This window comes from Psammomys obesus, unplaced genomic scaffold (genome assembly GCF_907164565.1).
Source record: "Psammomys obesus unplaced genomic scaffold, mPsaObe1.curated_primary_1811, whole genome shotgun sequence".
Taxonomy (NCBI): Eukaryota; Metazoa; Chordata; class Mammalia; order Rodentia; family Muridae; genus Psammomys; species Psammomys obesus.
In genome coordinates, this window is record NW_026591560.1 from 29,082 (window position 1) to 99,853 (window position 70,772).

Here is a 70,772-nt window from a genome sequence, read left to right on the forward strand (position 1 = left end):
GACAGGATACAAGGGATTATTTCAGTCTTCTTGTATCTGTTGAGGCTTGCTTTGTGACCAACTATATGGTCTATTTTGGAGAAGGTTCCATGAGGTGCTGAGAAGAAGGTAAATTCTTTTGTGTTTGGGTGTAAAGTTCTGTAGATGTCTGTGAGGTCCATTTGATTCATGACCTCTGTCAGAGATATCGTTTCTTTGTTTAATTTCTGTTTTGTTGACCTGTCCTTTGTTGAGAGTGGGGTGTTGAAGTCTCCCACTATTAATGTGTGGGGATCTATATGTGGTTTAAATTTTATCAATGTTTCTTTTACAAATGTGGGTGCTCTTGTATTTGGGGCATAGATGTTCAGGATTGTGATGTCTTCCTGGTGGAATTTTCCCTTGATGAGTATGAAGTGTCCTTCCTCATCTCTTTTTATTAATTTTGGTTGAAAGTCTATTTTATCAGATATTAGAATGGCTACTCCTGCTTGTTTCTTGGGTCCATTTGCTTGGAAAGTCATCTTCCAACCTTTTACCCTCAGGTAATGTCTATCTTTGTGTCTTAGGTGTGTTTCTTGTATGCAACAGATTGCTGGGCTTTGTTTACGTATCCATTCTGTTAATCTGTGTCTTTTTACTGGAGAGTTGAGTCCATTGATGTTGAGAGAGATTAATGACCAGTGGCTGTTAGATCCTTTGATTTTGATGTTGGCTGTGTTCATAAGTTTGTGTGCTTGGTTGCTTTTTGTTTTGCTGTAGTAAGGTTAATTATTTCCTGTGTTTTCTTGACAGAAGCTAATTTTCTTAGGTTGTATTTTCCCTTCCAGTGTCTTCTGTAATGCTGGATTTGTGTGTAGGTATTGTTGAAATTTGTTTTTGTCATTGAATATCTTGTTTTCTCCGTCTATGAGGACTGAGAGTTTTGCAGGGTATAGTAGCCTGGGTTGACATCTGTGTTCTCTTAGGGTCTGCATGATATCTGTCCAGGCCCTTCTGGCTTTCATAGTTTCTGTTGAAAAGTCAGGTGTGATTCTAATGGGTTTGCCATTATATGTTACTTGGCCTTTTTCCCTTGCAGCTTTTAGTATTTTTTCTTTGTTCTGTATACTTCCTGTTTTGATTATTATGTGGCGGGAGGATTTTCTTTTCTGGTCAAATTTGTTGGGTGTTCTGTAGGCCTCATGTATCCTTATTTACTTCTCCTTTAACTTGGGGAAATTTTCTTCAATGATTTTGTTGAAAATATTTTCTGGGCCTTGGAGAAGGGAGTCTTCTTTTTCCTCTATTCCTATTATTCTTAGGTTTTGTCTTTTCATATTGTCTTGGATTTCTTGGACGGTCTGTGTCAGGAATTTTTTGGATTTAACATTTTCTTTGACAGATACATCGATTTCTTCCATTGTATCTTCTACACCTGAGATTCTTTCTTCCATTTCTTGTATTCTGTTGGTTATGCTTACCTCTGTAGTTCCTGTTTTCTTCCCTAAATTTTTCCTCTCCATTATTTCCTCCATTTGTGTTTTCTTTAATTTTTCTAGTTCTATCTTCAGGTCTTGAGTTGTTTTGTTTACTTCCTTCACCTGTCTGCTTGTATTTTCCTCTTTTTCTTTTAGTTCCGTCAACTCTGTCTCTTTGATTTCTTTCAGTGATTTAATTATTTCTTCTTTGAAGGCCACAAGCTGTTTGGCTGCATCTTCCCGTATTTCTTCACAGATGGCCCTAATTTGCTTGTCTTTATCTTCCTCCATTTCTTTACGGATAGCCATGATCTGTTTGGTTTTATCTTCCTCTAATTCTTTACGTATTTTATCTGTTTCCTCTATTATTCTCTTCATCAACATAGATGTAAGGTCATCTTCTTGATTTTCTATTATGCTGCATTGTTCAGGGCTGTTCGCCCCTGGATGGCTGGGTTCTGGAGATGCCATATTGCTCTGTCTTTTGTTGGTTGAGCCTTTACGCTGACCTCTACCCATTGGGCTGATTTAGGTGTTGGCTGTTAGTTTCTGTGCTTCCTGGAGTCCTGAGGTAGGGAGTATCCCCTTGGCCGGAAGATGATTTTTCCTGAAGGAGTCCTTCTCTGCTTTTTGGTTATGGTCACTGTATGGCCAGTGTTTCTCCGGAGATGCCACTGCTCACCTCAGGTTTATAGCCCTGAGTAGTAGCTGTGGTCTATGTTAGGCAGGGGGGGATCTCCTCTTACCCATAAAATTTCTCAAGACAGCTGCCCCACTGCTGGGTTTCTTGTTATAAATTTAGTGTGCTGCTGCTCACTAAATTTCCATGTACAGTCCTCTTGAAGAAACTGCTGATTCCCTAGCTATGGGGTTTTCTCCCAACAGGGAAACTCAGTCTGTTATCCTGGGGCGCACAGTTCTGTCTGAGAAAGTGGGAGGTGCACTCAGCAAGTCTCTGGGCCAAAGGCTGATTGCTCTGCTCTGGACCTGGAGAATGTGCACCTAAGTTGAGTTGGCGCCTGGGGGCACTGTTCTGGTCTGGAGGCTGGGTGCCTCACTCTGGACCAGAAGCTGTGTGTCTCTGTCTGGGATGGCGGCTGTAGGCACCACTCTGGTCCAGACACTGTGGGTGCAGCCCCCCTGAAGGATCAGGGATTCCTACAGTTTTGGCAGTCCAGCCAGGGACAACTGGCCGATCCCTGGCACAGTATCTGAGGGCTGCTGTAATGGCTCTTCGGCTCCTGCAGGTCCGAGGATGCAGCTGTGTGTCCCAGTGCCCCAGGGGAACGCAACAATGGCGGCAGAGCACAGCGCTTCTGCCTGCACTAGAGTCTGCGTGAGTCCAGGAAGTGTTTTGGTGCTGGGTGTCCTAAGCGTTAGAGCTGCTGACCCCCTCCGCTGGGGGTTTCCTCCTGCCAGAGACACGCAGTCTGGTGCCCTGTTGCCCTGGTGCCCACAGTTCTATCTGGGCGGCGAATCACACGCGCAGGCAGGGCTCTGTGCAGGCAGGCGCCTTTGTCCCTCCCGGCTCTGGGTCCGGGCTGGCTCCTGGGGCACCCGCGGAACCGGAGTCTTTTCCAGGGGATGTCTGGGTAACCTGGGGTCTGTCCCAATTGTTTCCTGCTCCGTGGGGTTATCTCTCGACTGGGAAATCCAGTTTATGGTGTTGTGGGCCCACAGTTCAGTCTGGGACCGTGACCAGATCGCGCTGGCGGGTAGCTCTGGGCTGGCGACCAAGCGCCTGGCGGAACGGGGATCTCTTCCGTGGTTTTGCCGGGTGAGTTAAAGCTGATCGAATCCCCCACCTTGGGGTATCCTCTCACCTGAGAAACACAACCACTTGTGTTTTATGGCCGCGAGTTCTGATTGCTGGTCACTGTGCCAATCCTGCTGTGCTGCTCCTCAGAATGAGAGTCCTCCCGGCGCTGCCATCTTGCCCCGCCTCTCGGCCATCATATCTTGAATGATATTTTTCTTAATCTTTGTCCTTGATCAGAGGTCAGTTGTTGGAATTCTTTAAAATGGTGTCACTTTGGCAACAGCATCCTTTTTTGCCTCTTTTGAGCTTTTCCTCCTGAAACAAATAGAGCAAATGCCATAAACAAAAATGAAATGATAAAGGAGGCAAAGAAGAGAGATATTCCGGCTTTCTTTTTCCTGAGACAGGGTTCCTCTGTGTAACAAAGCCCTGGCTATCCTGAACTCACTATATAGACCGGACTGACCTCGAACTAACAGAGATCCACCTGCCTCTGCCTCCTGAGTACTAGGATTAAAGGCGTGTGACACCATGCCCAGCTTTATTCCTGCAGTCTTTAGAGAAAGCTCACTCTTTATCCATCAACTTTGGAAAAATCCATGGTTCTTCACAAAAGGTTGGAATAAGTCTTGTGAATAGAAGACTGGCATCTCTGGGAATCTCTGTGAGGTAGCTCTAATTCTTCCTACTTTGGTTAGCATGGCATTTTCAAATGGGTTTTGGGAGAATGTGTGGGGAGTACACCAAAGTTTTAATAAAATCCTTCCCTTTCCTTTTATGATCATTATAGACTATTCTATTCTTCACTGACATGAAAACTTCATTCCTAATGGTACCAATATTTTCTGAATTGCACAGCAAACATAAGAGCCCTTCTCTCAGAGATATTGTCATGGGTGGCAAGTTCTTCAGTCTTGTATATAATCTGTGAGTTAGGGAGTGACTGTCACATCCCAAGTCTATAGAGATCATTAGTTTCAGAAAGCTTACCAGCAGAGGGGCACTCTGAGACTCAGAGTGATAAAATCATACTTACATTTTTGTGGGATTGTGAAATATTTTCAAGGATATGTGTTCCACAATAGGACAAAATAGACAGAAGGCACATGACCGTGTCAGGACATGTGTTGCATGATGGGTCAGGGTAAAACAGAGGACATAAGAACTTGTCATATTAATTATTAAATCTTCTAGAACCAAATGTTTGGAGCTGGCCCTTCTGATATGGAGTTTCCAGACACACAGGAAACCCCTATATAAAAATATGTACAAAAGGTCACTAAGGCAACACCAATGACCATACATGGAAAAGCCTAGTTGTCCGTGTTCCAGTCTTCCTTATCACAGACCATTGGCACAAAGTCCTGTAAAGTACAGGTTTTACTCACTCATTTTCCACATCTTGGATCAAGTCAGGCAGAGGCTGACTCCTGGTCTCAGGAAGGAAAAGAGCAAAGAGGCCACTGATGATAGGGAGGACCCCATAGATGATCCAGGGCAAGGAGGCAGAGTATGTCGTGAGGATCATAAACAGGGGAGACAGGGCTACCCCAGCACTACCAGCAATTCCAATGACTCCTAAAGCAGTTGCCCTTGGAGTATAAAGCACAAATCAGAAATCATCTAGTAAATTCACACACATTGAATTTGTGACTTTACAAGTCAATGAGTTGTGTAATTGAATATAAGGATGCTGGTGACTTAGTCTTACCATTCAAATATCTGTCTAATTTTAGTGTTATCTTTTTGTCATGGACAAAGTAGTAAGACACTTGTTTACTTAGTACAACAAAACATGCTATAAAGGCTAAATACTACAAGTTTATGTATATACTGCGCTTTAACATTCATATGAGCATACATTTTTTGAGTTTACCAGTATAGACTATGAAACTAGAAAAAGTGATCATGATGGGGGAAGAGAAGGTCTTAAGATGTGAGAGGGATTTGTAGTACATATGTGACAAGAAAGCAAAAGTGAGCACTGAGGGGTAGATTGGGAATATAAGTAGGCACAGAGGAATAGAGGAGTTAAATGTATAAAGATGTTATATTGAAACCCAAATTTTCTATGCTAGTTTAAAGGACTGCAGCAAGAGCAACAAATATATGAGGATAGAAAAGTAGAACAGTGTGGAAGAAGAGAGTTAGCAAGAGTGAACAAATAAGAGAGAAAGGTGATGGGAGTGAATGTCATTATATCTTCATAAAATTATAAAAATAAATAAATAAATGAATGAATAAATAAATAAATAAATAAATAAACTGTATACAATAAAAAAACAACCAAAAATAAAGCATTTTAGATGCTGAGACTTATGGCCAACCTTTGGGCAGAGTGCAGGGAATCTTAGGAAGGAAGTGGGAAATAGTAAGACCTGGAGAGGGTAGGAGCTCCACAAGGAGAGCAACAGAACCAAAAAATCTGGGCACAGAGGTATTTTCTGAGACTGATACTCCGACCAAGTACCATCATGAAGATAACCTAGAACCCCTGCACAGATGTAGCCCATGGCAGTTCAGTGTCCAAGTGGATTCCATAGTAATGGGAACTGGGACTATCTCTGACATGAACTGATTGGCCTGCTCTTTAATTACCTCCCCCTGAGGGGGAGCAGCCTCACCAGGCCACATAGGAAGACAATGCAGCCACTCCTGATGAGATCTGATAGACTAGGATCAGAAGGAAGGAGAGGAAGACCTCCCCTATCAGTGGACTTGGGGAGAAGTATGCGTGGAGAAATGGAAAGGAGGGTGGGATTGGGAGGGGAGGAGGAAGAGGGCTACAGGAGGATACAAAGTGAATAAAATGTAATTAATAAAAATTAAAATAAAAATATTTTTTAAAATAAATAAATAAATAAAGTATTTTAAAAATCTGTGTTTCTGTTGGTACCTACCTTCTTCTAGGTGGCTCTAGATTGAATAGGAGAGCTGGCTAGTGGTATGTTGATCTTAAGGCTATCTGACAAAGGCAAAGTTTCAGGACACTAAGGCCATTTCTGTTACCACCTTTTTACTTGTTCTTTCAATAAAAGTGAATGAACTGAGAAAAGTCTGCTCTGATCTTGAGTCATACCTGATTACGGTAGGGACTAGCTCATTTGCATGCACAAGAGTACTCGTCATAGCGGCAGAAGAAATTGCTCCTCCCAATGTTACCAAAATTGTACGCAGGGCCTGAAATTCTGTTGAGAGGAAGACCAGTGACAGTCAAATGAGACAGATAAATCTGAGTGTAGATATTTGAAGTTCCCTAACCCCAAATGGGATATAATTTTGTTGGAAGTTTGTATATAATCTAAAATGGTGGAGGGAGACTTCAGAAAGGTAGAAATTATTCATGACTATAAGCTTAGAAAAGTGACCTAACTGAATGTATTGGTTTATGGCAAAGAAAAACTTCTGAAAAAAATTGGACACTGTATCTCCAATATTTGCTTAAGATGTGGAGAGCATAGTGAATACAGAAGGAAATCATATTCACCTTTTTCTCTCTAGTGTCTCAGGAATCCTTCATGTAGAATGTAGGACTGTCATGGAGAAAATTACAGAGGGCTATCACCTCATTCAGATGCAATTAAATCTATGGCCTATGTACAATATCACTAAAAAGTGGAAGGATGAAAGGCCTACAGTGGTGTGAAAGCTGGGAATTGATTTGATATGAAACAATGTCTAAGGACTCAAGGATAAAGGCTGCTGCTCAGAAAACTGTCCATTGGAAAACAGTTAAGACAGTCAATTTCAATTCAATTAAAAAAGTCTCCCTGCTCTTTGATCACCTCCCCCTGTGGGTGGAGCAGCCTTACCAGGCCACAGAGGAAGACAATGCAGCCAGTCCTGATGAGACCTAATCGACTAGGATCAGAAGGAAGGAAAGACCTTTCCTATCAGTGGATGTGGGGAGGGGCATGTGTGGAGAAGGAGGAGGGAAGGAAAGACTAGGAAGGGAGGAGGGAGGGAGCTACAGGGGGGATACAAAGTGAATAAAGTGTAATTAATAAAAATAATAATAATAAAATAAATTTAAAAGTCTCATGATGATTTGATTCTCAGCACCCACCCATGGTATGTCACAACTGTATTCCCACTTTCCAATGGATCAATGCCTTCATTTGGCCTCTATGGTCACTAAGCACACATGTGGCACACATAGATACATGCAGGCAAAACACTCATGTACATAAAAAAGTTCAACTTTTTCAGTTTTATTTAGTTTAATCTTTTTAATTTTCTTTATTATTATTTATTACAATTTATTCACTTTGTATCCTTACTGTGGACTCCTGCCCTATCTCAGTCTCAACGCTCTCCCTCTCCCCCCCGCTATCCCCACATCCCTAATACACTAGTATGGGAGGTCCTCCTTAACTTCTATCTGTCCCTAGCTTAACCGGTTTCATCAGGACTGTCTTGATCCTCTTTCTCTGAGGCCTAGTAAGGCCATCTCATCAGAGGGATCAAAGAGCAGGCAACCGAGTTCATGACAGTGAATGTGCCTTTCCCTGCCCCCTTTACTAGGAAACCCACTTGGATACTGAGCTGCCATAGGCTATATCTGAGCAAGGTTCTAAGGTTATCTTCATGAATGGTTCTTGGTTGGAGTATCAGTCTCACAAAAGACTCCTGTGCCCAGATTTTTTGGTTCTGTTGTTCTCCTTGTGGAGTTCCTGTCCTCTCCAGGTCTTACTATCTCCTACTTCTTTCATAAGATTCCCTGCACTCTGCCCAAAGTTTGTCTATGAGTCTCAGTATCTGCTTTGATACCCTGCTGGGTAGAATCTTTCAGAGGCCCCCTGTGGAAGGCTCCTGTTCTGTTTCCTGTCTTCTCTAACATCCAATGTCTATCCTGCTTGCCCTTCTATGTGAGGTTTCAGCCTCTTCCCTAGAGTCCTCCTTATTGTTTAGCTTCTTTAGACTAGATTTTAAGTGTGTTTATCATATATATATATATGATATCCACTTGCTGGAGAGGTTGTGGAGAAAGGGGAACCCTCCTCCATTGCTGGTGGGAATATGAACTTGTACAACTACTTTGAAGATCAATCTGGTGCTTTCTTAGAAAATTAAGAATAGTGCTACCGCAGGATCCAGCTATACCACTCCTGGGCATATATCTGAAAGATGCTCAACCATTCAACAAGGACATTTGCTCAACTATGTTTATAGCAGTGTTATTCATAAAAGGCAGAATCTGGGAACAACCTCAACAGAAGAATGGATAGAGAAATTGTGGTGCATTTACACAATGGAATACTGCACAACAATTTTTTTTTAAAGGAAATCATGAAATTTGCAGGCAATGGATGGAACTAGAAAAGCTCATCCTAAGTGAGGTAACCTAGAAACAGAAAGACACACATGGTATATGTTCACTAATAATTTAATTTTTTAAAAGACTCATGAAAGCTTTATACATTGGAGAGTTTCTTGAGGTGTGGCAGAAAACTGACATCACTGCTGACATCCTCTCTCCCTCCCTATTTGGAATTTTATAAAATGTGCAAGAGTCTTAGGTTTTAGCAAAGCTTGGTGACAACCTGGCTACTTCCTTCTAATAAACATCCATTTAGCTCAACGAAGCCAATTCTAACAGTCCTGTGGCTTAGTCCATTCCTACTTCTTTGTCCTTTTTGAGCTTCAACACAGTGATGTTTCTCTTCCTGAGACAACTCTCCATTGTAGGGTTGGATTCATGGTATTATAAAATGAGAAGCATGAGTAGATACACACAGTTGAGAAAACAAACTGTCATTGAAGATAAAACAATGAGACCCTGTGGGACAGATGAAGTAACAGTGTGTTTTGGTCAGAATTATAAGACCTTAATCTATATAATTGCTGTGAAAATTACAATTTACCAATGACTGATCCATTGTCAACCTAAAAACATTTAAGAATAAGGAGCTAGTTCTAAGGCACTTCTTGCAAACAATAAACACAAGTATCTTAACCAAATTTTACTGAAACTTTTACAGTTATCCCAATAGCTTAATGAAATAATGTGATCTCAATGCCTAGACTGCTTACAGCTAATTCATAGGATTCTTTTTTCCTGATTTAAGATAAGATCTGAAAATTCCTGAGAAAAAGGATGGATGCATTATCTTTGTTCATCCTGTGTTCTTTTCTTACCTTGAGGCAAAAATATGGTGACCAGAATGGAGATTCCAAACAGAGACATGAAAATCAGTTGGGTTATTCTGCGCCCCATGTAGTTCATTGAAAATTTTCCAAGAACATTGGCTGGGATAGACACCACACCATAGAGACACTGCAGTAGGAACACATTACTGCTCAGGTATTGAAGGTGGACGAGCAGACCTAAAACAGATATTAATGACACAAACCTGTAGGAAACAAACAAGAAAGTCATATCATAAGGTTTGGAGTGGTTGCCCAACACATGATAGCATAGTTAATTCAGGCACCTCATTTTGGCTATTAAAATATTGAGGCATCTGTTTTCTGCAAACTTTACATGTGGGACATAATTTTGTAGTTATAAAAACTCTATGATTATGAAGGTATCATCACTGTTCAATTCTTTAAAGGGTTAGGGAATTCTTGGGATACAAACTGGGTCCATCTGGATTTTAAGGTTTTTCTTACATCTTGATCTTAATGAAAGTCATAACTTTAAATCTACATATATCCATTGATATGTGTATACTCATATATTTGATGTTTAAAGTTTCATTTCATCTGAAATGGAAACAGACAAATGAGGAAGCTTAGATTTCAAGTTTTTCCATGGCTGAAGTTCTAAACAACGAATTCAGGTAATGAAGCTTCACCACAATTCACTCAGTTATAGTCCAAACCCTTTGGATCTCTCTAGCTGTAGAAATTCCTCATCACTTATCTCCAAATCTGTTATTGAGAAAATTTATACCTACACTGGTTTTTGAGACAGAACTGACCTTGAACTCCATATGTGGACCAGGCTGGCCTCAAATTCATTGAAATCTGCCTGCCTCTGCCCTTCTGAGTGCTGGATTAAAAGCATGAAGCATCACTACAACTTTTTAAGAGGCTCAATGTAAAGCCTACCTCACAAAGGATAACAGGCAGATCCACTTGCGCAGGTTGGGTATATAGAACAGGTCCAGTGGGGAAGATTTTGTCTGGGCTGACTCTAGCTCATCCTTCATAGCAGTTCTCACAACCTTCAACAACATCAATAAACTGTTGTCGCAAAATAATAAATATTGTGAGGCAGTATGGTAACCTATAGAGAACTAGATCAATAATCGCTACACAGTGAACAATATATGGACATCAAGAAAATAATTGCAGGCATAGAAGTAGTGAGAAAAGTGAGCCCAGTAGTAAAAGAAAACTTTATGGTGAGGACATGTTACACAGGTGACTATAGTTGGATGTAGAATATTGAAAGGCAGGTAAAGGTTATAGATACATATTAGGAAAACAAGTGAAGACTCATTTAGAATATGGTCCCATGTTCCACATACAACAGATGAATTTGCATGACATGGACTGATGTCCAGCTGATACTTTTTATAATTTATTTTTATTTTTATTAATTACAGTTCATTCACTTTATATCACCCCTGTAGCCCCCTTCCTCCTTCCCTCCCAATCCCACCATTTTTCCCTCATCCCCACCTGTGCCCTCCCCCAGTCCACTGATAGGGGAGGTCCTCCTCTGCTTCCCTCTGATCTTAGTCTATCAGGTCTCCACAGGAGTTGCTGCATTGTCTTCCTCTGTGGCCTGGTAAGGCTGCTCTCTCCTCAAGGGGAGGTGATCAAAGAGCAGACCAATCAGTTCATATCAGAAACAGTCCCTGTTCCCATTACTATGGAACCTACCTGGACACTCAACTGCCATGGGATGCATCTGTGCATGGGTTCCAGGCCATCTCCATAGGTGGTCCTTGGCTGGAGTATCAGTCTCAGAAAAGAACCCTGTGCCCAAACTTTTTGGTTCTGTTGCTCTCCTTGTGGAGCCCCTGTCCTCTCCAGGTCTTACTATCTCCCTCTTCTTTCATAAGATTCCCTGTACTCTGCCCAAATATAGGCTATGAGTCTCAGCATCTGCTCTGATACCCTGCAGGGTAAATCCTTTCAGAGGCCCTCTGTGGTAGGCTCCTGTCCTGTTCCCTGTTTTCTCCCTCTGATGTCCATCCTCTTTCCCTTTCTGAATGGGGATTGAGCATCTTAGCCAGAGTCCTCCTTCTTGTTTAGCTTCCTTAGGTGTACAGATTTTAATATGTTTATCCTATATTATATGTCCAATATCCACTTATGAGTGAGTATATACCATGAGTATCTTTCTGCTTCTGGGATACCTCACTCAGGATGATCTTTTCTAGTTCCCATCGTTTACCTGAAAATTTCATGATTTCCTTGTTTTTTTATTGCTAAAACAATCCTCTACAATAAAAGATCTTCTGGAAGTATCTCCATCCCTGATCTCAAGCTGTACTATAGAGCAACAATACTAAAAACTGCATGGTACTGCCATGGAAACAGAATGGTGGATCAATGGAATCAGATAGAACACCCAGAAATAAACCTACACACTTATGGACACCTGATTTTTGACAAAGATGCCAAAACCATACAATGGAAAAAAAGATAGCATTGTCGACAAATGTGCTGGTCTAACTGGATGTCTACATGTAGAAAAATGAAAATAGATCCATACTAATGCCCTGCACACAACTAAAGTCCAAGGGGATCAAAGACTTCAATATAAAACCAGACACACTAAACCTGTTAGAAGAAAAAGTGGGAAAGAGCCTTGAACTCATTGGAACAGGAGACAACTTCCTGAACAGAACACCAACAGCACAGGCTCTAACAGCAACAATCAATAAATGGGACCTCATGAAACTGAAAAGCTTCTGTAAAGCAAAGGACACTGTCGTCAAAACAAAATGACTGCCTACAGATTGCGAAAGGATCTTCACCAATCCTATATCTGACAGAGGGCTAATATCCAATATATATATAAAGAACTCAAGAAGTTAAACAGCAACAAATCAATTAACCCAATTTAAAAATGGGGTACAGAGCTAAACAGAGAATTCTCAATAGAGGAATATCAAATGGCAGAGAAACACTTAAAGAAATGTTCAACATCCTTAGTCATCAGGAAAATGCAAATCAAAACAACCCTGAGATTTCACCTTACGTCCAGCAGAATGGCTAAGATCAAAACCTCAAGTGACAACACATGCTGGAGAGGATGTGGAGAGAGGGGAACCCTCCTTCACTGCTGGTAGGAATGTAAACTTGTACAATCACTTTGGAAATCAATCTGGCAGTTTCTCGGACTATTAGGAATAGCTCTTCCTCAAGATCCAGCTATACCACTCCTAGGCATATATCCAAAAGAGGCTCAAGTACACAATAAGGACATTTGCTCAACCATGTTTGTAGCAGCTTTATTTGTAATAGTCATAACCTGGAAAAAACCCAGATGTACATCAACGGAGGAATGGATACAGAAATTGTGGTATTTTTACACAATGGAATACTACTCAGCAATCAAAAAGGAGGAAATCATGAAATTTGCAGGCAAATGGTGGGATCTAGAAAAGATCATTCTGAGTGAGTTATCCCAGAAGGAGAAAGATACACATGGTATATACTCACTTATATAGACCTATAAGATATGATAAACATAATGAAATCTATACACCTAAAAAAGATAAACAAGAAAGAAGACCCAGGGTAAGATGATCAATCCTCACTTAGAAAGACAAATGGATGGGCATTGGACATAGGAGAAAACAAGTAACAGGACAGGAGCCTTTCACAGAGGGCCTCTGAAAGACTCTACCTAGCAGTGTATCAAAGAAGATACTAAGACTCATAACCAAACCTTGCGCAGAGTGCCAGGAATCATATGAAAGAAGGGAGAGTTAGTATGACATGGGGAGGATAGGAGCTCCACAAGGACCAAATATATCTGGGCACAGGGGTCTTATAAGAGACTGTTTATCCAACCAAGGACCATGTATGGATATAACCTAGAACCTCTGCTCAGATGTAGCCCGTGGTAGCTCAGTAACTAAGTGGGTTTCCCTAGTAAGGGGGGCAGGGACTATTTCTTACATGAACTCAATGGCAGGCTCTTTGACCTCCCCACTCCCCAAGGGAGGAGCAGCCCTGCTAGGCCACAGAGGAGGACTTTGCAGCCAGTCCTGAAGATACCTGATAAAACAGGGTCAGATGAAAGAGGAGGAGGTCCTCCCCTATCAGTGAACTTGGAAAGGGGCAGGAAGGAGATGAGGGAGGGAGGGTCGGGTTGGGAGGGAATGAGGGAGTGGAATACATTTGGGATACAGAGTTAATAAAATGTAACTAATAATAAAAATAAAAAGATACTGCAGAGGCTTTCAGAGGCCCTCTGTGGTAGGTTCCGAGGTTGTTTCCTATTTTCTTTTTCTTCTGCAATATAGACTGTCAAAGCAGATGCTGAGCCTGATGAACAACTGATGGGCAGAGTGAATGGAATTTTATGTAAGAAGTGGGAAATAGTAAGAGCTGGAGGGGACAGAAACTCCACAAGGAGAGCAACAGAACAAGATAATTTGAACACAGGGAACTTCCCAGAGACTCATACTCCAACCAAGGACTATTCATGGAGATAACCTAGAACCCCTGCACAGATGTAGCCCATGGCAGTTCAGTGTCCAAGTGGGTTACATAGTAATGGGAAGAGGGACTTCCTCTGACATAATCTGATTGGCCTGCTCGTTGATCACCTCCCCCTGAGGGGGAAGGAGCCTTACCAGGCCACAGTAGAAGACAATGCAGCCACTTTTGATGAGAACTGATAGACTAAGATCAGAAAGGAGAGGAGAACCTCCCCTATCAGTGGACTTAGGGAGTGGCATGCATGCAGAAAGGGGAGGGAGGGTGGGATCGGGAGGGGAGGAGGGAGGGGCTTATGGGGGGATACAAAATGAATAAAGTGTAATTAATAAAAAATTTTAAAAAATAACAAAAAAAGATAAACAAAAAATAAAACAAAAAACTAAATAAATAAAATTTTAAAAAACAAAAAAGATAAACAATACTAATGAAATCTTATTCATATTAATGAAAAGAAAGAGTTAAGGTCTGAATTGGCAAAGGTAGAGATTAAGAGGGAGATACTAAACTGATACTAATAAAACTCAGAAAATAAAAAAGACGTACTACAAAACCAATGTACCAAAAAAATAATAAAATCTAAAAATATAGGTAAAATTATAGATACATTTGGCCTACCAAAATTAAAACAAGATAAAATGAATAATTTAAACAGATATTATAAAGGTCCCAAGGTTCACATGGATTCACTGTTGAATCCCCAACATTTAAAGAAAAATTAACCCCAGAATCATTCAAATTATTCCATAAAGTAGAAGAGTAAGAATAGCTTACAAAGTTTTTTATGAAGCCAGAATGACCCTGATATCAAAACATTCTCAAAAACATAATGGCCAACAGAAATAAAAATCATCATGATCAAGTTAGCTTCAGAGCTTCAGGGATGTTCCAACATAGGTAAATTAATAAATTTCTTTGCTTCTTGACAAACTGCTCAACTTTTTCTCTTTTTCTACTCAGGCCTGTATAATGCAGTAAAGACTAGCCATAGAATAGTCTGAGATCTTTTTCTGTTTTAACATTTTTCCATCAAACATATTCGTACATTATCTTTAAGGTTCACTTTATGCAAATTCTCATGATATGGGGAAAATAAACCCAGAGTCTTAGTAAAACTATCACATAAATGACACTATCCTCATTCTGGATATAGTTACTGTTAACTTTTAAACCTCATGGGTCCTGCTCTAATACCCATATGTCTGTCAGTATTCTCATTTTTCCAGGTCCCCCCAGAATGGTTATAGTATAGTACAGTACAGTAAGATAGTATACTATAGTATAGTACAGTATAGTATAATATAAGCTGTTGACCTCAGCTTATACTATTCAGAAAAATTTATGGTCCAAAGTTCCAAAGTCTTTCAAATTCTTCCCACAAATGAGTTTCAAAGATCTAAGGACTGCCTGGTTAAGGTTTATCACAGCAATGACCCCATCCTTGGTACTATTTTCTCTATTGTTTGCTTTTACTGTTGCTGTGATTAAGGTACTCTGACAAAAGAAACATAAAAAGTATTTCTCTCAGCTCATAATTTGTAGGTATAATCTTTTATGATGGGGAAATCATGGTAGCATCTGGGGAAATAAATGCATCAGATCATATTGTAATTACATGTGAGAAGCAGAGAACAATGAATGCTCATGGTCAGCTAAATTCCTCCTTTTTATTTAATTGGGGACCCAAGCCCAAGGAATGTTATTGTCACTTTTTGGATGTTTTCTTACTTCAGTTAACCTAATCAAGATATTCCCAAGAGCAGTTATTCCAAGAGGCTAACCTAATAGAAATGTTCGAACACAGATATGCCTGAGAATTTATCTCTTAGGATATTCTAGATATTGCCAAGTTTACAATCAAATTAACCGCCACATGAGTTCATTTAACTTTCCCAACAGAACTAATGCTAAGAACCTATCTAGTATACTATACAATTGCAGAATATAGGGAAATCAAGCTAGAACTATTTTTGGAAAGTTCCTCCCTGTTGGAAAGCTCTCACAGTCCTGGGAGGTGCTATGTAGGCTGCTCTGGAGAACTGTCATCATAATCTTACTCATCTGTTAATGTTTATGATACAGGACTGATCCTTGGCTGGCAAGATGTACTCACTGCTGTATCAATGTTATCACTGTTATGATGGTAACCAGATACTTGAGGCCTTTTAATGGGAGGAAATTCATATTGGTGTTTTAAACCCTGCCATAAGCCCATGACTGTGGATGTCACAGACCTTAGTGGTTTATTATAGTTATTTTGCAAATAGAGATGATATTCTAATTGAATTGCCTTCCAAATGTTTGTTTTAGTTAGAGAAGCTTATTTTTCTGTAGTTGGTGGAAGTTCTACAGTGTCAAAATTGGTCAGTGTCCTGAGAATAAGCTACTGTTCAATATTCAGGCACAAATGGGATATCTGTAGCACCTCTTCCAAAAGTTGAGGGAACATTATGAAAGTGGGGACAAAGAAAAGATAAAAGGCAGTAGAAGTAAAATAATGTGTAGTGTTGTCTTCTTGACATGGCATGGCTAGTGAATTTTCATCTTTGTTGTTGTTTGAGACAGGGTTTCTTTGTGTAGCCTTAGCTGTCCTTGAACTCAAAGATCCACCTGCCTCTGCCTCCCAAGTGCTGGGATTAAAGGCACCACCACCTGGCAGGCTAGTGGATTTTAAGCTCTCAGCAGCTATGCATAAGACCTGCAAGAGAATAGGCCCATACACTTTCATTTTGAGGAGTAGAGGCGTCCTGCCTCTCCTTGAGGATTTACAGGTAGTTGGCTATTGCTAATGAGGAAGGGCTCATAAATCCCTCCTGAAGATGTCTGGGGAGTTTATGAGTTAATAGCTGCTGGGAGAAGTGGTGTAGTCTTGTATTAAGTTGCCCACATTATTGTAATTAAATCTTCACAATTCACAATGCTTCTGCAAGAAACTTTAATTGAAATTACTTATGCAGAGAGAGGAGAGAGAGATTAGAGATTAATATAGACTATTTGGGATAAGAAAGAGATCAGAAGAAGTGTGACAGTAAGAAAATTGAGTTGGCATGGTTTTTTAAGATGATAAAAATACACTATGTACATGTATGAAGCTGTCAAAATGAAAACCAATACAACATATAACTGATATCTTCTAATAAAAAATTAAAAATAAATAAATAAACCCCCATGGAGAAGGTTCTAAAAATAAAATTTTCCGCAGTTTGTTTTTTTATTGCTGTGATAAACACCACGACAAAAAAAAACAACTTGAAAAAGAAAGGGTTATTTCATCTTACATGAAGGAAAGTCAGGGTGGAAACTTGAGGCAGGAACCTGGAAACAGGAACTAAAGAAAAGTCCATGAGGAATGCTGCTTACTGCCTTGCTCTTTTTGGTTCTCTCAGCTTAATTTCCTATATAACACAGAACCTCATGCTCAGGGGCAACACTACCCACAGAGAACTAGGCCCTCCCACATCAAGCAAAGGCCCTATATAGTTGCCTACATGCCAATCTGATAGAGGCATTTTCTAACTTCAAAGTCCCTCTTTCCAGATGACTTTAGCTTGTATCAGGTTAAACAAAACAATAATCAGCACAAAATTCAAGAAACAAAACAGAAGTGATTTTAATGTTTTTTTTAATAAAACATCCTTCTACAGTGTTTTTACTCACTACACACTGTATCTTGGGCACTAACTTCTACATATATCCAGTTTGTGGATTGTTTTTTTTATGTGTGTGTGTGTCTTATACTTACTTACCTCTATGGTTAGGACATCTCCAGAACTCTCTATTCCATTCATTTGTGCAGCTTTTCTAAGTTCCTTTAAGCCTTTCTGGGATTTGTTGGTCACAATCAGCCACCGAGCTGACTCTGACAGCCACCTGCTCAAGACATTGGATAATTCTTAATTATCTTACATTTTTTAAACCACAATTAATATTTATCATTTTTAAAACCACACTTATCCTTGAACAATTATATTCTTTCACTTAATACCTAAACCACAATTAATATTTATCATTTTTAAAACCACACTTATCCTTGAACAGTTATATTCTTTCACTTAATACCTATCACTCATTCAATTATATTGATAAATATAATCATAAACTGTCTGTAACTTCACTAGGAAAATGGGAAATAATTCATGCCTGCATTACAACTACACTTCCAGAATGCTGACCTGGAATCATGCTGTTCTGTCCACTATTACCTGGATATTTATTTACATGGAGTTCACAGAACTGCAACATGAGAAACACTTGTATAGACACTTTCCAAGTTCCTTGTTAATGTAAACATTTATACCTAATTTGTTCTTATGCTAAAAGAATATGGCTGAACAAATTTTATAAAACATTTCTATCATTCAAAGTCCAGTCATTTCTACTTTTAACAAGTAATACTTTCTGGCCACAAAAGCAAACTAGCTCTACCTTTATTTCTAATCCATAAAATGGAGACAGCAATGTCATAATTTTGATGGCTATGTTGTGAGGATAGTGATATGGAAGAGCCTGTCAGAGGACTTTCCCTCTTTTCTGTATGAACTCATCTAAGCATTTTATAGTTCTTCCTAAATAAATATGCCTCCTCTATTTATGGCATCAAAGCACTTTTTAATTTTTATTTTATTTTTATTAATTACAGTTTATTCACTTTGTATCCCAGCTGTAGCCCCCTCCCCATTCCCTCCCATTCCCACTCTCCCTCCCTCTTCTCCTATGCCCCTCCCTCATCAAAGAACTTTTAAATCGTGTGTGTGTGTGTGTGTGTGTGTGTGTGTGTGTGTGTGTGTGTGTAAAGCAAGGGAATCCAAAAAGCCAGTGAGAGAAATGGGCTATTCTGCCTACAGCTTTAAACTGGAGAAGCCATGATTATCCTTCATTAAACAGTTGTGAAAACAATGCAGCTTGTCCTGATGAGACCTGACCTGATAGTATAGGATCAGATGGAAAGGGAGGAGGACCTCCCCTATCAGTGGACTTGTAGAGGGGCATGGGAGGAGATGAGGAAGGGAAGGTGGAACTGGGAGGGAATGAGGGAGGGGGCTACAGCTGGGATACAAAGTGAATAAACTATAATTCATATAAAAAATTTAAAATTAAAAAAGAAAATAAACTTAATTTATTTGTCTTTTATTTAATATTAAAGTCACCATAATTTTGAAAGCACTTTTGTTTGCAAAGCCACTCATGGAACTACAAACTACAGCAGAGGCAATCTGATCTTGAAATATTTATTCTGTTACTAACTGCATAACTTAGACTTAGTAGCAAAGACAGACAGAAAGGCCAAGAACATTCTGGTAAAGACTGATTGCTAATTCTGCTTTTTGTATTTTTTCCTGTAGTGAATAAAATAAACTTGTGCATAGTAAAATTTGAATATCAATCAGTATACGTTTTTTTTTTACTGTAAACATACCACATTCAATACTTTGATATACTGAAAGTGCTTACTATTTTTAAATAATATGAATACAATGAAATGTTATAAATTTTACCCAGCTAACAAACGAAATAGAGAACTCACAGGTAAACAGAATTTTCAAAGAATAAGTACTTGTCAGAAAATGCATGTCTTTTATTATACATACGATATGATGTATGCATGTATTATACATACGATATGATTATGATTTTATAAAACTACTTATTGCTTGTCTTAAATTCAAGTTGAATTCAACCTTCTTGATTTTTTTCTGATTCAGATGCTTGTCTTCCTGTTACATAAATACAAAAAGGAGTGCACATTGTGTAAGCCAAAAGCAAATACATTTCTTATGTCTTGATTCCATGTTCATTGTCATCCCTGGATTCCATAACACAGAAGAGGAAAGAAGGCTCATACCTTGTGGGAATAAGGAGGAAGAACACTGGTACAGACATTGCCAGCTGGAGGTGGTGCCAGTTTCGAATACCAAAAGCCAGGCTTCCCAACATTACCTGTCCAATCCCCCCAGCACAAATTGCCAAAGCCATTACCATAGCTTGGAATTTAGGGCTTGTCCATTCTAATACTGGAAGAAAAGAAAATGAAGTTTGACTTCTAAGAAAGGTGCAAAGGACATTCAGGTCAAACCTAAAACTTGAACAATGCCCATTAAAAGCTTTGACTTACTGAGTAAAACACTGTTTGTTCTTATGGATGAGGAAGAGATCCCTGTGAGGAAGCGAAGTGAGCAGTAGATGAGGAAGGTGGGAGCCAAAGCTACACAAGTCCCAGTGATGGCCATTAGGAGTAAAGCACATGTGAAAACAAACTTCTTCCCAAACCTGAGAAAAAGGAAAGATTTGATTACAGGACCAATAAAATGTATAAACAATGGAGACAGGAAGCACTTTGAAATGATTTTAAAAATCAAGAAATTAAAGAGAACAGACATCTTCTGAAGCAAAAATCTGTTTCCCGACCTTCTTTCTTAGATGGGGTCTTACTATGTGGTCCTGGCCAGCTTACTTCTATGTAGTGGGACTTACTAATAACAACAATGTGAAATTTACTATGTAATCAAGGCTGACTCAAGCTTCAGAGACCTGCCTGCTTCTGCCTTCCTTCCAAGGACAGGGATTTGATATGTGTACCACTACATTCTGTTCTTCTCTGTTCTTTACCACCAATTTCCCAAGAGTTAAGCCATCTATGACAGATTACAAAACTGAAATTTTAACACAAATGTGCTGTACTAAATTATGCATTAGCATGTCTACTAGCTATTTATTTCATTGTTGTGACAACGTATCTGACAGAGATATTTAAGGGAAAGCGTAATTTTGGCTCACATTTTCTGAGGGTGTTATCTGTGTGACAGAATTCCTGTCTTGGAGGCTGAACGAGTTAGTAGAGTTCACACAGGAAACAAAGTAGGCATCTCCTTCAACATCAGCCCCAAGCAACTCAACTCTGCCGATCAATTCCCAGTCATATCCTTTCAAAGCTCCTCTCTCAGCTAGGGAACCAAGTGTTCAAATACATGGAACTGTGGTATCAAAAGATTTAAATTCAAAAGAGAAATTATGAAATGAGTATGAATTACTTTTATATAATCACTTATATAAATTGTCTGCTTATTGATTATATCAAATCTATTGATTATTTTGGTGAACAAAGTTCTTTGCATTCACTCTCTTAGATTTTATCTTCTAGATTTTGTATATTGATATATCAAATATATCATTGTATCTTTCAAAAACCTATCTTTTCCCCACTTCCTCCTCCTTCTTATACTCCCATAACACATATTTCTGGTCAGCTTGCCAATATCCCATAAGTCCACTGAATACTAGTTACTTGTAAATATGTCTTTGGCTTCTTAATCTTGACAGTTTCTATTGTTCTGTTCCTCTTCTCTAATTCATTATTGTATTTGTGTCATTTTCCACTAAATGTCTCTAGAGAAAAATGTGATTGATTATATTTTTAAATCTAGGTTTCTGTTTTGTTCTTTTCCTGTTATTGATGTTCCCACACTCTAGTTTTCTAGTTGTCATTAGTACTCTCTCTATGTTATATTTCATCCTTTTACACATATTTAAGATTTACCTTTTAAAAAACATTTGTCTAGAAAATCTTCCACAGAGACCATTCTTAGTATGTTTCATTTTAAGTAGGCCATACCTTTTACTTGTCATATTTGTTACTTAATTATTCTTATAAAAACTTGTATTGGGTTGTTATAATGTAGAAAATTGGAATTCAGATTCTCACTTTCACAAAGAATGTTATTCATTTATTTTGTTTTTGAAATATAGTGGCATGTGACTTTATGATTTTCCCAAACTGTTAAAAAAAAAAAGTCCTTTGTCTTGTATTGTCTCTTAAATGTCTTTATATCATGCTGTCTAAAGTTTTTATTCATATTTCTTGAATGTCAGGATAGCTTCTATTTTGGGTGGTAGACTGACATTTGCCAGGACACTCCTTCAAGATGAAACTAACCTTGCTCAAGTGTTAGAACTAGTTTGATATGTGATCTTAAGATCTACATGTAGTTTGAGAATGGGTGCCACCTCTAGTTACACAATAATGTTCTAAATTCACACACATGTCTTCTGGGTTAATTAAAAATAAGAAGATAGAGTAAGTGTATATTTGGTATTAAAAATACCAAATATGCCCTCCCCCAGACCTCCCTCCTCCTCGGCACAGTGGACTCGCCTTTCTCAGACTCGCCTCTCTCAGTGCAGACCTAACTGCCTGGGGCCTGCAGCCACTGAGGCGGAGCCCCAAGCCCTTTATCTGCAACGGCCAGCAGTACTGTGTCTGGGAGCCCCAGATTCGCGCGGCGCCGGCTGCACCATCCTCCCAGGGCCCGAGTCTGCTAGACGCCATACTAGCTCCGCAGGATCGCGATCACTGACGGTACGGCCCGCCCAATCCAACAGTGACAGAGAATATGCTATATACTCACCAAAACCAGACAGAAACGCCATACAAGCTAGACACACCAGGCGCTGGGCCTCCGAAGCTTGGAGAGCACAGTGAAGAGACCCTAGGACTTCCCAGAAAGCATCTGGACTAGCAACCCAGTCTCCAGTTGCAGCGGGACTTTCTAACCTGGCGGCGGAGCAGCACTGAGCTGGCGGGGCACATCAGCCCTCCAGTTTAAGACTAACCAGGGCCAAACCAGAGAACAGAAAGGCTGGTTACCCCGATTCCCACTGACGTGACCACCCTGAAATCTCCAGCTGCAGCAAGACCTCATAACCTGGCAGTGACAACAGCACGGAACTGGCAGAGCACATCAAAGAAGCAGGGCCAAACCAGAGAGCAGACAGCCCAGATACCGCGATCTCTGCCAAGTGACCTGCCTGTAAGTGAGTGAACCCTTGAGAATCTGCAGCTCCACTGATCCTGGGTCCTTCTAAAACAGAAGCCAGGCATCGAACCCCCTCCCACCCATATACCCACTTTGGGAAACAGAGGGGCACTTGGATCATTGAAGTTCCTGCTCTGTGGGTCTAATTGAGGAGTTAAGGCAGTTAATGCCAGAAATTGCGCTGCGAACATCACTAGCGCCTGCGACATATACATTGCAGAGCCCCTCCCACAAACTCAAGGGTTCAACATTAGCCATCACTCTGTCCCTTGAGACACACGCCCACGCCCACTTACACACACACACACACATATACACACGCACGCACGCTTGCATTTGCCTCTGTTTGCACCTGCGTACTTTCCTCTCACAGGTACAGCTAGTCCTCAGCACACGCTAAGGACACGGGACCTCTCTCAACTTCCTGAAGAATTCTCCAGACTCGAGAGAGAGACAGTACCAGTCTGATCGGCAGAATCCAAAAACAAACAGGGAAGGTCTCAGATAAGCCGATGACCAGGGGTAGGCGAAAGAACATTTCCAACATAAATCAGGACATCATGACTTCACCAGCAAACCCCAAAATCGATGGATATTCCAATTCATCAGAAGCACAGGAAAATGACCTTAAAGCCATGCTTGCTCAATTATTTGAGGCTCATAAGGAGGAAATGAACAATTCTTTCAAAGAGTTGGCCAGTCAATTGGAGGTAAAGAAAGAAGAAATAGACAAAACCCTTAAAGAAACACAGGAAAACATAGCCAAAAAAATAGAGGCACAAGTAGAGAAAAAATTAGTGGCATACAAAAAGGAAATGAACAAAGAAATAGAGTCCATTGTAGAGAGACAGGAATCCAAATTCAAACACATGGAAGAAATGGTGCAAGGCATGAAAACAGAATTAGAATCAATAAAGAAAACACAAAATGAGAAAACTCTTGAGCTGGAGAACTTGGAGAAAAGATCAGGAACCACAAAAGTAAGCATCACCAACAGAATACAAGAGATGGAAGAGAGAATCTCTGGAGCTGAAGACACACTTGCAGAAATTGATACTTCTCTCAAAGAAAAAGTAAAATCAGAAAAATTCCAATCACAAAATATCCAAGAAATCAAGGATGCTATGAAAAGACAAAATCTAAGAATAATAGGAATTGATGAAAAAGAAGACTCCAGGCTCCAAGGTCCAGAAAATATTTTCAAGAAAATCATAGAAGAAAATTTTCCCAACTTAAAGAAAGAGATGTCCATAAATATACAAGAGGCCTACAGAACACCAAATAGACTAGACCAGAAAAGAAACACATCACTTCACATCATAGTCAAAACACTAAATCTACAGAACAAAGAAAAGATATTAAAAGCAGCAAGGGAAAAAGGCCAAGTAACATATGAAGGTAGACCTATCAGAATCACACCAGACTTCTCATCAGAAACTATGAAAGCCAGAAGGGCCTGGGCAAGCATCATGGAGACTCTAAGAGATCACAAATGTCAACCCAGACAACTATACCCTGCAAAGCTTTCAATCAGCATAGATGGAGAAAACAAAATATTCCATGACAAAACTAAATTTATGCAATATCTACACAACAAACCAACCCTACAGAAGATACTAGAAGGAAAACTCCAATCCAACGAAAACGAATTCACCCAAGAAAACAGGGCATACAGATAATATCCCAACAAAAATGAAAAGAAAACAAGCAATGAAACAAGGTAAGATCATCGACTCCATTACAAAAGGAACTAACATGCATTGGTCAATATTATCTATCAATATTAATGGACTCAACTCACCAATAAAAAGACACAGGCTAACAGAATGGTTACAGAAACAAGACCCAACATTCTGTTGCATCCAAGAAACACACCTATGCAACAAAGATAAACACTACCTCAGAGTAAAGGGCTGGAAAAATGTTTTTCAAGCAAATGGTTCCAGAAAACAAGCTGGAGTAGCCATCCTAATATCTAATAAAATAGACTTTCATCCGAAGTTAATCAAAAAAGATAAGGAGGGCCACTATATTCTCATCAAAGGAAAAATCCAACAAGAGGACATCACAATTTTGAATATCTATGCCCCAAATACAAGAGCACCTACATTCGTAAATGAAACAATATTAAAGCTTAAATCATACATTGATCCTAATACCTTAATAGTGGGAGACTTCAACACCCCACTTTCATCAAGGGACAGATCAACCAGACAGACACCAAATAGGGAAATGAAAGCACTCACAGAATCCCTAAATCAAATGGACCTAATAGATGTCTACAGATCTTTTCACCCAAACTCAAAAGAGTACACCTTCTTTTCAGCACCGCATGGAACCTTCTCCAAAATAGACCATATAGTTGGTCACAAAGCAAGCCTCAACAGATACAAAAGGATCGAAATAATCCCTTGTATACTATCTGACCACCATGGACTAAAGCTGGACATCAACAACAACAGAAACAACAAAAAGCCGACACGCACATGGAAACTGAACAACTTACTACTCAATGACAGCTGGGTCAAGGAAGAAATAAAGAAAGAAATTAAAGACTTTCTAGAATTCAATGAAAATGAAGGCACAACATACCCAAATTTATGGGACACATTGAAAGCAGTGCTCAGAGGAAAATTTATAGCACTAAGTGCCTATAAGAAGAAATCCGTAACATCACATACAAACAACTTAATGGCCCAACTGAAAAACCTAGAAAAAAAAGAAGCAGATACACCCAAGAGGAGCAGACGGCTGGAAATAATCAAACTAAGGGCAGAAATCAATCAATTAGAAACAAATAAAATTATCCAAAGAATCAATGAAACAAAAAGCTGGTTCTTTGAGAAAATCAACAAGATAGACAAACCCTTAGCCAAACTAACTAAAAAGCAGAGAGAAACCATACAAATCAGCAAAATCAGAAAGGAAAATGGGGACATAACTACAGACACTGAGGAAATCCAAACGATTATTAGGTCATACTACAAAAGCCTATATGGCACAAAATTTGAAAATCTAAATGAAATGGATAACTTTCTTGACAGATTCCATCTACCAAAATTAAGTCAAGATCAAGTAGAAAGACTGAATAGTCCTATATCTCCCAAGGAAATTGAAGCAGTCATTAACAGTCTCCCCTCCAAAAAAAGCCCTGGACCAGATGGCTTCAGCGCAGAATTCTACAAGACCTTCAAAGAAGTACTAACACCAATTCTCCTCAAACTATTCCATAAAATAGAAACAGAAGGAACACTACCAAACTCATTCTATGAAGCCACAGTCACTTTGATACCTAAACCACACAAAGATCCAACAAAAAAAGAGAACTTCAGACCTATCTCTCTTATGAACATTGATGCAAAAATACTCAATAAAATACTTGCAAACCGAATCCAAGAACACATCAAAGATATCATCCACCATGACCAAGTAGGCTTCATCCCAGGAATGCAAGGGTGGTTCAACATACGGAAATCCATCAATGTAATCCACCACATAAACAAAATGAAGGAGAAAAACCACATGATCATCTCCTTAGATGCTGAAAAAGCATTTGACAAAGTCCAGCACCCATTTATGTTTAAAGTCTTGGAGAGATCAGGGATACAAGGCACATACCTAAAGATAGTAAAGGCAATATACAGCAAGCCTATAGCCAACATCAAACTCAATGGAGAGAAACTTAAATCAATCCCACTGAAATCAGGGACAAGACAAGGCTGCCCACTCTCTCCATATCTCTTTAACATTGTACTTGAAGTCCTAGCCAGAGCAATAAGACAACTAAAGGAGATCAAGGGGATACAAATCGGAAAGGAAGAGGTCAAAGTGTCACTATTTGCAGATGATATGATAGTATACATGAGCGAACCCAAAGATTCAACCAGAGAACTTCTTCAGCTGATAAACACCTTCAGCAAAGTGGCAGGATACAAAATCAACTCAAAAAAATCAGAAGCCCTCTTGTATACCAAAGACAAAAAGGCTGAGAAAGAAATTAGGGAAACAACACCCTTCACAATAGCCACTAACAACATAAAGTACCTTGGTGTGACTCTAACCAAGCAAGTGAAAGACCTATTTGAGAAAAACTTCAAGTCTTTGAAGAAAGAAATTGAAGAAGATCTCAGAAGATGGAAAGATCTCCCGTGCTCATGGATTGGTAGGATTAACATTGTGAAAATGGCCATCCTGCCAAAAGCAATCTACAGAGTCAATGCAATTCCCATCAAAATACCAACTCAATTCTTTACAGACCTTGAAAAAAAGATTCCCAGCTTCATATGGAGAAACAAAACACCCAGAATCTCCAAAACGATCCTGTACAACAACAGATCATCTGGAGGTATCTCCATTCCCGATCTCAAGCTGTACTACAGGGCAACAGTAATAAAAACTGCATGGTATTGGCATAGAAACAGAAAGGAGGATCAATGGAATCGCATAGAAGACCCAGAAATAAACCCACACACCTATGAATACTCAATATTTGACAAAGAAGCCAAATCCATTCAATGGAAAAAAGACAGCATCTTCAACAAATGGTGCTGGACCAACTGGATGTCTACTTGCAGAAAAATGAAAATAGATCCATATTTATCACCCTGCACAAAACTAAAGTCCAAGTGGATCAAGGACCTCAACATAAAACCAAATACTCTAAATCAGTTGGAAAAAAAAGTGGGAAACAGCCTAGAACTCATTGGCACAGGAGACAACTTCCTGAACAGAACACCAACAGCACAGGCTCTAAAAGCAACAATCAATAAATGGGACCTCATGAAACTGAAAAGCTTCTGTAAAGCAAAAGACACTGTCATCAAAACAAATAGACAGCCTACAGATTGGGAAAGAATCTTCACCAACCCTTTATCTGACAGAGGGCTAATATCCAGTATATATAAAGAACTAAAGAAGCAGAAAAGCAGCAAACCAAGTAATCCACTTAAAAAATGGGGAATAGAGCTAAACAGAGAATTCTCGAAAGAGGAACATCGAATGGCAGAGAAACACTTAAAGAAATGTTCAACCTCATTAGCCATTAGGGAAATGCAAATCAAAACAACCCTGAGATTTCACCTTACACCCATCAGAATGGCCAAGATGAAAAACTCAAGTGATAGCACATGCTGGAGAGGTTTCGGAGAAAAGGGAACCCTCCTCCATTGCTGGTGGGAATGTAAACTGGTTCAACCACTTTGGAAGTCAATCTGGCGCTTTCTCAGACAACTAGGAGTAGTGCTACCTCAAGACCCAGCTATACCACTCCTAGGTATATACCCAAAATTTGCTCAAGTACACAACAAGGACATTTGTTCAACCATGTTCGTAGCAGCTTTATTTGTAATAGCCAGAACTTGGAAACAACCCAGATGTCCATCAACGGAGGAATGGATACAGAAATTGTGGTATTTTTACACAATGGAATACTACTCAGCAATCAAAAAGGAGGAAATCATGAAATTTGCAGGCAAGTGGTGGGATCTAGAAAAGATCATTCTGAGTGAAGTATCCCGGAAGGAGAAAGACAAACATGGTATATACTCGCTTATATAGACCTACAAGATATGATAAACATAATGAAATCTACACACCTAAAGAAGATAATCAAGAAAGTGGACACAGGCAAAGGTGATTAATCCTCATTTAGAAAGACAAATGGGATGTGCATTGAACTTATGACAGGAGTCTACCACAAAAGGCATCTGAAAGACTCTACCTAGCAGTGTTTCAAAGCAGACACTAAGACTCATAACCAAACCCTCGGCAGAGTGCAGGGAATCATATGAAAGAAGGGAAGTTAGTATGATATGGAAAGGATAGGAGCTGTACAAGGACCAAATATATCCGGGCACAGGGTCTTTTCTGAGACTGACACTCAACCAAGGACCATCTATGGATATAACCTAGAACTTCTGCTCAGATGTGGCCCGTGGTAGCTCAGTAACCAAGTAGTTTTCCAAAGTAAGGGGAACACGGACTATTTCTAACAGGATCTCAAAGGCAGGCTGTTTGATCCCCCCCCCAGGGGAGGAGCAGTACTGTTAGGCTACAGAGGAGGACTTTGCAGCCAGCCCTAAAGATACCTGATAAAACAGGGTCAAATGAAAGGGGAGGAGGTCCTCCCCTATCAGTGGACCTGGAAAGGGGCAGGGAGGAGACCAGGGAGGGAGTGTGGGGTTGGGGAGGGAATGAGGGAGCGGGATACAGCTGGGACACAGAGTTAACAAAATGTAACTAAAAAGAAAAATAAAATTAAAAAAAAAAAAGAAAACAGGAAACTAGCTAGAAACCCGCCACAGAGGGCCTCTGAAAGGCTCTGCCCTGCAGACAATCAAAGCAGACGCCGAGACTTTTGGCCAACTGTTGGGCAGAGTGCATGGAATCTTATGTAAGAAGTGGGAAAGAATAAGAGCTGGAGAGGATAGGAACCCCACAAGGAGAGCAACAGAACCAGAAAGTTTGAGCACAGGGGTCTTCCCAGAGACTCCTGCTCCAACCAAGTACCATGCATGGAGATAACCTAGAACCCCTGCACAGATGTAGCCCATGGCAGTTTAGTGTCCAAGTGGGTTCCATAGTAATGGGAACAGGGACTGCCTCTGACATAAACCGATTGGCCTACTCTTTGATCACCTCCCCCTGAGGGGGGAGCAGTCTTACCAGGCCACAGAAGATGACAATGCAGCCTCTCCTGATGAGATCTGATAGACTAAGATCAGAAGAAAGGAGAGGAAGACCTCCTCTATCAGTGGCCTTGGGGAGGGTCATGCATGAAGGAAGGGATGGGAGGGTGGGATCGGGAGGGGAGGAGGGAGGGGCTTATGGGGGGATACAATGTGAATAAAGTGTAATTAATAAAAATTTTTAAAAAAATACCAAATATGAAAAGACTAAAAATTGCAATAAAAAATAGAGATAATAAGAATGAACTAAAGATAAAAACCTAAATATAAACTAGTTCTTTGACTAGAAGAATTGATGTCATCAGTTAACATACTCTGTGTAAGAAAAAGCTGATTGAAGAAACTATATTAATATCAGACAGAAATAAATTTTAGAAAAAAGTTTTATCCAAGTTGTAATTCCATAACTTGGGAAACTGAGGTACATGGTTCATGACTTGAATGTTACTCTAGTACACAAAATATTTAAGGCCAGTGTAGATTACACAATAAGACACTAATAGGAATTCTGTTTGCAGAAGTCTTATTTCTTAAGCTGTAAAGGAATAGGAATTTACATCAGTTCAGACAGAACAAGCAGTCACAGTTTATTTTTATTGGGAGAATAAGCAAGACCATGAAGTCCACTCCACTGTGGACAACCAAATAAGCCAGCCAAATGACAACAATAACACTTTCTTCTAAAATCTGTGTTTGTAAATCTGTGTATAGTAAATGTTACTTCTTAGAATGGTCTAGGGTTTTTTTCCTCCTCCTAGAAGCTGTTTTAATACACAATTCAGGCTGTTAAAATTAGGTACAATATGAATATTTATGAAGATCAAAGTGCCCGTGGAATTGAGAAGCTTACTAGGGCAAAGTTACTTTGGATATGTTCCTCAGAAAGGTTCTCTATGGGAGCCAGCCAGAGGTTGTTGAGACTGCCTTTGTTTTTCATAAAATACTGTCCTTCTTTTGTCTATTTAATTTGTCTATCTCATGCCCAGCTGCTTGGCTTTTAATTTATCTTGACCTGTGTTTTCAACCTTTCTGTTTCATCCTTAACATCTGTTTCAACCTAATAATCCTAAATCTTAACAATTTGAGTCAAGAAGATTGTGATTTTAGCATTACCTTGGGATAGCCAACATGTGCTACATAATAATACAGTTTTTAAAAATAAATAATAAATATATGAACTAATTCATTAATACTTTAATAGCTATTCATTAAGCTATGGAGGAACACATTATGCTAAAATATCAGATTCACACTTAAATAAACAATATTTTCAATGCATAGAAAATGAAAACACAAAAGTTTTTTTAAAAAGATTCACAGAGTGAGACTGGAGGCGGGGCAAGATGGCGGCGCCGGAAGGACTCTTATTCTGAGGAGCAGCACAGCAGGATTGGCACAGTGACCAGCAATCAGAACTCGCGGCCATAAAACACAAGTGATTGTGTTTCACAGGTGAGAGGATACCCCACGGTGGGGGATTCAATCAGTTTTAACTCACCTGGCTAAACCGCAGAAGAGATCCTGGTTCCGCCAGGCGCTTGGTCGTCAGCCCGGGGCTACACGCCAGCGTGATCTGGTCACGGTCCCAGACTGAACTGTGGGCCCACAACACCATAGACTGGATTGCCCAGTCGAGAGATAACCCCACGGAGCAGGAAACAATTGGGACCTACCCCAGGTTACCCAGACATCCCCTGGAAAAGACTCCGGTTCTGCGGGTACCCCAGGAGCCAGCGTGGACCCAGAGCCAGGAACCCAGGCTCCTGCATGGAGCCCTGTCTGCACACGTGATTCGCCACCTCAGATAGAACTGTGAGCACCAGGGCACCAGAGCACCAGACTGCGTGTCTCTGGCAGGAGGAAACCCCCATCGGAGGGGGTCAGCAGCTCTAACACTTAGGACACCCAGCACCAAAACACTTCCTGGATTCACACAGACGCTAGTACAAGCAGGAGCACTGTGCTCTGCCGCCATTGTTGAGTTCCCCTGGGGCACTGGGACACACAGCTGCATCCTCTGACCTGCAGGAGCCGGAGAGCCATTAGAGCAGCCCTCAGATACTGTGCCAGGGATCGGCCAGTTGTCCCTGGCTGGACTGTCAAAACTGTGGGAATCCCTGGTCCTTCAGGGGGGCTGCACCCACAGCGTCTGGACCACAGCGGTGCCTGCAGCTGCCATCCCAGACAGAGACACACAGCTTCTGGTCCAGAGTGAGGCACCCAGCCTCCAGACCAGAGCAGTGCCCCCAGGTGCCAACTCAACCTAGGTGCACATTCTCCAGGTCCAGAGCGGAGCAATCAGCCTCTGGCCCAGAGACTTGCTAAGTGCACCTCTCACTTTCCTGGACAGAACTGTGCGCCCCAGGATAACAGACTGAGTTTCCCTGTTGGGAGAAAACCCCACAGCTAGGGAATCAGCAGGTTCTTCAAGAGGACTGTACATGGAAATTTAGTGAGCAGCAGCACACTAAATTTATAACAAGAAACCCAGCAGTGGGGCAGCTGTCTTGAGAAATTCTATGGGTAAGAGGAGATTCCCCCCTGCCTAACATAGACCACAGCTACTACTCAGGGCTATAAACCTGAGGTGAGCAGTGGCAACTCCTGAGAAACACTGGCCATATAGTGACCATAACCAAAAAGCAGAGGAGGACTCCTTCAGGAAAAATCATCTTCCAGCCAAGGGGATACTCCCTACCTCAGGACTCCAGGAAGCACAGAAACTAACAGCCAACACCTAAATCAGCCCAATGGGTAGAGGTCAGCGTAAAGGCTCAACCAACAAAAGACAGAGCAATATGGCATCTCCAGAACCCAGCCATCCAGGGGCGAACAGCCCTGAACAATGCAGCATAATAGAAAATCAAGAAGATGACCTTACATCTATGTTGATGAAGAGAATAATAGAGGAAACAGATAAAATACGTAAAGAATTATAGGAAGATAAAACCAAACAGATCATGGCTATCCGTAAAGAAATGGAGGAAGATAAAGACAAGCAAATTAGGGCCATCTGTGAAGAAATACGGGAAGATGCAGCCAAACAGCTTGTGGCCTTCAAAGAAGAAATAATTAAATCACTGAAAGAAATCAAAGAGACAGAGTTGACGGAACTAAAAGAAAAAGAGGAAAATACAAGCAGACAGGTGAAGGAAGTAAACAAAACAACTCAAGACCTGAAGATAGAACTAGAAAAATTAAAGAAAACACAAATGGAGGAAATTGTGGAGAGAAAGAACTTAGGGAAGAAAACAGGAACTACAGAGGTAAGCATAACCAACAGAATACAAGAAATGGAAGAAAGAATCTCAGGTGTAGAAGATACAATGGAAGAAATCGATGTTTCTGTCAAAGAAAATGTTAAATCCAAAAAATTCCTGACACAGACCATCCAAGAAATCCAAGACAATATGAAAAGACAAAACCTAAGAATAATAGGAATAGAGGAAAAAGAAGACTCCCTTCTCCAAGGCCCAGAAAATATTTTCAACAAAATCATTGAAGAAAATTTCCCCAAGTTAAAGGAGAAGCCAATAAGGATACATGAGGCCTACAGAACACCCAACAAATTTGACCAGAAAAGAAAATCCTCCCGCCACATAATAATCAAAACAGGAAGTATACAGAACAAAGAAAAAATACTAAAAGCTGCAAGGGAAAAAGGCCAAGTAACATATAATGGCAAACCCATTAGAATCACACCTGACTTTTCAACAGAAACTATGAAAGCCAGAAGGGCCTGGACAGATATCATGCAGACCCTAAGAGAACACAGATGTCAGCCCAGGCTACTATACCCAGCAAAACTCTCAGTCCTCATAGACGGAGAAAACAAAATATTCAATGACAAAAACAAATTTCAACAATACCTACACACAAATCCAGCATTACAGAAGATACTGGAAGGGAAAATACAACCCAAAAAAATTAGCTTCTGTCAAGAAAATACAGGAAATAATTAACCTTACTACAGCAAAACAAAAAGCAACCAAGCACACAACCTTATGAACACAGCCAACATCAAAATCAAAGGATCTAACAGCCACTGGTCATTAATTTCTCTCAACATCAATGGACTCAACTCTCCAGTAAAAAGACGCAGATTAACAGAATGGATACGTAAACAAAGCCCAGCAATCTGTTGCATACAAGAAACACACCTAAGACACAAAGATAGACATTACCTGAGGGTAAAAGGTTGGAAGATGACTTTCCAAGCAAATGGACCCAAGAAACAAGCAGGAGTAGCCATTCTAATATCTGATAAAATAGACTTTCAACCAAAATTAATAAAAAGAGATGAGGAAGGACACTTCATACTCATCAAGGGAAAATTCCACCAGGAAGACAACACAATCCTGAACATCTATGCCCCAAATACAAGAGCACCCACATTTGTAAAAGAAACATTGATAAAATTTAAACCACATATAGATACCCACACATTAATAGTGGGAGACTTCAACACCCCACTCTCAACAAAGGACAGGTCAACAAAACAGAAATTAAACAAAGAAACAATATCTCTGACAGAGGTCATGAATCAAATGGACCTCACAGACATTTACAGAACTTTACACCCAAACACAAAAGAATTTACCTTCTTCTCAGCACCTCATGGAACCTTCTCCAAAATAGACCACATAGTTGGTCACAAAGCAAGCCTCAACAGATACAAGAAGATTGAAATAATCCCTTGTATCTTGTCTGATCACCATGGAATAAAGCTGGACTTCAACAACAACAGAAATAGCAAAAAGCCTACACACTCATGGAAACTGAACAACTTGTTACTAAATGACAGCTGGGTCAGGGAAGAAATAAAGAAAGAAATTAAAGCCTTTCTAGAACTCAATGAAAATGAAGACACAACATACCCTAACTTGTGGGACACAATGAAAGCAGTGCTAAGAGGAAAGTTCATAGCACTAAGTGCCTTCAAGAAGAAATTCGAGACAGCTCATTCAAGCAACTTAATGGCCCACTTAAAAACCCTAGAAAAAGAAGAAGCAGACACACCAAAAAGGAGTAGACGGCTGGAAATAATCAAACTCAGGGCTGAAATCAATCAATTAGAAACAAATAAAACAATTCAAAGAATCAATGAAACCAAAAGCTGGTTCTTTGAGAAAATCAACAAGATCGACAAACCCTTAGCCAAGCTAACTAAAAGGCAGAGAGACACCACCCAAATCAACAAAATCAGAAATGAAAGGGGGGACATAACTACAGGCACTGAGGAAATCCAAACAATCATTAGGACTTACTTCAAAAGTCTATATGCCACAAAATTTGAAGATCTAAATGAAATGGACAATTTTCTTGATCGATTTGACTCACCAAAGCTGAATCAGGACCAGGTAAATCAACTAAATAGTCCTATATCCCCCAAAGAAATAGAAGCAGTCATCAAAAGTCTCCCATCCAAAAAAAGCCCAGGACCAGATGGCTTCAGCGCAGAATTCTACCAGACCTTCAAAGAAGAGCTAACTCCAATTCTCTTCAAACTATTCCACAAAATAGAAACAGAAGGAACATTACCAAACTCATTCTATGAAGCCACAATCACCTTGGTACCTAAACCTCACAAAGACTCAACAAAGAAAGAGAATTTCAGGCCAATCTCCCTTATGAACATTGATGCAAAAATACTTAACAAAATACTTGCAAACCGAATCCAAGAACACATCAAAGATATTATCCACTATGACCAAGTAGGCTTCATCCCAGGTATGCAGGGGTGGTTCAATATACGGAAATCCATCAATGTGATCCACCATATTAACAAACTGAAAGAAAAAAACCACATGATAATCTCCCTAGATGCTGAAAAAGCATTTGACAAAATCCAACATCCATTCATGTTTAAAGTACTGGAGAGATCAGGGATACAAGGCACATATCTAAACATAGTAAAGGCGATATACAGCAAGCCTATAGCCAACATCAAACTGAACGGAGAGAAACTTAAAGCAATCCCACTGAAATCAGGGACAAGACAAGGCTGCCCACTGTCTCCATATCTCTTCAACATAGTGCTGGAAGTCCTTGCTAGAGCAATAAGACAGTCGAAGGAGATCAAGGGGATACAGATGGGAAAGGAAGAAGTCAAATTATCACTATTTGCAGATGATATGATAGTATATATGAGTGACCCCAAAAACTCTACCAGGGAGCTCCTACAGCTGATAAACACCTTCAGCAAAGTGGCCGGATACAAAATTAACTCAAAAAAATCAGTAGCACTCCTGTATACAAAAGACAAAAGGGCTGAGAAAGAAATTAGAGAAACAACACCATTCACAATAGCCACAAATGACATAAAGTACCTTGGCGTAACCCTAACCAAGCAAGTCAAAGACTTGTATGAAAAAAATTTCAAGTCTCTGAAGAAAGAATTAGAGGAAGATATGAGAAGATGGAAAGATCTCCCATGCTCATGGCTTGGCAGGATTAACATAGTAAAAATGGCCATCTTACCAAAAGCAATCTACAGATTTAATGCAATTCCCATCAAATTGCCAACACAATTCTTTACAGACCTGGAAAGAAAAATTCTCAACTTCGTATGGAATAACAAGCAACCGAGAATTGCTAAAACAATCCTCTACAATAAAAGATCTTCTGGAGGTATCTCCATCCCTGATCTCAAGCTGTACTATAGAGCAACAGTTATAAAAACTGCATGGTACCGGCATAGAAACAGAATGGTGGATCAATGGAATCGAACAGAAGACCCAGAAATAAACCCACACACTTACGGACACCTGATTTTTGACAAAGATGCCAAAACCATACAATGGAAAAAAGATAGCATCTTTAACAAATGGTGCTGGTCCAACTGAATGTCTACATGTAGAAAAATGAAAATAGATCCATACTTATCACCCTGCACAAAACTGAAGTCCAAGTGGATCAAAGAGCTCAACATAAAACCAGACACATTAAATCGGCTAGAAAAAAAAGTGGGGAATACCCTAGAACTCATTGGTACAGGAGAAAACTTCCTGAACAGAACACCAACAGCACAGGCTCTAAGAGCAAGAATCAATAAATGGGACCTCATGAAATTGAAAAGCTTCTGTAAAGCAAAGGACACCGTCATCAAAACAAAGCGACTGCCTACAGATTGGGAAAGAATCATCACCAACACTTTATCTGACAGAGGACTCATATCCAATATATATAAAGAACTAAACAAGCTGAAAAGCAACAAACCAAGTAATCCACTTAAAAAATGGGGAACAGAGCTAAAGAGAGAATTCTCTGCAGAGGAATATCGAATGGCAGAGAAGCACTTACAGAAATGCTCAACCTCATTAGCCATTAGGGAAATGCAAATCAAAACAACCCTGAGATTTCACCTTACACCCATCAGAATGGCCAAGATGAAAATCTCAAGGGACAACACATGCTGGAGAGGTTGTGGAGAAAGGGGAACCCTTCTCCACTGCTGGTGGGAATGTAAACTGGTACAACCACTCTGGAAATCAATCTGGCGCTTTCTCAGACAACTAGGAATAGTGCTTCCTCAAGATCCAGCCATACCACTCCTAGGCATATACCCAAAAGAGGCGCAAGTACACAAAAAGGACATTTGCTCAACCATGTTTGTAGCAGCTTTATTTGTAATAGCCAGAAGCTGGAAACAACACAGATGCCCCTCAACTGAAGAATGGATGCAGAAACTGTGGTACATCTATACAATGGAGTATTACTCAGCAAAGAAAAATAAGGAAATCATGAAATTTTCAGGTAAATGGTGGGACCTGGAAAGGATCATCCTGAGTGAGTTGTCCCACAAGCAAAAAGACACTCACGGTATATACTCACTCATATAAACATACAATATAGAATAAACCCACTAAAAGCTGTACATCTAAACAAACTAAGCAAAAGAGAGGACCCTAACTAAAATGTTCAATCCCCATCCTGAAAGGCAAAGAGGATGGACATCAGAAGAAAACGAAAATAGGAAACAACCTCGGAACCCGCTACAGAGGGCCTCTGAAAGCCAGAAGAAAACAGGAAACAACCTTGAAACCTGCCACAGAGGGCCTCTGAAAGCCTCTGCAGTATAGACTGTCAAAGCAGATGCTGAGCCTGATGGCCAACTGATGGGCAGAGTGAATGGAATTTTATGTAAGAAGTGGGAAATAGTAAGAGCTGGAGGGAACGGGAACTCCACAAGCAGAGCAACAGAACAAGATAATTTGAACACTGGGAACTTCCCAGAGACTCATACTCCAACCAAGGACTATTTGTGGAGATGACCTGGAACCCCTGCACAGGTGTAACCCATGGCAGTTCAGTGTCCAAGTGGGTTACATAGTAATGGGAAGAGGGACTGCCTCTGACATAATCTGATTGGCCTGCTCATTGATCACCTCCCCCTGAGGGGGGAGCAGCCTTACCAGGCCACAGAAGATGACAATGCAGCCACTCCTGATGAGATCTGATAGACTAGGATCAGAAAGAAGAGGAGAACCTCCCCTATCAGTGGACTTAAGGAGTGGCATGCATGCAGAAAGGGGAGGGAGGGTGGGATAGGCAGGGGAGGGGGGAGGGAGTGTGGGATTGGGAGGGGAGGAGGGAGGGGCTTATGGGGGGATACAAAATGAATAAAGTGTAATTAATAAAAAATTTTAAAAAAAAACATACCATAATAAAACCAAATTCAAGCCCTACAAAAGGTTCTAGAAAGGCAACTTTCCTTTCTTTTTCTCTTTCTTCTTTTTTTTAATTTTTATTTTATTTTCTTTTTAATTACACTTTATTTACTCTGTATCCACCCTCTAGTTCCCTCCCTCCTCCCTTCCCAATTCCTCCCTTCCTCCCTCTTCTCCACTCATGTTCCTCCCCAAGTCCACTGATAGGGGATGGTTTCTTTTTCTTCCTTCTGATCCTAGTCTGTTCGGTCTCATCAGGAGTGGCTGCATTGTCATCTTCTGTGGCCTGGTAAGATTGCTCCCCCTGAGGGGACAGTGATCAAAGAGCAGTCCAATCAGATTATGTCAGAAACACTCTCTCTTCCCATTACTATGGAACCCACTTGGACACTGAACTGCCATGGGCTACATCTGTGCAGGAGTTCTAGGTTATCTCCATGCATGGTACTTGGTTGGAGTATGAGTCTCAGGAAAGACCCCTGTGCTCAAATTTTTTGGTTCTGTTGCTCTCCTTGTGGAGCTTCTGTCCTCTCCAGATCCTACTATTTCCCACTTCTTTCATAAAAGATTCCCTGCATTCTGCCCAAAGCTTGGTCATAAGTCTCAATATCTGCTTTGATAGTCTGCAGGGCAGAGCCTTTCAGAGGCCCTCTGTGGGAGGCTCCTAACTTGTTTCCTGTTTTCTTCTTCTTCTGATGTCCATCCTCTTTGTCTTTCAGGATAGGGATTGAGAGTTTTAGCCAAAGTCCTCCCTCTAGATTAGTTTCTTTATGTATACAGATTTTAGTAGGTTTATCCTATATTATATGTCTATATGAGTGAGTATATTCCATGTGTGTTTTTCTGCTTCTGGGATAGCTCACTCAAGTTGATCCTTAGAAAGGAAACTTTAATCTGAAGAAGTTAACTACACCCAAGAAGACACAAGGAAGAAATAATCCTAGAACAGTAAACCAAAATATGGGAGAAACCATACATTGTCACAAAATAACAAGTATCAATAAACACTGCTCATTGATAACCCTTAATATTAGCAGTCTCGAGGGGGCGGAGCCAAGATGGCGACTAGCACACACAGTTTCCAAGCTGTGGAAGAGAAAAAGTTCTGAGTTGATGAGTGGAAGAACTTCTGAAGCCAGGGAAACAACGGAGAGACTTTCTAAACAACAGGGAACATCGCCGGAGGTGAAAACCTTGGTCTCGGGTCACCCAGGGACTTGTTTGGGGAAGGTGAGAAACGATCCTTTGATCTCTCGGCACTCCCCTCCCCCAGACCTCCCTCCTCCTCAGCACAGCAGACTCGCCTTTCTCAGCGCAGACCTAACTGCCTGGGGCCTGCAGCCACTGAGGCTGAGCCCCAAGCCCTTTATCGGCAAAGGCCAGCAGTACTGTGTCTCGGAGCCCCAGATTCACGCGCGGCAGCTGCACCATCCTCCCAGGGCCCGAGTCTGCTAGACGCCATACTAGCTCCGCAGAATCGCTATCACTGACGGTACGGCCCGCCCAATCCCACAGTGACAGAGAATACGCTATATACTCACCAAAACCAGACAGAAACGCCATACAAGCTAGACACACCAGGCGCTGGGCCTCCGAAGCTTGGAGAGCACAGTGAAGAGACCCTAGGACTTCCCAGAAAGCATCTGGACTAGCAACCCAGTCTCCAGTTGCAGCGGGACTTTCTAACCTGGCGGCGGAGCAGCACTGAGCTGGCGGGGCACATCAGCCCTCCAGTTTAAGACTAACCAGGGCCAAACCAGAGAACAGAAAGGCTGGTTACCCCGATTCCCACTGACGTGACCACCCTGAAATCTCCAGCTGCAGCAAGACCTCATAACCTGGCAGTGACAACAGCACGGAACTGGCAGAGCACATCAAAGAAGCAGGGCCAAACCAGAGAGCAGACAGCCCAGATACCGCGATCTCTGCCAAGTGACCTGCCTGTAAGTGAGTGAACCCTTGAGAATCTGCAGCTCCACTGATCCTGGGTCCTTCTAAAACAGAAGCCAGGCATCGAACCCCCTCCCACCCATATACCCACTTTGGGAAACAGAGGGGCACTTGGATCATTGAAGTTCCTGCTCTGTGGGTCTAATTGAGGAGTTAAGGCAGTTAATGCCAGAAATTGCGCTGCGATCATCACTAGCGCCTGCGACATATACATTGCAGAGCCCCTCCCACACACTCAAGGGTTCAACATTAGCCATCACTCTGTCCCTTGAGACACACGCCCACGCCCACTTACACACACACACACACATATACACACGCACGCACGCTTGCATTTGCCTCTGTTTGCACCTGCGTACTTTCCTCTCACAGGTACAGCTAGTCCTCAGCACACGCTAAGGACACGGGACCTCTCTCAACTTCCTGAAGAATTCTCCAGACTCGAGAGAGAGACAGTACCAGTCTGATCGGCAGAATCCAAAAACAAACAGGGAAGGTCTCAGATAAGCCGATGACCAGGGGTAGGCGAAAGAACATTTCCAACATAAATCAGGACATCATGACTTCACCAGCAAACCCCAAAATCGATGGATATTCCAATTCATCAGAAGCACAGGAAAATGACCTTAAAGCCATGCTTGCTCAATTATTTGAGGCTCATAAGGAGGAAATGAACAATTCTTTCAAAGAGTTGGCCAGTCAATTGGAGGTAAAGAAAGAAGAAATAGACAAAACCCTTAAAGAAACACAGGCAAACATAGCCAAACAAATAGAGGCACAAGTAGAGAAAAAATTAGTGGCATACAAAAAGGAAATGAACAAAGAAATAGAGTCCATTGTAGAGAGACAGGAATCCAAATTCAAACACATGGAAGAAATGGTGCAAGGCATGAAAACAGAATTAGAATCAATAAAGAAAACACAAAATGAGAAAACTCTTGAGCTGGAGAACTTGGAGAAAAGATCAGGAACCACAAAAGTAAGCATCACCAACAGAATACAAGAGATGGAAGAGAGAATCTCTGGAGCTGAAGACACACTTGCAGAAATTGATACTTCTCTCAAAGAAAAAGTAAAATCAGAAAAATTCCAATCACAAAATATCCAAGAAATCAAGGATGCTATGAAAAGACAAAATCTAAGAATAATAGGAATTGATGAAAAAGAAGACTCCAGGCTCCAAGGTCCAGAAAATATTTTCAAGAAAATCATAGAAGAAAATTTTCCCAACTTAAAGAAAGAGATGTCCATAAATATACAAGAGGCCTACAGAACACCAAATAGACTAGACCAGAAAAGAAACACATCACTTCACATCATAGTCAAAACACTAAATCTACAGAACAAAGAAAAGATATTAAAAGCAGCAAGGGAAAAAGGCCAAGTAACATATGAAGGTAGACCTATCAGAATCACACCAGACTTCTCATCAGAAACTATGAAAGCCAGAAGGGCCTGGGCAAGCATCATGGAGACTCTAAGAGATCACAAATGTCAACCCAGACTACTATACCCTGCAAAGCTTTCAATCAACATAGATGGAGAAAACAAAATATTCCATGACAAAACTAAATTTACGCAATATCTATACAGCAAACCAACCCTACAGAAGATACTAGAAGGAAAACTCCAATCCAACGAAAACGAATTCACCCAAGAAAACAGGGCATACAGATAATGTCCCAACAAAAATGAAAAGAAAAAAAGCAATGAAACAAGGTAAGATCATCGACTCCATTACAAAAGGAACTAACATGCATTGGTCAATATTATCTATCAATATTAATGGACTCAACTCACCAATAAAAAGACACAGGCTAACAGAATGGTTACGGAAACAGGACCCAACATTCTGTTGCATCCAAGAAACACACCTATGCAACAAAGATAAACACTACCTCAGAGTAAAGGGCTGGAAAAATGTTTTTCAAGCAAATGGTCCCAGAAAACAAGCTGGAGTAGCCATCCTAATATCTAATAAAATAGACTTTCAACCCAAGTTAATCAAAAAAGATAAGGAGGGCCACTATATTCTCATCAAAGGAAAAATCCACCAAGAGGACATCACAATTTTGAATATCTATGCCCCAAATACAAGAGCACCTACATTCGTAAATGAAACAATATTAAAGCTTAAATCATACATTGATCCTAATACCTTAATAGTGGGAGACTTCAACACCCCACTTTCATCAAGGGACAGATCAACCAGACAGACACCAAATAGGGAAATGAAAGCACTCACAGAATCCCTAAATCAAATGGACCTAATAGATGTCTACAGATCTTTTCACCCAAACTCAAAAGAGTACACCTTCTTTTCAGCACCGCATGGAACCTTCTCCAAAATAGACCATATAGTTGGTCACAAAGCAAGCCTCAACAGATACAAAAGGATCGAAATAATCCCTTGTATACTATCTGACCACCATGGACTAAAGCTGGACATCAACAACAACAGAAACAACAAAAAGCCGACACGCACATGGAAACTGAACAACTTACTACTCAATGACAGCTGGGTCAAGGAAGAAATAAAGAAAGAAATTAAAGACTTTCTAGAATTCAATGAAAATGAAGGCACAACATACCCAAATTTATGGGACACATTGAAAGCAGTGCTCAGAGGAAAATTTATAGCACTAAGTGCCTATAAGAAGAAATCCGTAACATCACATACAAACAACTTAATGGCCCAACTGAAAAACCTAGAAAAAAAAGAAGCAGATACACCCAAGAGGAGCAGACGGCTGGAAATAATCAAACTAAGGGCAGAAATCAATCAATTAGAAACAAATAAAATTATCCAAAGAATCAATGAAACAAAAAGCTGGTTCTTTGAGAAAATCAACAAGATAGACAAACCCTTAGCCAAACTAACTAAAAAGCAGAGAGAAACCATACAAATCAGCAAAATCAGAAAGGAAAATGGGGACATAACTACAGACACTGAGGAAATCCAAACGATTATTAGGTCATACTACAAAAGCCTATATGGCACAAAATTTGAAAATCTAAATGAAATGGATAACTTTCTTGACAGATTCCATCTACCAAAATTAAGTCAAGATCAGGTAGAAAGACTGAATAGTCCTATATCTCCCAAGGAAATAGAAGCAGTCATTAACAGTCTCCCCTCCAAAAAAAGCCCTGGACCAGATGGCTTCAGCGCAGAATTCTACAAGACCTTCAAAGAAGTACTAACACCAATTCTCCTCAAACTATTCCACAAAATAGAAATAGAAGGAACACTACCAAACTCATTCTATGAAGCCATAGTCACTTTGATACCTAAACCACACAAAGATCCAACAAAAAAAGAGAACTTCAGACCTATCTCTCTTATGAACATTGATGCAAAAATACTCAATAAAATACTTGCAAACCGAATCCAAGAACACATCAAAGATATCATCCACCATGACCAAGTAGGCTTCATCCCAGGAATGCAAGGGTGGTTCAACATACGGAAATCCATCAATGTAATCCACCACATAAACAAAATGAAGGAGAAAAACCACATGATCATCTCCTTAGATGCTGAAAAAGCATTTGACAAAGTCCAGCACCCATTTATGTTTAAAGTCTTGGAGAGATCAGGGATACAAGGCACATACCTAAAGATAGTAAAGGCAATATACAGCAAGCCTATAGCCAACATCAAACTCAATGGAGAGAAACTTAAATCAATCCCACTGAAATCAGGGACAAGACAAGGCTGCCCACTCTCTCCATATCTCTTTAACATTGTACTTGAAGTCCTAGCCAGAGCAATAAGACAACTAAAGGAGATCAAGGGGATACAAATCGGAAAGGAAGAGGTCAAAGTGTCACTATTTGCAGATGATATGATAGTATACATGAGCGAACCCAAAGATTCAACCAGAGAACTTCTTCAGCTGATAAACACCTTCAGCAAAGTGGCAGGATACAAAATCAACTCAAAAAAATCAGAAGCCCTCTTGTATACCAAAGACAAAAAGGCTGAGAAAGAAATTAGGGAAACAACACCCTTCACAATAGCCACTAACAACATAAAGTACCTTGGTGTGACTCTAACCAAGCAAGTGAAAGACCTATTTGAGAAAAACTTCAAGTCTTTGAAGAAAGAAATTGAAGAAGATCTCAGAAGATGGAAAGATCTCCCGTGCTCATGGATTGGTAGGATTAACATTGTGAAAATGGCCATCCTGCCAAAAGCAATCTACAGAGTCAATGCAATTCCCATCAAAATACCAACTCAATTCTTTACAGACCTTGAAAAAAAGATTCTCAGCTTCATATGGAGAAACAAAAAACCCAGAATCTCCAAAACGATCCTGTACAACAACAGATCATCTGGAGGTATCTCCATTCCCGATCTCAAGCTGTACTACAGGGCAACAGTAATAAAAACTGCATGGTATTGGCATAGAAACAGAAAGGAGGATCAATGGAATCGCATAGAAGACCCAGAAATAAACCCACACACCTATGAATTCTCAATATTTGACAAAGAAGCCAAATCCATTCAATGGAAAAAAGACAGCATCTTCAACAAATGGTGCTGGACCAACTGGATGTCTACATGCAGAAAAATGAAAATAGATCCATATTTATCACCCTGCACAAAACTAAAGTCCAAGTGGATCAAGGACCTCAACATAAAACCAGATACTCTAAATCAGCTGGAAAAAAAAGTGGGAAACAGCCTAGAATTCATTGGCACAGGAGACAACTTCCTGAACAGAACACCAACAGCACAGGCTCTAAGAGCAACAATCAATAAATGGGACCTCATGAAACTGAAAAGCTTCTGTAAAGCAAAAGACACTGTCATCAAAACAAATAGACAGCCTACAGATTGGGAAAGAATCTTCACCAACCCTTTATCTGACAGAGGGCTAATATCAAGTATATATAAAGAACTAAAGAAGCAGAAAAGCAACAAACCAAGTAATCTACTTAAAAAATGGGGAACAGAGCTAAACAGAGAATTCTCGACAGAGGAATATCGAATGGCAGAGAAACACTTAAAGAAATGCTCAACCTCATTAGCCATTAGGGAAATGCAAATCAAAACGACCCTGAGATTTCACCTTACACCCATCAGAATGGCCAAGATGAAAAACTCAAGTGATAGCACATGCTGGAGAGGTTGTGGAGAAAAGGGAACCCTCCTCCATTGCTGGTGGGAATGTAAACTGGTACAACCACTCTGGAAGTCAATCTGGCGCTTTCTCAGACAACTAGGAGTAGTGCTACCTCAAGACCCAGCTATACCGCTCCTAGGTATATACCCAAAATTTGCTCAAGTACACAACAAGGACATTTGTTCAACCATGTTCATAGCAGCTTTATTTGTAATAGCCAGAACTTGGAAACAACCCAGATGTCCATCAACGGAGGAATGGATACAGAAATTGTGGTATTTTTACACAATGGAATACTACTCAGCAATGAAAAAGGAAGAAATCATGAAATTTACAGGCAAGTGGTGGGATCTAGAAAAGATCATTCTGAGTGAAGTATCCCAGAAGGAGAAAGACAAACTTGGTATATACTCGCTTATATAGACCTACAAGACATGATAAACATAATGAAATCTACACACCTAAAGAAGATAATCAAGAAAGTGGACACAGGCAAAGGTGATTAATCCTCATTTAGAAAGACAAATGGGATGTGCATTGAACTTATGACAGGAGTCTACCACAAAAGGCATCTGAAAGACTCTACCTAGCAGTGTTTCAAAGCAGACACTAAGACTCATAACCAAACCCTCGGCAGAGTGCAGGGAATCATATGAAAGAAGGGAAGTTAGTATGATATGGAAAGGATAGGAGCTCTACAAGGACCAAATATATCTGGGCACAGGGTCTTTTCTGAGACTGACACTCAACCAAGGACCATCTATGGATATAACCTAGAACTTCTGCTCGGATGTGGCCTGTGGTAGCTCAGTAACCAAGTAGTTTTCCAAAGTAAGGGGAACACGGACTATTTCTAATAGGATCTCAAGGGCAGGCTGTTTGACCCCCACCCCAGGGGAGGAGCAGTCTGTTAGGCCAGAGAGGAGGACTTTGCAGCCAGCCCTGAAGATACCTGATAAAACAGGGTCAGATGAAAGGGGAGGAGGTCCTCCCCTATCAGGGGACTTGGAAAGGGGCAGGGAGGAGACCAGGGAGGGAGTGCGGGGTTGGGGAGGGAATGAGGGAGCGGGATACAGCTGGGACACAGAGTTAACAAAATGTAACTAAAAAGAAAAATAAAAAAAAAAAAGAAAGCAAAAAAAAAAAATATTAGCAGTCTCAACTCCCTGATAAAAAGACACAGACTAACACATTGGATTAGAGAACAGGACATATTTTTCTGCTGCATCCAAAAAACACATCTAACCATCAAGAATAGACATCATCTCTAGGTAAAAGTAGGGAAAATGGTAAAACAAGCAAATGGACCCAAGAAACAAGCAGGTGTTTAATATCAAATAACAAGCAATTTTAACATCTGATCAAATAGATGTAAGATGAAAACTAGTCAAAAGAGATAGGGAAAGACACTACATATTTACCAAAGAAAAGAATCTATCAACAAGATACTGCAATTATAAACATTTATGCACCAAACACAAGGACACCTAAATTCATAAAGGAAATATTACTACAGTTAAAATTACATGTTGACCCTTACACACTGATAGTAGGTGAACACAATAACCACTGCCAACAATAGACAGGGAATCCAAGCAAAATAACAGAGAAACGTTGTAGTTAAAAACTGTAATAAAGGAAAAGATCCAAGATGGAGGTGACCAGCATGCACCGTATCTGAGGGCAGAGGATCTAAAACTCTGAAATTGGTGAGTGGAGGGACAGCTGGATCCAAAACAACAACACCGAGGCTTCCGGGGAGAAAGGAGACAAACCCTGAACTGAGACCAATAGGATATAGGTCAACCGCGGACTTCTCTGTGGATTTCTCCTGGGAACACAATTCCCAGGCACTTCCCAGGCAGAGGCACCACAGACATCAGTAGAGGCAGCGCAAGTAGTGCAGGCAGCACAGGGGGTCCACAGTGCAAGAAGCTCCTGGCACAGAGCACAGTGCTGGCTGCTCCAAGCACAGAACTCCCTGCTTGAGATTTGAAACAGAGAACACTCAATCCCCTGGGCATTTTCCCACAACAGGCCTCCCTTCTCCCTCCTTGGTGGAAACGGAGGTGGCAAAGGAGTCCCACAGCATCCAACTCAGAGTGGAGAGTCCAGCCCACTGTGCCCACAGCTCCTAGCACAGAGTGCAGTGCCAGGCCCACAGAGCCTGCCACAGAGTGCAGAGTCTGGCAAGCAGCATCTGCACAGAGCACAGAGTCTGGCCCACAGGGCCCACCAAAGACTGTAGACCACTGAGGTATTCAGGAATTCAGGGCAGTCGCTTTGCGCCCTCAATCTGTGCCCACTAACAGCGTTAACATCCACACTCCCTCCCACACTTGCTCCCCTCCCCCACATCCCAAGCACCTACACTCTCTAGCACTCTCTCCTTCAAAACACACTTACACGCACATACACATGCTTGCTCCCCCACAATAGCAATTCGGTGCCAGCAGCTTTTCCTCCCTTAGGAACAGCTGAAGCATCAACACACACTCTCAAACCAGTGGACCTCTATCATCTTCCTGACCAATACTCCAGACACCAGAGAAAGACTGTTCTAGTCTGAAGTACAGACTGCAGGAACAAACAGTGAAGGTTACAGAGAAGCAGATGGCCAGAGGTCGCATAAGAACATACCCAACAGAAATCAGGACATCATGGCTCCAACAGCAACCCCCAAAATCAATGGATATTTTAATTAATCGGAAACACAGGAAAATGACTTTAAAGCTATGCTTATTAGTTATTAGAGGAACAAAAAGAAGAAACAAATCTCTCAGAGAAATAGCCACAGAAGTGGAGGCAAATAAAGAGGAAAAAAACAAAAATCTCAAGGAAATAGCCACACAAGTGGAAGCAAATGAAGAGGAAATGAACAAAGCTCTTGAAGAAATACAGACAAATAAAGCCACACAAGTAGAGGCACAATTAGTGGCATATAGAGAGGAAACAAATGAAAAATTAGAAGCCACCAAAGACACAAGAATCCACATTCAAACAGATGAATAAAAAGGTGCAAAGCATGAAAACAGAATTAGAATCAATAAAGAAAACACAAACAGAGAAAACCCTGGAGATGGAGAACTTAGAGAAAAGATCAGGAACCACAAAGGTAAGCATAACCAATAGAATACAAGAGATGGAAGAGAGAATCTCAGATGCTGAAGATACACTTGCTGGAATTTATACTTCTCTGAAAGAAAAAGTAAAATCGGAAAAGTCCCAAACACAAACATCCAAGAAATCAAGGATGCCATGAAAAGATGACACCTAAGAATAATAGAAATTGATGAATAAGAAGATTCCAGGCTCTAAGGTGCAGAAAATATTTTTTTAAAAAATCATAGAAGAAAATTTTATCAACTTAATGAAAGAAATGTCCATAAACATACAAGAAGCTTACAGAACACAAAATAGACTAGACCAGAAAAGAAACTCTTCACATCACATCATAGTCAAAACACTAAACCTACAGAACAAACAAAAAATATTAAAGGCAGCAAGGGAAAAAGGCCAAGTAACATATGAAGGTAGACCTACGAGAATCACACCAGACTTCTCAACAGAAACTATAAAAGCCAGAAGGGCCTGGGCAGATGTCATGAAGAACTTAAGAGACCACAGATGCCAACCCAGACTATTCTACCCAACAAAGCTTTCAATAAACATAGATGGAGAAAGCAAAATATTCCATGACAAAACTAAATTTAAACAATATCTACACAGCAACCCAGCCCTACAGAAGATACTAGAAGGAAAACTCCAATCCAACGAAAACAACTACACCCAAGAAAACATAGGATACAGATAACTTTCACAAAAAAAGTAAAAGAAAACAAGCAATTAATCACAGTAACACCACCAACTCCACAATAAAATGAAATAATATTCATTGGTCATTATTATCTATCAACATCAATTGACTCAGCTCTCCAATAAAAAAACACAGACTAACAGAATGGTTGCAGAAACAGGATCCAACATTCTGCTGCATCCAAGAAACACATCTCTGCAACAAAGATAAACACTACCTCAGAGTAAAGGGCTGGAAAAAATGTATTTCAAACAAATAGACCCAGAAAACAAGCTAAGGGTAGCTAGCCTAATACCTAATAAAATACGTTCAACCAAAATTAATAAAAAAAAAAAAAAAAAAGATAAGGAGGCGCACTTCGTTGTCATTGAAGGAAAAATCCACTAGGAGGACATTACAATTCTGAACATCTATGCCCCAAATACAAGAGCACCTACATTTGTAAATGAAACATTACTTAAGCTTCAATTGCACATCACCTTAATAGTGAAGAGACTTCAACACTCCACTCTCACCAAGGGACAGATCATCTAGACAGAAGCTAAATAGGGAAATAAAGGCACTTACAGAGGTGCTAAATCAAATGGACCTAATATATGTCTCCAGAACGTTTCGCCCAAATTCAAAAGAGTACAACTTCTTTACAGCACATCATGGAACCTCCTCCCCTTTCATCTGACCCTAGTTTATCTGATCTCATCTGAACTGGCTGCATTGTCCTCCTCTGTGGCCTGGCAAGGCTGCTCCCCCTGTAAAGTGAAGGACACCATCATCAAAACAAAACGAATGCCTACAGATTGGGAAAGAATCTTCACCAACCCTCTATCTTACAGAAGGCTAATATCCAGTATATATAAAGAACTAAAGAAGTTGAAAAGCAACAAATCAAGTAATCCAATTAAAAATTGGGGAACAAAGCTAAACAGAGAATTCTCAATAGAGGAATATCAAATGGCAGAGCATTCATTTTTTTTAATTCTAGTTTATTTGGAGTGTTTAGGCCTCAGCCTCCCTTCTAACCTCCCAACATTACAAGGGAAAGAGGTTAGTGGAGAGAGAGAGAGAGACCCTTTACCTCTCCCTGCTGTTTAGGGTCAATGAGTCTTTTAGGGCTATACCAATCTCCATCAACTGCAAAGGTAACCAGCAGTATTTTCCACACTGCTGCACCCCGAAGTGCTTTTTTCCATCTGTCTACTCCAAACTGTTCTACCATCCGTCTCTGGTCTCTTCAAACCGCAACACAACATAGTACAGCACTGCATGTCATGCCTCTCTTTCTGGACTCTCAAATTTGTATCTTTAGAGCCCTAGACCATGCCCCTCTCCATGCCGCATGTGGCAGGCCATTACCAGCTGGCAAAAGCCACACTCAGCTCAAGACAATTAATAGCTGTTGACGAACTATAGCACAACTAAAATCCCACACTTGGTATTAGAACAAAGACATATTTACATTACTGAGTTTACAAATAAACCAAGATTTCCATTATATATGGGGAAGACAACCAGCACTAAAGGGTATTTGAAAAACCATATGGGACCCTACTGTAAAGGCTTCCTAAAATATATACATATATAAAAGGAATCTAAATACAGTCACCAAATAATAAGGAGCTAATGTCCCAACTAGATATCTCATGCCACCAAGGGAAATCTCCAATACCAAGAATGGGTTGCATTTTGTTGAGTCATTAGCAAAGGGGCCTCATGGAAAGCCCCTAAACATCACAGTCCTGTCAAAGTAACTCCTCACAACCTGATAGATCCTATTTTTAAAGGCTACACTTAAATATATCAGTGAACATGAAGAAGTCAAACATGTGCCTAACTGAAAATTTCACCCCATAACATTTAGCATTCAAGGTACTAGAAGGTTCTCTGCCTGGTACCCACAGAGAAAAGTAATCAGCAATATCTCCTAGCTACAAACCCTGTAATCTCTGACAGGGACCTGCCTGCAATATGGACCAGTATAACAGTGACACAAATGTGAATAGAGTAACCAACTACTTTCTGGCGGAATTGAAGGCCCTCTTTATGAAATGGGATTTATATCTGAGACTACTAAGGTGGCCCAGGACCCGAAACTAAGTAGGTCATGGGCATAGAGGAAACCCTACTACTATTTTACTACTAACGGAACATAGCAATAAAATGATTCCTACTGACATACTGCTAACTCATGAATCACTACCTTGCTCAGTTATCATCACACAAGTCTTGCAGTAGATAAGAATTAATAGAGAGACCCATAACTGGACAATGTCCAGTGAGAAACTTTGGAGCACTCAGTGGCAAATGGGATGTTTTCATCAGACTCCTACCTTCATGGATCAGGACTGATATACACAGTAACTCACAAAGAATGTGGCAGCATGCACAAGCCAGACAAGGTCCCAGTACTGAGAGGGAAGTGGACAGAGGCTCCAATATCTAATCAAGAGACTAACTGTAATTTATTTCCACTAGCAAAAGAAAAGTAAGTTTTCTTCAATGAAGTCTCATTGGGTATATTAACCACACTTCAGGGTAGGTTCCATGCCCAGGAATAGTTGGCCAACACAAAATGAACTCAAAAGTATTTTTTTAAAACTTTTGATCTCATTTTGCTTTGTTTGGGTATTTTTTTTAATTCTCATCTCACTGGTCTTTTGTTTGTTTATTTTGATTTCCATTTTTGTGCTTTGTGAGGTGTGTTTCTTTTTTTAATTTTTTGTTCTTGTTTGTTTTAACAGAAGAGAGAAAAATAACATAAAGGTATATATATAAGGAGTTAGGAAGCATCTGGGAGAAATTAGGAAAGAGGGAAAACATGATCAAAATGTAGTATATGAATTTTTTTTCTTTTAAATTAAGAAAAATTCCACTTTGGCAAAAGTAAAAATACAAACAACAGGGGTGGCTTCCCAGAGTGCCCATTGCACCTTGCCCCATATGCCACAGGTATCAAAGGACCACTGTCATGCCTGAGTAATTAAAACAGTTTTTATTCTCTTGTCACCATGACTGTTTAGGGTAATGTCTGAGAAGCATGGGGCCTAGGGACCCAGACCAAGAGTGATAATGCTGTTGTCCACTAAATAGTTTTATGGTAAAACATAGTTGTCTCATTACCATAGTTAACTCTTCTTATCTTTCTAAATCATGTTGTCTCATGTCTTCTCCAAACCATATCTTGAGTAGCTACTTCTGTGTCCACATGATACATGGACTTTTAAACACTTAATATTTTCATTTGTGTTCACTGATCTCTAGGCTCAAAGGTACACATAGATGAATCTACAATGACTACCTCTTAATGAATGAAAGATTCAGATGATTGTTGAGGCCTGTGGGAAAAGGACAACAAATGGCTTTTGAACTCATGTACTATGACCCACTGGTGAGCACAACCACAATGAGTGTGCCTCGGAGAGGCAGAGCCCCAAGGATTACATGTCCTGAGGATTTCACACTGTTGTGGATCATCTCTCAGATTGTTGCCCTCACAGTTATCACATTCCTCCTAATCTATGAGTTGTATGAAAACTCTAAGGAGGTTTCTAGCCCCCTCACTGATCAGTGTCATTAGCACTTACAATAACAGTGATTAATTTTTTTCAAGCATTGATGCTGGAGCACATTAATGACTCAAACATCACCCTTAGAAAAAATTTAGAGATATAGACTATTAGTATAGTTAGGTTAAGATGTTTTTGCTAGTGGCTTTGATGTAGAACATCTTGAGGAACAATTTAGAGTTCAAAGGGGCATACTATTGATTATTGAGCAAGAAATTCTTTAAGGCCAGAGATAAGAACAATGGCAACCCAACTAGTACCAACTGACATGCCTTTCTTGCTAAAGCTGGGCTGGTGATCAAGATGATGATAAATTTCCTATACTCATTTTTGCCCTCGGCTTCCTGATATTGATTTAATAAAAACACTGTTGGTGAATGGATGTGTACTCTGAGGATTTAAAGTAGAAATGACTGGTTGTTTTTAATATAAAAGTTTAGGTTTGTGATTTTTTTTAAGTTTTTATAAGATTACTTTTTAAGGTAAATGATAAAATGATCAAAGCAGATACTGAGGCGCATAACCAAACTTTGGACAGAGTACAGGGAATCTTAGGAAAGAAGGAGGAGATAGTAAGACCTGGAGAGGAAAGGAGTTTCACAAGGAAAGCAACAAGACCAAATTATCTGAGCACAGGAGTCTTTTCTGAGACTGATACTCCAACCAAGGACCATTCATGGATACAACCTAGAAACCCTGCTCAGATGTAGCCCATGGCAGCTCAGTCTCCAAGTGGGTACCCTAGTAAGGGGAACAGAGACTGTCTCTGACATGAACTCAGTGGCTAGCTCTTTGACCGCCTCCCCCTGATGGGGGAGCAGCCTTGCCAGGCTACAAAGGAGGACAATGCAGCCAGTTCTGATGAGACCCGATAAGAATAAGCTAGGGTCAGATGGAAGGGAAGGAGGACCTCTCCTATTTGTGGACTTGGAGAGGGGCATGGGAGGAGATGAGGGAGGGAGGGTGGGATTGGGAGGAAATGAGGGAACAGGATAAAGCTGGGATACAAAGTGAATAAACTGTAATTAATATAAAAAGTAAAAATTTGATTAAAATAATAATAATAATAAAATTATTTTGTAACTACAAATTTCAACCTGCCAGTAAGAAAAACAGGCTGAGAAAATTACCTTGCTTGCTTACACTTTGTTACTCTATAACAAGTTACGTAGATACAAATGTATATGAATTCTTGGTACTAGTTTGTTTTTCACCTGTAATACATAACACATTTGATCATGTGATGGTATTAGGGAATATGGGTTTTTATGTGTATACTCATTGTAATTGTTCAGTTATTTTAAAAATGGAATGTAACTATTTTGTACTGCTGTTGTAATTTTTGTACTGCTTGAAAGATACTGTTGGGATATAGAAGCTATGGGTGGAAAGGAAGGTGCTTTGGTCATACACCCAGCCATCCACACAGGGCTCTGTGTCTAGCTCTGTCACACTGGAGAAGGTGCCATTCAGATGAAGAAGATGCCACTGTGGTTGAACAAAGCGATGACACTTCTCTGGCCTCAGGTTGGAGTCCAATGGGATGGAGACCCTCAGGAGGTCATCTTGGCTCAGGATCCCGCTGTCATTGTCAAGGATGGGGACCCAGCAGCGATGACCAGGGATGGCTGCAGTGAAGTTCTCCAGAAGACTTTGAGGAACCACCATGGCACTGCACAGCAATACAAAAACCACGGGAAGGATCTGGAACCTCCCCAGCTGCCAACTTGAGTCACAAGGTCCTGAAAGCCCATCTAGGCTAAATTACTATCTTTAATGGTAGACAAAATGATTACAATTCGGTTTCTAAAAGTTCTTTTTCACTGAGACACACTAAATATGTTTGATTCTGAGCTGTTCTTAATATGTCCCTCTTCTAAGTAGACTATAGGTAGGGAACTTTAGAGTCACTAAGAGTAAGAGTCTAATAATTTGCTTTCTGTGATTGAATCTGTTAAAGATCTACTTTGTGAGAAATTTTGTCACTGACTGCCCCATGGTCACTGTGGACATTGATCTGAAAATAGTCAAGAATTAACTTAACATTTTTCATGCAGTCCTTTACAAAATATGTAATTTTCCATAATCCAGAGTGAAGTGGTTTTTATTTTTCTACTTCACAGAGTAAGTATTTTGTTTAGTACTGAATTTGTGTAAAAGAATTAATGAAAACCGTTAGAAGCCTTTGGGCTGTTCTTGAGGGAACCTGAAGTAGAGATGGTGTCAGCAGGAAGCCCATGGTCCCAGGTTTCTCCAGAGGACAGTCCTTAAAAATGGAATCAGCCACACAGCTGGCAAAGTATTGGAGGCACAGGCCCAGTCCCAGGAGCTGCATTTCCAGTCCTTTCTGGACCAAACTCAGTTCCCTGGCCTTTTTAGCCTAGTCCTTCTCTCTCCCTCTCATTTTCAGGACTCCATGCTAGCCGCTGGCTGGGAGTATGAGAGACATCAGTTGGGGGTTCCCTGCCACCAGCACTGGGTTCTAAGAGCTGCCATTCAGACTGGCCACCTGGGTGACAACCCTAGCCTCAGCCCCAGACACACTGGCTAGCATGGCTGACTTTGTAGGCTATAAGCTGAGGCAGAAGGGTTATGTCTGTAGAGCTGGCCCTGGGAAAGGGCCAGCATCAAATCTACTGCAACAAGCCATGTAGGCTGCTGGAGACAAATTTGAGACCCAGTTCCAGTGCACCTTCTCCGACCTGGCTGCAACACATGATCCCAGGCTCAGCCCAGCAACTCTTCACCCAGGTTTCCTATGAATTTTTCCAAGGGGGCCCCAATTGGAATCATCTTGTGGCATTGTCTTTGGGTCTGCCCTGTGTGCTGAGAGTGTCAACAAAGAAATGGAACCACTGGTGGGACAGGTGCACGGTTGGATGGTGGCCTACCTAGAGACACACCTGGCTGACAGGATCCACAGCAGTGGGAGCTGAGTAAGAAGCTTCTCAAATGCTGCTCTACCCATTCCTCTGAGAAGTTGGTCTTCAAGGGGAAATGGGGTCTCTGATGAAAGACTGGGGCATTTGTGCTGAAAAAGAGCCATTGGGCTGAGTTCGCCTATTTAAGTGGAATCAGACTGAGAGCATCAAGCTAATTCCATACTCCCAGGCTGCCATGCAGTAATCGCTGGATAGCTTTCAGGGTCACAAGCTGAAGAGTTTTATAAACAGTTCCCAAAGAGAGCTTTCAGAGAAAGGAGCAACTCGAGTCACATAACATGGGTGGTGAGGAGGAGGGACAGGGATGTGTCGGGGCTCGGCAAGCCTTAGCAGAGGATGCAAGTTCTGAACAGAATTTTTTGCAAGGAAGGGATGGGGCTCACTTGATGCAGACAGTGCAGAGGAGCCAGAGTGGGGGCTTCTGAGGGCCTTGTAGGCAGTAGAGCTTCGGCTGAAGGAGCTGGGTGTAGGGCAGAGCTCAGCGGATGGAACTGGAACTCTTCCTTCCCTCTTCTCTCCGCTCTCCTTTCCTGAGATCCCCCTTTCTCCTTTCTCTACTTCCCTTCTCTCCCACAGGCAGAGTTCACAACTCTATAGCAGGCACCAGAGGAGGCACAGTGCCCACAGGAACTGGGCATCAGTGAGGACAGTGCTGATGGGGACTGTGGCACTGGGGGCCCTGAGGACCCTGATAACTGTAGGGGGCTTTTTTGCTAGCAAGTGAGAAAGTCTAGGGCCAGGTGGGGCTAGGTGGGGTTAAGGGCCAGGAGAGTTGGGAAAGAATAGAGACTGCCCTTGGAAGAAATTTAATGGTCATGGACCACAGAAGGGAGAGGGAAGGTAGTATGTGAGGGAGATAAGCATGCCAGGCAGGTGGCAGAAAGAATGAGTTGGAGACATTAAGGAATGTTTCAAGGCCAGAAGCACAGAAGATGAAGTCATCCCAGGACTTGGGGGTAGGTGGAAGGAACCATTCCCATGTTATGGGCACACAACTACTTGTGGCTTGTAGCTCCAAGGAAGGTGAACTTATTTAAAGAGTTGTGTCTCCATTAGATGAACAGGGTTTAAGGAACCTAGAATACACTTCCCTTAGGAATGGATGCTTGGTGATCAGGTGACTGGCTGTGGCTTTAGGTTGCATGAGCATAGACACATGCATCCGTGTTCATGTACATGCTGGGCTGTTTGACCAATCTAGTGAGGGGACACTTAGGGAAAACATTCCTTCTTGCAGCTGCAAGAACAAAGGCCAGTTCACTGCCCTTCTCCCCTCTGCCCCATCCCTTGACCTTATGCCTGCAGGCTGAGGGAGGAATACTGTATCTAGATGAGGGCCCTGGCACTGCTGAAAGTTGGCAGGGGCTTTGGAGAGAAGAGGTCTGCAGCTGGCCTTGCTCTTCATTGTCCCCCTTTTGTGTGTATTTTTGCACCTGGGCTGACAGAGAGTAAGGCTGTGGAGCCTGGGTGTGTAGAAGCTTTGGTAATATGACCTGCCTGCCACCTTCCCCTCTAATGGAGGCATGATGGTGCTTAAAGTGTTGCCTCTTTCTAGGACCTCTTTATCCAGCTAAAACTCTAAATTGGGGTCTAATTTTTCTTTAGAATATATGGACATAAATGCTGGTCTAGAATTCAATTTGGGTCCTGAACTGTCTCAGAGAGCCTGCTGATGCCTGGAGAGGACCATTCTAGCTCTGAGCCCCTTGGGTGTGATGGTGACAGGTATTCTTTGACTGGCCTATTCTGTGTGGTGGGTTTCGGTGCTGCTTTATCAAGGGCCAGATATATGGCTTCTAGAGTATCTGCCATGACCTAAAAACATTTATGTTTCTTTTGAAGCCATGCTCTTTGCATGGGTGCTATTGCCCGTACTTGAGTTCCTGAAGATGATAACATTAGAACTGTCAGACTAGTCCTCTAGAACATATCCAGACTATAGCTTTTTTTTTTTTTTTTGAGGAAGAAATTATTCACTCTAAATGCATGCCCTGAGCCAGACCTCACTGCTGCACTTTCCAAGGTACTAACATTACGGCTCTCCAGTGCTGACTTCATTCACAGTGCTGTATGCTGTAGACCCCTACCTGTAATCCCGACCACTGATCAAATTAGTGACACCATAGTTGACTTGAATTTTCACTTGGTCCTAGAATGTGGCATCATATTGTCCTTGCTAGAATATAGGACCAAATTGGCCTCAGGTGTTTAATACAGACTTTGCTTTGGAGAAAAGGTTGCGCTTTTTATTGGTGTCTGTTGGAAATGTAGGAGACTGCATGTGCCAGTTGGTCTGTTATGAATGTGCTGATCTAAGAAACTCAGAGCTTTCTGTGGCAAGCAGTTGGAGTGGGAGGCTCTGAGTTGCTCAGGACAAAGCAGGTTGGTGGTTTTCAAACTGCTTGGCAGAGTGCTGAAGTATCCTAGGGGGTGCCTCAAGAGTCCTTAGGGAGATGAAGGAGTGGAAGGCTAGACAATTTACCCTCAGACAGAACAGCTTTCCTTGTAGCTGCCTTATGGATCAGCGTTCAGGGTAAGATTTTCTTTGTGGTAAGAGCTTCCTGCTGAAAAAAGTTTGAAAAACACTGGCTAGATCATCCACTCCAACCAGAGTCTGTGTTCCTCCAAGTTCAGGGAAGACTCTCTGGGACACTGGCCCAAGTTAGCACTCCTGGGAGCCATCAGCAAATAGAAGTAGGGGGGATCATGGTCAGTGTATCACCATGCTCTACTCTCAAGCCTTCACAGGGATGGATGGCAGGGTTAATGTGTTATGATAAAGTAAAGGGCTTGGTCTGGATTCCCAGAAGCTTAGTTTAGATGGGAGCATAGTGGGGAGTTGTGACCTGTTCTGCCCTTCATTTTAAGGGCCAGTGGAATCCCAGAGACTCTTCTGTCAGGGAGAACCAGGGACTGTATTTAGAGCCATATAGATCCTTGGCATTAGCTCTTGGCCAAAAAGGCTGAGTATGGTTCCCAATATTTAAATATATTTCATTTTTTAAATGAGAAAAATGGATATAATTTTTCAAATATTAAATCTATGGAGAGGATGTTCTTACGCTCCAAAGTCAAAAAGGAAAAACAGGGGCTTTGCTCAGGCCAACGAAGAAATGGAAGTGGGGCAACTCAGTCAGGCAATTATTAATCCTACTCCCATTTAAACTAGGGTATACATATACTACTTTATTCTTTTAAATCATAAACAAGAGGAGAATAAATTTGGTTAGTTTGGAAAAAGAGATAAAGCACTACAAATATATATATTTCTGTAGTTTAACTTAATAATTTATAAATGCCAAATTCATTTGACTTTAATTTTGTGTAATATGTAATGGTTGTATTAAAAAATAAATAAATAGGAACACCAACCCACCCACAAAAAACTTCAACCCAAAATTTACCCTGCTATGAGATGTGCAGGTCTAAAGATAGCGCAGATAGAGCAGAGACTTAGGGAATGACCACCCAATGCCTGTTCCAACCAAAGATCCACCCTACTGGAGGGTGCCAACCCCTGACATTATGGATGATGCTCTGCTAAACTTGCAGACAAAAGCCTGTCAGAGTTGTCCTCTGAGAGGCTCTACCCAGCAGTGCCTCAAAACAGATGCTGAGACTCACAGCCAAACATTGGTCTATGTGTAGGGAGTGTTGGGGAATAGTGGGAGGAAAGAGAAAGGAACCCAGAAATGACAGGAGGCAACAATACCAACATAGCCAACTAACCAGGATCCAGAGGGGTTTGCTGAGACTGAAGCATCAACCAAAGGCCATGCATGAACTGGGTCTAGTACTCCTTCAAAGATACAGCAGATGTGCAGCTTAGGCTTCAAGTAGGTACTCTAGTAAGGGAAGTGGGGACTACATTGGACATGGACTCACTTGATAGCTTTTAGATCACATTCCCCTGGTGGGACTGCTTTGACAGGCTACAAGGGAAAAGAACATATTCAGTCCTGATGCAATTTGATGAGCTGGGGTAAATGAGAAAGGGGCAAGGAATGAGGGTGGGATTGGGAGAGGAGGAGGGAAGGGGCTACAGGATGTAAAATGAATAAAATAAATAAATGAGATAAAAGAAAAAATAAGTTGGAAATTAATGGAAACACAAGGCAAGGTTGAATGAAAAGATTACATAGAGAGTTCTTTAAAAAATAAAAAGATAGATGATAGATAGATAGATAGATAGATAGATAGATAGATAGATAGATGATAGATAGTCTGTTGTTTTGATAAATTATTTGACCAAAAGCAACTCAGGAAGATGGGGTTTATTTTTGTTTCTAGGTCATAATCCATCACTGAGGGAAGTCAAGGCAGGAACTCATGCAGGAGCAGAGGTGGAACCATGGGTCAAAGCTCCTTACTGGTTTGCTCCCAGACTCCTGTTTGCTACTTTTCATAGACAGCTAGACCCACCTACATAGCAATGTTACTTCAGTGGGGTGGGTACTTCTGCACCAATTATAAATAAAGAAAATGCCTCACAGATATGCCCATGGGCACATCTGGTAGAGTCAATTCTTCAATTCTTTCCACATGTATAGTGGTAATTTTGCAGTATAAATAATTACTTTCAGATAGTTTAAAATTTAGTAATTTTTCTGAGGCTGTCTCCCAGATACCACTTAAACTTAAACTACTCTGGCTTATGGCTCACCACATGACTACCTCTTTATCTTTCTGCTCCTGTTTCTGTCCATCTGTTCCATTCCATTTCTGCTTCTGAATCTCCATGTTTGCTTTCTTCTCCTTTTGTCCCCATATCCTCCAGAAGTTCTACCCTCATACTTCCTGCCCCAGATACTTGCCATCAGATCTCTTTTACAACCAATCAGCAGTGAGATAATACCTGACACATCTCTTAGATTGCCTCTCAGCATAAAGGGCTGTCTGACCTTCAAGTGTCTGTGTAGGTATGGAAAGACAAGTATTTACAAATAAAAGCCAGTGATGGGCTATAGGAATTTTAATACCAAAACCCTGCCAGCACTTAGCTCTCTGGTGGTACAGAATTAATAATTGAAAGTACAGAGACACATCTTCACACAATGTGTAAGTCACACCAACACACATGTGTTCAGTTGACCACAATGATGAGTGTTATTAAAGAGCTAAGTAGATTCTAAATATATTTTAAAAGTAGAGTCAATACCTGTAACATAAAGAATTAAATACCTGAAAAATACTTTTTTTAACTCCAGTACATTATTTGTTGTTGTGTTTTGTACTTTCAGGATTTTTATAGTACTGAGACAAAAAGAATTATAACTGAAGATAAATTATTTATTTTATAGTTTAATATTATAACATAATTACACCTTTTTTTTTCATTTTTCTTGCCCCTAAACCTCCTATATACTCTCCATTACTCTTTCAAATTCATGGGCTTTTCTTTTTCATTAATAGTTGTTGCATATGAAATAACTAAGGTAATGACCTCATGCCCTGATGTGGAGACCTGCTTGTTTGTCAGGTTCCTTTGTTATTGAGCTCTCAGAAAGAACAAAAAAAAATGTTTTTACCCTAGCCTTCACCTGGAGACAGGGATAGACAGGATGCTTTTGCCAAATTCACTTCCTTTTGTTTGTGTGAACATCACACAGACAGGTGGTAGAGGTAAACAAGTTTGACTTCATTGTATCAAAGTGCTTTGCTCTGACTATAGAAAGGGACTATGGAATAAACGGAGGGCCTAGTTTCTACTGGAAGCCCTCTTGAACAGATCCCATGTGCAGTGTCCTGTTTTGTTTTGTTTTGTTTTGTTTTGTTTTTATTTTTATTTCAATCCTCACTCCCCACTCAAGAACTGTTGACTCAGACGGTGGCCTCTGGAAGTTTGGCACCTAAACAGGGACCTGAGATACAGGGAAGCAATGAAGGACACTGTGAGTGTTGATGAGCTCAGATCATAAAAAGAAAAGGGCAGAGTGAGTAAAATAAGAGAGTAAAAATGGGACAAGATAGTAGCCTCATGTTTTTGTATAGGATTTAATTAGAAATAGTCTGTGTATGCAGCACAGGACTGAGAAAGTAAAACTTCCAGGGTTAGAGAGAAAGAGGAAAGAAAAACGGGGGACTTCAGAACAAACTGAAATTAAACCATTGGCAACTCCAGAAGAGTTATATGTCTCTCCTAATACTAATTTCTTGTGAGAAGAAGACTTTGAGGATAATTTAGATCCTGATGAGGTTGCAGAGTTAAAGAAAGAACAAGCTAAGCAAAAAGAAAATATAATTGAGTTTTATGGTTTTCCAGTTCTAGAGCAACCTAATGGACAGGGTAATATGGTGAGAATCCATGCTTTTATACATTTTAAAAAATTTAAAGAATTGAAAATTACATGCACTCAATATAGTCCTACAGCACCTTTTACTCAGGCACTGTTAGAGTCCTGCCTACTGAGGCTCTCTGCCCAGAGGACTGGAAGCAATTAACAAGAGAATGTTTTACAGGAGAGGATAATTTATTATGGAAGTCAAAATTTGCTGAGCAGTGTCAAACACCAGCTAAAATTACTTGAGATAGAGAAAAGGTGGGGCAGCTTATCAGTGTTTTCAGTAAGAAAGCTAGTGGTTATTTCTGCTACAAAGCTTCTATGGTCATAAAAAACTAGATTCAGCCTCAACAGATACAAGAAGACTGAAATAATCCCTTGTATCCTGTCTGATCACCATGGAATAAAGCTAGACTTCAACAACAACAGAAATAGCAAAAAGCCTACACACTCATGGAAACTGAACAACTTGTTACTAAATGACAGCTGGGTCAGGGAAGAAATAAAGAAAGAAATTAAAGCCTTTCTAGAACTCAATGAAAATGAAGACACAACATACCCTAACTTGTGGGACACAATGAAAGCAGTGCTAAGAGGAAAGTTCATAGCACTAAGTGCCTTCAAGAAGAAATTCGAGACAGCTCATTCAAGCAACTTAATGGCCCACTTAAAAACCCTAGAAAAAGAAGAAGCAGACACACCAAAAAGGAGTAGATGGCTGGAAATAATCAAACTCAGGGCTGAAATCAATCAATTAGAAACAAATAAAACAATTCAAAGAATCAATGAAACCAAGAGCTGGTTCTTTGAGAAAATCAACAAGATCGACAAACCCTTAGCCAAGCTAACTAAAAGGCAGAGAGACACCACCCAAATCAACAAAATCAGAAATGAAAGGGGGGACATAACTACAGACACTGAGGAAATCCAAACAATCATTAGGACTTACTTCAAAAGTCTATATGCCACAAAATTTGAAAATCTAAATGAAATGGACAATTTTCTTGATCGATTTGACTCACCAAAGCTGAATCAGGACCAGGTAAATCAACTAAATAGTCCTATATCCCCCAAAGAAATAGAAGCAGTCATCAAAAGTCTCCCATCCAAAAAAAGCCCAGGACCAGATGGCTGCAGCGCAGAATTCTACCAGACCTTCAAAGAAGAGCTAACTCCAATTCTCTTCAAACTATTCCACAAAATAGAAACAGAAGGAACATTACCAAACTCATTCTATGAAGCCACAATCACCTTGGTACCTAAACCTCACAAAGACTCAACAAAGAAAGAGAATTTCAGGCCAATCTCCCTTATGAACATTGATGCAAAAATACTTAACAAAATACTTGCAAACCGGATCCAAGAACACATCAAAGATATTATCCACTATGACCAAGTAGGCTTCATCCCAGGTATGCAGGGGTGGTTCAATATATGGAAATCCATCAATGTGATCCACCATATTAACAAACTGAAAGAAAAAAACCACATGATAATCTCCCTAGATGCTGAAAAAGCATTTGACAAAATCCAACATCCATTCATGTTTAAAGTACTGGAGAGATCAGGGATACAAGGCACATATCTAAACATAGTAAAGGCAATATACAGCAAGCCTATAGCCAACATCAAACTGAACGGAGAGAAACTTAAAGCAATCCCACTGAAATCAGGGACAAGACAAGGCTGCCCACTGTCTCCATATCTCTTCAACATAGTGCTGGAAGTCCTTGCTAGAGCAATAAGAGAGTTGAAGGAGATCAAGGGGATACAGATGGGAAAGGAAGAAGTCAAATTATCACTATTTGCAGATGATATGATAGTATATATGAGTGACCCCAAAAACTCTACCAGGGAACTCCTACAGCTGATAACCACCTTCAGCAAAGTGGCCAGATACAAAATTAACTCAAAAAAATCAGTAGCACTCCTGTATACAAAAGACAAAAGGGCTGAGAAAGAAATTAGAGAAACAACACCATTCACAATAGCCACAAATGACATAAAGTACCTTGGCGTAACCCTAACCAAGCAAGTCAAAGACTTGTATGAAAAAAATTTCAAGTCTCTGAAGAAAGAATTAGAGGAAGATATGAGAAGATGGAAAGATCTCCCATGCTCATGGCTTGGCAGGATTAACATAGTAAAAATGGCCATCTTACCAAAAGCAATCTACAGATTTAATGCAATTCCCATCAAATTGCCAACACAATTCTTTACAGACCTGGAAAGAAAAATTCTCAACTTCGTATGGAATAACAAGCAACCGAGAATTGCTAAAACAATCCTCTACAATAAAAGATCTTCTGGAGGTATCTCCATCCCTGATCTCAAGCTGTACTATAGAGCAACAGTTATAAAAACTGCATGGTACTGGCATAGAAACAGAATGGTGGATCAATGGAATCGAACAGAAGACCCAGAAATAAACCCACACACTTACGGACACCTGATTTTTGACAAAGATGCCAAAACCATACAATGGAAAAAAGATAGCATCTTTAACAAATGGTGCTGGTCCAACTGGATGTCTACATGTAGAAAAATGAAAATAGATCCATACTTATCACTCTGCACAAAACTGAAGTCCAAGTGGATCAAAGACCTCAACATAAAACCAGACACATTAAATCGGCTAGAAAAAAAAGTGGGGAATACCCTAGAACCCATTGGTACAGGAGAAAACTTCCTGAACAGAACACCAACAGCACGGGCTCTAAGAGCAACAATCAATAAATGGGACCTCATGAAATTGAAAAGCTTCTGTAAAGCAAAGGACACCGTCATCAAAACAAAGCGACTGCCTACAGATTGGGAAAGAATCATCACCAACCCTCTATCTGACAGAGGACTCATATCCAATATATATAAAGAACTAAACAAGCTGAAAAGCAGCAAACCAAGTAATCCACTTAAAAAATGGGGAACAGAGCTAAAGAGAGAATTCTCTGCAGAGGAATATCGAATGGCAGAGAAGCACTTACAGAAATGCTCAACCTCATTAGCCATTAGGGGAATGCAAATCAAAACAACCCTGAGATTTCACCTTACACCCATCAGAATGGCCAAGATGAAAATCTCAAGGGACAACACATGCTGGAGAGGTTGTGGAGAAAGGGGAACCCTTCTCCACTACTGGTGGGAATGTAAACTGGTACAACCACTCTGGAAATCAATCTGGCGCTTTCTCAGACAACTAGGAATAGCGCTTCCTCAAGATCCAGTCATACCACTCCTAGGCATATACCCAAAAGAGGCGCAAGTACACAAAAAGGACATTTGCTCAACCATGTTTGTAGCAGCTTTATTTGTAATAGCCAGAAGCTGGAAACAACCCAGATGCCCCTCAACTGAAGAATGGTTGCAGAAACTGTGGTACATCTATACAATGGAGTATTACTCAGCAATGAAAAATAAGGAAATCATGAAATTTGCAGGTAAATGGTGGGACCTGGAAAGGATCATCCTGAGTGAGTTGACCCAGAAGCAAAAAGACACTCACGGTATATACTCACTCATATAAACATACAATATAGAATAAACCCACTAAAAGCTGTACATCTAAACAAACTAAGCAAAAGAGAGGACCCTAACTAAAATGTTCAATCCCCATCCTGAAAGGCAAAGAGGATGGACATCAGAAGAAAACGAAAATAGGAAACAACCTCGGAACCCGCTACAGAGGGCCTCTGAAAGCCAGAAGAAAACAGGAAACAACCTTGAAACCTGCCACAGAGGGTCTCTGAAAGCTTCTGCAGTATAGACTGTCAAAGCAGATGCTGAGCCTGATGGCCAACTGATGGGCAGAGTGAATGGAATTTTATGTAAGAAGTGGGAAATAGTAAGAGCTGGAGGGAACGGGAACTCCACAAGCAGAGCAACAGAACAAGATAATTTGAACACAGGGAACTTCCCAGAGACTCATACTCCAACCAAGGACTATTCGTGGAGATGACCTGGAACCCCTGCACAGGTGTGGCCCATGGCAGTTCAGTGTCCAAGTGGGTTACATAGTAATGGGAAGAGGGACTGCCTCTGACATAATCTGATTGGCCTGCTCGTTGATCACTTCCCCCTGAGGGGGGAGCAGCCTTACCAGGCCACAGTAGAGGACAGGGCAGCCACTTTTGATGAGAACTGATAGACTAAGATCAGAAAGAAGAGGAGAACCTCCCCTATCAGTGAACTTGGGGAGTGGCATGCATGCAGAAAGGGGAGGGAGGGTGGGATCGGCAGGGGAGGAGGGAGGGGCTTATGGGGGGATACAAAATGAATAATGTGTAATTAATAAAAAAAAAGAAAAATACAATCAAAAAAAATGAAAGATAATGATTTGATATAAATGTTGTTATAAGACATGCATAACACTTATCTAATCATATTTAAGCTAGTTCAAAAGGTATGTTTTGTATGCATAAAAGATTTTGAAATATCCAGATATTCTGAGTGATAAAGAATTCTTTGGAAATACCAACCTTTAGAAACTTAGATAAGACATTTTCAAAAGGCCACTTGAATAGAAATGTAGATGCTCCTCTAGACTCCATAGAATGATCTTTCTCATTCAATAGTCCCAGTCTGCCCTATGAAGATGATCTAAGATTGTCTTTGTATTCTTGGGATGTCATGAATATTGCTATGGAACTGCAATTTTACTTGCATAGTGCCCACTTAAATAACAGTCTAATACTAAATCAGCTGTCTGACAAGATTTCAAACCTTCAGAACAGTTAAGGTCTGTGAATCATTTTAATTATACATATTACAAAATTTAAACAAAATGAAATTGAAGACTGGTCAAGAGCAAGTAAACTCTGAAGGCAGAAAGTATAGGAATTGAAAACGCCCTAATTTTACAATTTGCAACTTATTTTGATGGAGGTATATAACACGGAACATAAAACCTCATTAATACTTTGAACATTTTGTACTAACTGAAATTAAAAAAAAATCTTGGATCCAAAAAAAAAAAAAAAAAAAAAACTAGATTCAACAAATAGCAAGGTGTTTTGTTTGTCTGTTTTGAATGTATAAGTTTACCAGGTTCAATGTCTTGGTATAGATTATTGGTCATTAGGTATGTTTAAAATCTGTAACAAAGAGTTAAGTTACTTAAAACCTAGGGTTGGAACCATTCTAAACAACAAATGGACATTACTCATGTCCCAAAATTTGAAAAACTAAAATATGTTCACTTAACAATTGATACTTTTTCAAGATTTATCATGGCAATTCCCTTAGCAAGAGAAGCTACCAAACACAATACAAGTCTTTGCTTAAAAAGTTTTGCTACCCAAAGGTTGGCCATAAGTTTCAGCATCTGCTTTGATAGCCTGAAGGGTAGAACCTTTCAGAGGCCCTCTGTGACAGGCTCCTGTCCTGTTCCCTGTTTTCTCCTTCTTCTGATGCCCACACTCTTGGCCTTTTTAATGGGGATTGAGCATTTTAGCCAGAGTCCTCCTTCTTGATTAGTTTCTTTAGGTGTACAGATTTTAGTAGGTTTCAATCTTTGGGTAGAATACAGAGAATCTTATGAAAGAAGTGGGAAATAGTAAGACCAGGAGAGGACAGGAGCTCCACAAGGAGAGAAACAGAACCAAAAAATCTGGGCACAGAGGTCTTTTCTGAGACTGATACTCTAACCAAGGACCATTCATGGAGATAACCTAGAACCCCTGCATAGATGTAGCCCATGGCAGTTCAGTGTCCAAGTGGGTTTCATAGTAATGGGAACAGGGACTGACATGAACTGATTGGCCTGCTCTTTGATCACCTCCTCCTGAGGATGAAGTAGCCTTACCAGGCCACAGAGGAAGAAAATGCAGCCACTCCTGATGAGACCTGATAGACTAGGATCAGAAGGAAGGGGAGGAAGACCAGCCCTATCAGTGGACTGGGGGAGGGGCATGGGTAGAGAAGGAGGAGGAAGGGTGGGGGTGGGAGAGGAGGAAGAAGGGAGCCACAGGGGAATACAAAGTGAACAAATTGTAATTAATAAAAATTAAAATTAAAAAAGTTTTGCTACAATTGGTATTCCTTCCATTATGAAGACTTATAATGGTACTGCATGTATTAGTCAAGCTCTTCAGCATTTTTGTGCACAAATGAATATAAGTCATAAAACATGTATTCCATATAATCCTCAAGGTCAAGGAATTATGGAGTGTGCCCATGGATCTCTTAAGAACCAATTACAAAAAATAAAAAAGGGGGATCATATCCTCAAATCTTAATCATGTTTTATTTTAAATTTTTTTAATGTGAATATACAAGACAGTTCTGTGGCTGATAAATTGTGGCACCATAATGCCAAAGATAATTATTCTCAAGTGAAATGGAAAGATCCAATTACTGGAATATGGCAGGGCCCCGACCTTGTATTAATATGGGGAAGAGGGCATGTTTGTGTTTTTCTACAGGACACAGAAGGAGCCAGATGGATCCCAGAAAGGCTGGTGAGATTTGCAGATTTTCCCCAGAAGAAGGATGTTACTGCTGATGACCATGGTGACTTCTGTCCTGATGGTGAATGGAGAGCTGTATTGGGCTTATGTTTCTGACCCACCCTTGTTTCATTCTGCTCTGGGGAGAAAATGTTGTGCAGAGAAACTTCTTAGATACAATGTGACTGGATTTGATTTATCTGGTAATCAAGACAATTCTCAACAAAAAAAAAATGGGAAAAAAGAGGACTAACTATGGGACTTTGGTCTGATTCTGTTTTTTAGCAGACATATATTTGGAAGCTTGCCACAGAAATTCTTGGGAGACCCTGTAACTGCCTATGTATATTCTTTTTATGCTTTGTTGTTTAGAAACATTAACATTTTTATACAAAATTTAAACTTTACTGTTTCTTGCCATCAATGTAAACTACAGGTTCTGGTTGTTCTGTTCCTGTGAATGTTTCTCAGGCTTAGTATTCTAATAAGGGATCATCTTTTAAGTCACTTTTATGGAGTGTTATAGGACTTGGCTTATTACTCTTATTATAAGTACGTATCCTACCAGTAATAATTGAAACCTTCATCAAGGCCTTTTAGAATGTTAAAGCTGCTCTGCATGAGAGTAAACTCCAGTGTCTACCCTAGCAGAGGTTGGTAGTCACGAAGAGTAATAACTCTCTGAAGAATATTCAACCTAAGACAGGACATGAATGATGGAATTCATGTACCAATGACAGGCAACAATATATCTTTCAAGAGGACAACCTAAGACAGGCACAATTTTCTGCTCCATAGCTCTTAAGTTATGGTCAATTTTAAAAAATATTAAAAAAAAGGAGACCTGTGAGAGACACTTGTTTGTCAGGATGCTTTGTTATTGAGCTCTCAGAATAAAACATGTTTTCACCCTGGCCTTCACCTGGATACAGGGATAAACAAGATTTTTTTTTTTTTTTTGCTTTTTAAGCTGTCATTTTATTTTTATTATTATTATTATTATTATTATTAATTTTATTTTGTATATTAATCACAGGTTATTTACTTTGTATCCCAGCCATAGCCCCCTTCCTCATTCCCTCCCAATCCCACCTTCCCTCCCTCATCTCCTCCCTGCCCCTTTCCAAGCCCACTGCTAGGGAGGTCCTCCTCCCCTTCCGTCTGACCCTAGCTTATCAGGTATCTTCAGGACTGGCTGCCATGTCCTCCTCTTAGACAGGAGGTTTTGCCAAGTTCACTTCCTTTTGTTGGTGACAGTAGGCAAGGTGTTTTTAACAAGTTCACTTCCTTTTGTTTGTGTGAGGATCTCACAGACAGGTGGTAGAGGTAAACAAGTTTGACTTCTCGATAAACTTCATTGTATCAAAGTGCCTTGCTCTGACTATAAAAAGAGACTATGGAATAAATGGAGAGCCTAGTTTCTACTGGAAGCCCTCTCTAACAGATTCCATGTGTAGTGAACTGTTTATTATTATTATTTTTTTTATTTCAATCCTCACTCCCCACTTAAGAAATGTTTGACTCTACCAGTGGGCTCTGGCACCCTGACTTCATTTTATGTCTGCTTAGACACTCCTCAGCCTTCCACCCCAACAGCTACATCTGTTTGGACAATGCTTTTGGGACTGTCTGTGACCCTGATCATGGTACAGATATTAACCCAAATAAGTAACTAAAATAGCAAGAGGAAATGTAAATAAAAATAATTGTCATGTTGTGTCTGGAAAATACTGTTAAGTTCTTCAAAAAGATAAATTTTACAAGTTTATTGCAACCTTCTACAAGACTTATGTAATTGTGGTTGTGATGGGGAGAAACTCCATTTTATATTAGGCATCCATATTGGTACCCTGCTGGAGGTTGGTCTAATGCTGATTACTGCACTCTAGATATGGTTACTGCCTAACAGATAAATCCATCCTTGTTTGTATAAAACTGTCTAATACATTATACCTGATTGATTCATTAATAGCCTATACCTGGGCAAGGCAGAATGGGGTAGGCATGGCTAGGTTCTCAGAATTTTGAGGATGTAAGAATTATGAGAATCATGGAACAGATGGTCAGGAAGAGAGGGAGAAGGAAGGAGGACGCCACAATGGGTTAGTGTGAAGAGGAAAAAAAAACACATGAGCTGAAAGGAGGGACTCCAATAAGAGAAAAGGCCCAGATGAAGAACACAAGCAAGTACCATGGGTTTATGGATGGAAGGTGGTCCAGATAGAAAGGATTAAGGTGTACGGCATTGGATGGAGGCTGGGAGATGGATGGTGAGCAAATTGAGACCGTGTAAATGAAATATCTGCCCATCCCACGGTAAATAAGACAATTGTAAATATAACAGGTGTCTTGTCTCATTATTTATGATAGCAGGTTAAGTAATACTGCCGTGATAATCTTAGGGCTAATGATAATAAATAATATATAACCCAACACCATTATTTTTTTAATTTACTACAACAGTACCCACTAGCTGTTTGTCTATGACTTCAGCCCCTGGAAGATATATTCTCAGTAACCCAGACTCAGTGAAACCCTTCACACAGAAAAGCATAGCTGTGACTATCTACTTGTTGTGTGTTATGTTATGTTTGTTGTTATGTATGTTATGTTATGTTATGTTATGTTATGTTATGTTATGTTATGTTA

At 40.5% G+C, this 70,772-nt stretch overlaps 1 protein-coding gene and 1 pseudogene across 1 annotated transcript; one reads left to right on the plus strand and one right to left on the minus strand.

The window, feature by feature from the left end:
• Positions 1–3,267: 3,267 nt before the first annotated feature.
• Positions 3,268–54,211, minus strand: LOC129679422 (solute carrier family 22 member 19-like). Its single transcript, XM_055610571.1, is given in 15 exon segments — positions 3,268–3,513; positions 4,587–4,790; positions 6,278–6,386; positions 9,337–9,551; positions 10,255–10,370; positions 17,577–17,700; positions 19,673–19,841; positions 19,943–20,097; positions 33,511–33,535; positions 38,539–38,550; positions 42,160–42,197; positions 44,182–44,201; positions 51,288–51,299; positions 53,820–54,178; positions 54,181–54,211. Coding segments are annotated over 15 exon segments (1,647 nt in total). The 3' UTR covers positions 3,268–3,455.
• Positions 54,212–54,694: 483 nt separating this feature from the next.
• LOC129679349 (bcl-2-like protein 2) lies at positions 54,695–55,511 on the plus strand (annotated as a pseudogene).
• Positions 55,512–70,772: the final 15,261 nt, after the last annotated feature.